The sequence below is a fragment of the Tympanuchus pallidicinctus genome, unplaced genomic scaffold (assembly GCF_026119805.1).
Source record: "Tympanuchus pallidicinctus isolate F22 unplaced genomic scaffold, pur_lepc_1.0 scaffold2, whole genome shotgun sequence".
Taxonomy (NCBI): domain Eukaryota; kingdom Metazoa; phylum Chordata; class Aves; order Galliformes; family Phasianidae; genus Tympanuchus; species Tympanuchus pallidicinctus.
This window is the reverse complement of record NW_026294721.1, coordinates 9615526-9676473: the sequence shown is the minus strand read 5'-3', so window position 1 is coordinate 9676473 and position 60948 is coordinate 9615526. Positions and strand designations below refer to the sequence as shown.

Here is a 60948-nt window from a genome sequence, read left to right as displayed (position 1 = left end):
ATACAGCTCTGCTACTTTATTTTCCTTCTTCCCAGCCATGTGGAAAGAGGCAGGAAGAGACTGCATCACAAAGAGCTCAGAGCTGATGGTGAAATTGCTCATGAGTAACACTGTTGAATAATGCTGCTGATCAGTCCACAATAGAGAATGTGGAGCAGCAGATCAATGCTGCTGGTCTCCCCATTTTCAGCAGTGGGGCATCTCTTCCCCCTTTTGCCCCTTGTCAGAAATCCGGGTGTTCACACGGGATACTGGCATGATGTGCTCTGCCTGCTTCCAGGTCTGCACAGGTCTGCACAAACTCAAGTAGACATTGCAGGATTTCCCAGAGATACAGAAAAATGGTGAAGATAACGACTCCATGATTCTATAAAATCGAATTTAGCTGCATATTTCAACACCCCCCCCCCCCCCATTGGAAGATGCCACCTATTGGACATTCTTAGAAAAACAAAATATTTCAGAGAAATTAGCACCTTGAGGTATTCTGAGAAATGATAACACTGTCCTTTCAATTCATTCTCCATCCAAGAAATGCTGCCTTTGCTCTGTGAGATTTGGATGGAATTGCACAAGTCTCTACAGAACTACCTGATCACACTGTGTAAATACTTAAAACTTTCAAATACTGACACTTTAAAACTCCATAAAGAGTCTGATTCTGCTCAAGTGAACTTCAGCACTCAAGTAACTCACATTTGTTTAACAGCCCAAGCCAAAAGTTACCCTGAATTAATCATAAATAACACTCAACTAACAAATGATAAATATTCTCCTTGGATTGATATCATTGTTTACTAAAAAAAGGAAAATAGAATTTAGGTATAACAACCACATCACTTCACAGACATAATAAAGGAAAATAGGAACCAGTTTTTCATAGCATTTATTAAATATATTTCACAGCATAAAATATTCCAATTTTCAGAATTTTGTTAGTCTGTTCCATTTCTGAAGAAAAGCATAACAGTTAAAATTATTTTAGACTTCACATAGCTGAAAGAGAAAAATCCCAACACATTCAATAAAGCCTATCACTGTCACGTGTTCTTGTAACGCCGTATTTATTACAATCCATCGGAGTATATTCTGACCCAAAACATAGGTGTGATTTCTGTTTGTCACCGTATCCCAAGCTTGACATTAGTTTTGCAGTAGAGAAAATGTTACAATCAGCAAAGAACATATATGAGAATTTTTTGTTTGTACTATCTTACATTTTAAAATGTATGTATGAGTCACGTTCAATTACATGTATTACTTGTATCTAAAAATGCAATCCTTTTCTGCACTGAAAGGACAATCCATTCGTTTAACACAGACCATATGAAGTAAATTAGAAGTGCTTCAAGGACTTAAAGCAGCTGTGGGAAATGATTCCCATCCCCTTCTACAGGTTTCTCACTGTTGGTGTTCTTGATGCCTTTTTCCTTTTTTCCTTCAGATTCCCTTTCATTTTAGTAATATTATCCTAGAATCTTGACAGAAGTACTTTTGTTCGGCTTGCTCATTAGCCCTAGTGGAAATGTTTGTTAATTACCTAACTTCTGTAATATGCCTGTGAAGACAAGAGAATGATTGGAACATTTCTTTTCAAAGAAATAATCACTGTAAATCTTCATTCTTTGCATTTGAGTAAATATGAGCAGTCTGCAGATGTGCTGCTCCCTCTCCTGTCATTATTATGTTAAGAGTCCTTGAGACAAGTCGGACTTTATTTCAAAGTTACTTTAAAACTTGGCACTCCTTGATGAAAATCTCTTTCAGTGTTTGACACACAGACTCATTTCCTCCTGATGTCTGAAATATGGTATCCATCTCAGACCTATCCTCCAGCTTCTTTCAAGTTGTTTGGTTTACAGTCTTGAACTCAGCCTTCCTGTAACAGGTTTATTAATACAAAATTCTGCCCACCATGAAGGTCTGTTCAGAGCTTTGTTGCCTTGAAGGATCTCGGCCCACATATTTTTATATAACTGGGAAAAAAAAAGAAAAAAAGAAGACTAACTTACACAGAAAATAAAACCAGGAAAATTTCTGGAAGTCAGATTATCAAACATACTGGTTAAAATGAGACTGTGAATGATTTTCTAGACAATGAATGTGAATAATTATGTACAGAGAAGAGTAAAAACAAAGATAAAGCTCAAAATTTCCAAGTGCTGTGAGAATCAGGTATTTGTATAAGTCATTTACACCATCCTTGGACTAACAACAGTAATCCTTACAGTTTTTTATTTGCAATTTGACGTGAGTCGTATTATCAAAAGTAAACTTCTGTTGTAAGCAAGGTTAAATTAAGCAAATCTTTGTTCTGTCCAAACCTGAACACTGTGTCTGAAAGCACTCACACATGTCTGTTTTTACCTTTATTTCAATACATTTCTGAAAAGTAACATAACTTATCTTCCAGATGTGTACTGCTCAGGCTGAACATAACAAATTTCTCTTATAAGCAGATTGTTAGCTCATCACTCTTCATCAATTTGAAATTTAATGTGGAACAGTTATAAAAAGTACATAAGAAGTCAATTCTGCAAAAATGTGATTTCAGAAATCTTTGCAGGTCATAATTCACTTAGGCTTAAAACTTTAAATTACTTTACAGAAGGAAGATGGCTGTATGTTCAGCAGTAGGGCTGAGCACAGTACAATCCCACATTAATATATGTAGCATAAAAGCAGTCGCTGATACGAAGTGGAAAGCTTCTCATGTACATGAAAAGAAGGCTTGGCCCTATGTATTTGTGGTGATCTAAATAAATATTAACACAAAACATTAAAATATTGAATGCATTTTCACTATTGTTACATTGGCTAAATTTAACTATTTCATCCATTCCAAGCTCATTATTTAACAATTTTTAATTAAATTTGAAATAATGGAGATAATATATTTAAGCTGAGATTGTCCAGGCTTCTACAGGGGGAAATGTTGTCCAGATTATTGAAGCTCCTTTCAAATAAAATCTGAATTCTTAGTACTAAAAGCTGCCCATTGTAAATTTGGAAACATTTCTTCTGCTTATTATGTGTGGCTTGTGGCACAAATCACTCCGGGACTTCTACTAAAATGACTGCATTCATTTTTGATAAGTTGCAAAGATAGCTGTGAATAGGGAACTAACACTAGACAGGAGACAGGAGTTTTATTAAGTATTATCTTTGACTGAAGGCCTGGTAGCCTTTTTCAAATTAGAATCGAAAATATTTGCAAAAGTTAAAAGCCATGGACTCAGAGGCAGTTCAGCAAACCTTCCTGAATTCTACAGAATATGGGTTGTCCATCACTACTCAGAATTACCTTCTCAATATGACTTAATAATTTTGCAAAGACGTTAGCAAGTATTTAGTGCAGTAAGAAATCAGTAGTGTTTACAGTCCTATCTGCTTGTCTCACACTGTTCAAAGTCTGTACTGCAATTAGTGCAGGTACGGTTGGCTGATGGTTGCAAAAATCCCAAAATGCTGTGCTGCTGGGCTGAAGATACACAGTTGCTAGAACAAATTGACATCACTCTTTCGCAATCGATTTAATAAACTAAAGAAATTCTGTAAGAAGTGTATAAATTGTCTTAACTTCAGTGATGTACGTAGAAATAAAACAGTCCCAAATTCCTAATACTAATCCCTAACATTAATAAGTCTCCATGGCTCTTGTATTTGTGGAAGAAATCAATCCAAACTTTTTGTTAGAGTGCACAAAATAACCTAAAGAGAGACAAGTCAAATCCATTACATGACAGCTTTATCAGCTACTGATAAGCAATTTCCAGCTGACTGCTAGAAAGGGCGTAGATTTTAGGAACAGATTACTGTGTGTTTGCCCCATATTTTATATTGTTGGCTATAGCATCCACAACTTCTGTGTGAGAGAGACTATCAGGCACAAACAGGCTTTTGGCCAATACAGACATCCTTAGTCTTCGTATGATGTTCCTCCTTTCAGAATTACCTTGGGAGTGTTCATAAATTTAAGCCTCAAAAATTTACAGAAAGGACAAAAAACTTTCCAGGGATAATTACAGTCCTTTTGTTGAGGTGGCTTGAAATGCAGAGCAAGCCCTTCCTCCTTTATTTGTAGAGACTGGGTTACCAAAGTAATTGTTCTGTTAGGTCAGCATCTCTTTAACATCTGGGCTGCCTTCTGTATTTCTTGATCACCATGGGAACAGTGATCAACTTTAGACATGAAGACACAGACAAAGAGTATTGAAAAGCATTGTGTACACTTGACTCAGCAATCCTCTCAAAACTCCTGGCAGTCTCCCCAGGCTGCAGTGATTTTCTGCAGGGTCTCTCCATGCTAAACCAAACTGCTGTACTTTGACATCAGCCTCTACATAACAGCTATCCCACAGCTTGGCTTGCTGAATAGGATTGGCCAGTAAGCAAGAATTTTGGTTTGCTGAGGCTTTGCAATGGAACACAGATCTTTACATATGTCAGGAGAGAAAAATAAAAAAAAAAAACAAAAAAAAGCAGAGAGGCACTGTGACCTCGCAAAGCAAATCCACGGTACAACCACATCCTGAATCCTGCTTGTAGGTCTGGTTATGACCCCTCTGAAAGGATATGGATATGGCAGAACTAGAGGATAGCTAGTTGGGAAGCACATCCTGACAGGTAGTCAGGAAGCTGGTATGTGAAAAATGCATTTTACCAAAGGCACTCTGAGAACTGTTGTTGCAAATGTAGCACTGTACTTTGAGTGCCTGACCACACACTGATTCTTCATTCTGATTACTCCAAAGCAGTGTCTTCTTCAAGTGGAGCCAGGTTTCAAAGTCACAAATAAATGGACACTGACTAGGGAACTGCTTGTTCAATGCAACCTATATACCAGAAGTCTCTGCAGTGACAGTTCAGGAAGATGACAGGATGTTTGCAGTGCCTTGTTCTGTAAGCACTTTGAACAGTTCATTTCCAAAGAAATTCCAAAGAATGCTCTGAAAGCACAAGTGCTAATTCTTGATGGATTTACAGGTATACCCAAGATTAAATCAGATAGATAGTTTTTCTTTGGGAATCTATATGCACTTTGAACTCCTGAAGATGCATGTAAATAGCCAAAGAGATTTCCCAAAAGACTTTAGGTCAAAGGATTTAGGCCTCCTTCAGTTCTACACTATGAGCAGAAGCTTTGGTTGAAAGCACAGGTGTTTTGGGAAAAACACTCTGATGATTCAATTAAAATTCCACAGGTGTGAACTACCATGAACACTGATTTCCTCCACTAAAGTTCAAAATATCTATACATTCCTTTCAAAGCTCTCTAGCATCATTTATGAGATTGTTTGTTTTTGGTGGTTAAGTATGCATTCAGAAGAGCTATGTGTTCTGTGATCAGCTTCACAAATTTCCCTGAGTAAAAAAAATGGAATTTGGACCTCACTCATCTCCAGAGACAGAACTCTTCTTAGGAACTCAAGACTTTCCTGAGCAGAAAATATGGTTCAGATAGATAACATTATTTCAGAGATATACCTTAAAGCCAAGCGAAGTCATAACAGTCAGTGGCTGAGAGAATTTTGGCTTTAGCATAGGTTGGTGGAATTGCATTGTTTATTGAAAAATAGTACAGAATGGGGAAAAAAAAAAAAAAAAAAAGGAAAAAGAAAAAGAAAAGGAAAAAGAAAAAGCAAAAGCTACCTAGTACAATTGTTTCCGGACCAAAAGAAGTCAGATATTTAAAACACTGTAGCCCAAAGTTTCCCATCTGAAGCAGACAGCAAAGGCCTAGTATCATTATATCATTAGAATAGAAAATAGGACAAGAGAAAATGAGGAATAAGAAATTTGCTTATGTCCCTTTGTGCACATTCCCTTTATGAGTAACACAAGAATAAATGGTATAGATATAAAACGCAAGAAGTTTTACCTCCCCACTAGCTTTACCAATAGGAGAGTTGAGAATGAAGTCAGGAGGAGCAAAGACATCAACAAGGGCAACTGCGTCATCTTTCAACTGTTTAAAAGGAAAAGACACACATTTGGCAACTTCTGCAGTAGTCTATAATTACCCGTGAACCACAGAGCAGCATAAAGATTATTTTCATAAAGTACCAGCTAGAGGTAACTTAAGAGAAAGCCACAGTAAGACGACACAATTTACTTTGCTCTTTTTCCTTGCTGTAATTGTCAAAAAGAAGCTATACTTTAAATGTTTTCTTCCTTTGCTTAGGAATTTTAAAGCATATTTTAACCAATATTGTACTGTTTTTACACATTAAAAAGTGTAGTCTTAAAAGCTTTTTTGTTGACAAAACCAATTCATGAGTTAATACAATAGAAATAAATAGAAGTGAATCACAATATTTTGCAGCCGTTCCAATGGCAACAAATTAAATATCATTATTTTTTAAGTTATATTATTTTTTAGTTCCCAGTAAATAAGATAGGACTTGATTTAAAGTCAATCAGTTACTATTCTTCTCTTATATGAAGTTATTCAGAAACTCTTGAGTCAGTAACCTCCTAATTTACTCTTCCAAGTATGGAACAAATGCTATGTCTCTTTCATATACTATATTATTATTTAAGCACAACAAACAATATTGAAATACTTACCCTGCTACAAAGCTCCAGAATAGCATTTTGAATAAATCTACCAGCTTGTTCACCTGAAACATAGCCACCTGCAAATATATTCACAGTAACATTTTCAAAGAAGCTTACAGCAATTAAGATTACACTGATAAAAACCCTTTTACTAAGGACTTTATCCATTCAGTATTTGAGAGACTGAAAAGATGCTCCTATGTAATTGCATGTACTGCCTTTTGTTAATGAGATAATTGCAAAACCATTAGGCTAAGAAATTTGGATCCTCTGTTTTTGCCCATGCACTTAATCACAATAAAATCTGTGAGTCCTCTATCATCTCTAACATAAAAGACATTACTCTAGATTAATGTCTAGCTCCAGATCCTTGCTCCTGAAATTTTTGTCCAGAATGAATGTTTTAAATTATGTGGGCAATAAGAAAATGCTATAATCTAAATCCTAATAATGTGTCCCTCCCCTTGCTAAAATACAACATGGGGAAAGGTCTCTAATCTTAGGGCTATTACAAAATGACATGAACAGTATACTCAGGGAGTTGTCTCACCTTGATAGAGCACAGCCAGATGTTTACTTAAAGACCAGAGTCCATACAGAGCACTGAGATTCTTAAGCACTGGCTGCAGAGTAGGTGGTATGTTGGGATCATGAGTGTAGTCATGGTATCTTTGTAAGACTGTTTGTTCAACAAAAGCAATGGCTAATGATCGACAGTAATACACCTTAGGAAAAAGCAGAGAAAGATACAGAACAATGAATACAAGGAAACAATTCCCAGCTGCTGCAAAATAGTGTTTCTGTGATGACATCGGTGGAGATTTGTTGAGATTAAATGAAGTCTAAAAAGAAACTCCAGGAGTAAAGCCCTTCCACAATTTGCAAAGTTTAGTCATAAAATGCCACATGAAATGCCCCTAAGAAATGAGATCCTAATTTTCCACTGTTTTCCATTTCCATTCTCTTATCAATCTAAAGAGAGCACATACTGTACACCTAAAACATAAACAGTGTCTTGGCAGTGCCTGTTGCACCCAGACTGAACAGGAGCAAGTAGCTACATTAGAGAGAACACCATGAAAAATCAGATCTGCTAAGTTCACGGTCATTAATAAACCTATGTAACTCTAGAATAATAAAAGTAGGATTACATTTATCTAGAAATTTATAAAGATGACAATGGGTTCAGTAAGCCCTTGAAAACTTACTACAGTTCATTTAAATAATAAAATTTGACCATGTTAGCAAGAGTGGATTCAGTGCAATATGTTTTAAAGGAACTATCCAACTAATCCTTGCCAACTATCTGATCAGAAAGGCAAGTCAACTTCACAGTCACTATTAATATGAAGTATATAACCTTAAGTGATTGCACTCACATAGGAAAGACTTCTTTACTTTTGTATACTTCTCCTTTAAGGTATGATGGTGTATGTCCTATGATGAAGTAGATGATGACTGAAAACATACGACTTGATGAACAGAAGTGGATTACAGAATAATTGTTGTGGCTGATTGCTGCAGCAATATGAAGAGATGTTTGCTTTTAGCTCATTTTATTCGCTTTGTATCATTTAGAATTATTCAACTAGTTTTCCTTTTTTTATTATTAAAAAATAATTGCATCATCTTTACATTTAAATTCATTGTTAGATTTTAAAAGGAACGTTCCAAAGATCACTGTCTCTTTCTTGATAACAGGACACTAGCATACTTACGCTCAATCTCAGATGCAAGTTTGAATTGCAAATGTTTACTCCCTGCAAGCTTAGGGATGACTTCCCCGTTACTAGATGAACTTATTTATATCAGAACATTGCAATATAAATTCTCTAATGAGACTGAGATAGTTCTCAATATTCCAAATGAAGCATTAAGAATTAATTCCATATTCTTCTCTCCTACAAATTCTATTTCCTCCTTTACTTACATTTCTGTGTTGTTTCTATCCAGATCCTGGCTGAAAATAAATAGATCTTCCTACTTTCTGAGGTTGGTAATCTTCCAGCCAGTGTGAGACACCATAGGGAAGTAATATAAAGCACTTTTCCCTTTCTGCCTTGGGACATAGGTTAGGAATCTCCTCCAGATCTACCATACCAAGAGAAAACACTGGGCTGACAGAGAATTGTTTCTTCGTGCTCAGAAATTTTAAAATCAAATATGAATTAAAGCACAGCTTGGAAATCGTTTTTGAATGTTTTCGAGGTATGTTGTTTAAAATGGCAAATCCTCTTTTCCTGGAGACAAATTGTAGGAAGAAAAGAAAACATAATGACCTGGGCTGTATCAAAGCCTATCTGAGAAGCAGTTGTGTGCCTACATTTCTTTACATTTTAGCACAATGAACATAAAAGAGAAGTGAGGTGAATAACATTCATACTGCTGTGCTGACCATTTTCTCTAACATGTTGAATCTGGCATCAGCCTTAAAAGAGTTGGCCAGGTGACAAGTAATCAGATTTGAATTTCTGGAACTTATTTTGCCTTCAACCAGAAGGCAACTCTCATTCTGAATTTGACCCAAAGGGCACCTCTAATAGGCTGCTTCAAGGGCTAGAATAGGAAGGGCTACCTCCACCATTGGTTTTATAGATACCATTCCTTTTTGAAGGCAGGTTGGCTTTTTATAGGTAAAGAGTTGAATATTCCTTTCCACTGCTTTTAATGAGCTTTGCAGGTTAAGGTGAACTACACTGCCCATCTTCAGGGAACAGATTTCTCTGTTCAGTGACAAATGGCAAGTTTTCTTTTCTTGGATGCAAGCCAGTTTCTCATGGAGGTAACAGAAGAATTTGGGGACTTTAGGGATATAAACTGAAATTTGGAGTTAAGCCACTACTAGCTGTTAAAACTCTCTGGTGAGAGAGTGGATCTGCTATTTGTAGATTGTCAATGTTTCCTTTTCAGGTTCCAATGCTGTCAGTCTGGTATCTTTCATGAGTACTTTGCACTATAGAAATTGGAGATGGAAATGACCTATTAGGTCATCTAGTTTACCTACCTGCCAGAGCAAGATTCTTTCCTACAGTATGTATTTGGCCACAAAAGCAGATGGAGATGTAATAATCAGATGCCACAGTAGATTTAATAGAAGTAGATTTAGTTTTCAGAAGTTGTGATATCATACTTACATACACCACCCAGCGTATGCCTGCAACTTTTCTGAAAGGAAATATATATTGGAAAATTTCTGCTGACCATAACTGTCCTCTTTCTATCATGTTCAGTACAATGCAAATGGACAGGAATTACGTATTATTAGTTAGATGATTTGCTGCCTCGTGCTTGAGGAAATTTTACTTAATGACACAAGATAAAAAACAACAGGATCTGGCAAATGTGAATGAAAATAAGCAAGTAAAATAGGAAAGCTGAATAAGCACTACCTGACAGTTGTTTTTTGCCTCAAAATCACTGTGTCCAGACTGCTTCTCCTTTCTCAGCTTTAGGTCACTTTCTCGGAGCAGGTAGCAAACCAGCCATTTATATGCTGCTAAAGGAACTGTGCAAAAGAGAAGAAAGTCAAAATTTTTAACACTGACATTTAAAATGCTAGAATTCACATGCAGATTCTATTGCAGTCTCATTTGTCATCTGAGATGAAATATGAAGGTGTTGTTAATTAATCCATTAATGTAACACTTTGCCTATTACTGCAGCTGGAATAAATAAAAGCTGAGTAAGATAGATTGTAAGGATAGAGTGATGACATATCATGCCTGTCCATACACTAGTTCTAACTGAACCAAAGCAAAAAGACAAGGTATATACACAGTTCAGTTTTGACGCAAGTATTTTCTGATCTCATGAATTTTTTTTACCTTGTTATATTCTTTCCTATATTAAGACTTAGGTCTAGAGGTACTTAGTCTCTTCTGAAAATACAAAAATAGAAGCAAGCCTACATTTTGTGAGCCTATCCCTTAATTTGAAAACAACGGTATAGTGGCAAAAAGCCTAGATCACAAATGCTATTCTAGAATTCTATTTTAAAATGAAATGCATTTTAATACATTTAATAAAAAGAAACTCATCAAATAGTAATGTGACAATGCCTAATAATCTCAAATCTCTGAGTCTGAAAGGAATTTAAGATATACTACGAATTGAACAACACCAAAAGGCTACCTGAAGAGTCCATGCAATCATCAGCACTATTGGCTTTGAATTTCCAGTCAATGATATGATAGTAGTCTTGCAAAAAGTTTATTGTTCCAAGAGGAGATTCAAAAGACACTTTATCTGAAAAAAAACAAAGAAAATAAAACTGACTTACAAGAAAATAAATCAGACTCTTTCAAACTAAAAGCCCACTATAAAGCCATGCATCCTCTTGATAGGTCACATGCAATTAAGATACAATGCTCATTTTATTATGGCCTAATCCAGGCCAGTGAGAATTGGTAGACAAGTGCTGAAGAAACAAACTGACATCTCTGCCTATGAGCCTCGTAAGATTCAATTCCTATCTCTAACTTTTCTAGACAGTGAAAAACATTGCTAGGAAACTAAAACAAAATCATTTATCTACAGAACTACAAAATGTACTGACAGAGGAGACTGCTACAAAGTCAGCTGATATGACTTTCAGCAATGTTAGTAGTTTCACTGAACTAAACTACACTTCTAAAGAAATAAGATATTACTTGACATAATTAGGGATGGCTAAACATCTAGCTAGCATCTGCAAGACTAAGAACATTTCTTGCAGCACATTTCTGTGTATTTGTGAATGTTATCATATGATGGAGTCTGCAGCACATTATTTATGCTCTACAAAATGACTAAATGACTATCACGTTGCTTTCAGTTGGAAAATACCTCTTAATTCCATTATTTACTCACTGCTGAGTCCAATACATGATTCCAGAATCAAAACTTACTTCTAATGCAATTCATCCAGCTCATTAAGTAGTTGCTGGTTTGCTGAAGCAGGACATTGTTATCACCCTCATATGTGCAGTTTGGATCATTATCATTCCGGATTTCACCCAGACGATTCACTTTAAAAAGGAAAGTGCATATTTTAATACATTGTTATATATCAATGGAAACTATGAGGGATTAAATAACTATTCTGTGACAAAATGTAGAATAGCTGTCTGTTCCTGTATGTACAGACATTCTTACCAACATATGAGCTTGCAATTTCACTGTTTAGTTTGCGAAAATGAATACATTGTGAAGATTTTAGAAATGTTTGGCATTCATCTCAGAATGAGAATTCTCCTCAGTAAAATTTGCGTCTTTATTTTTGGAACTAAGACTGATTCATACAGACCCTTCTTCTGTCCAAATGCTGGTGCAGACACTGCACAGGTTTAGTCCTTTTTTTTTTCCTACTGTCAGGTATAAAATAAATGTTAAAATACAGATATAATGGAAAAAGCCCTTTTTAAACATATTCCTAAAATTCAGACAACATGACACAGGTTTAGACTACATATTAGGAAGAAATTCTTTACTGTGAGAGTGGTAAGACACTGGAACAGGTTATCCAGACAGGTTGTGGATGCCCCCTCTGGAAGCATTCAAGGCTAGGCTGGATAGGGCTATGAGCAACCTGTTCTAGTAGGTGGTGTCCCTGCCTTTAGCATGGAACTAGATGATCTTAATGGTCTCTTCCAACCCAAACTATTCCATGACTCTCTGAACACCAGTCAAATTACATGTGAATGTAAAGATTCTCCTTCTGAGTGCATGCAGTAGTTTGTGACTTACTGGCAAGGTAACCATGTCCTCCACAAGCTTCTCGACACTCCTGGGCTGCCTGCTGAGCAGTCCAAGAAGACAGTGGTTTGCTGGCAGCAGATAAGGCATGAATCTCACGTCCCAAATCAGCCTTTGTGAAAATCAAGTTGCAAGTCAGTAATAATCTTTCTGAGATCTATATAAGTGCATTTTTTTCCTTTTGCTTCCCCCCAGAGTAACCTCCCACAAAAGTTTTTGGATACTAACATTCTCATATAGGACAGGAAACATTTGTGCTAGGGAATGGACATATGGGTAGGTGGCTGGGATGTGCTACTGACATGGCATTGCATGGGACAGCTCACTGATAACCTCCCAGAGATGGAGTGGCAGGTGGCTGAAGGTAGCATGTCCAGAGAAAGCTTCTGCCTCTCTGTGATATAAACAATCCCTTTCTCTCAGGTCAGTCAACAAGGGCATATTTACATTATTTACTGCCTTCCATGGTCTTCATTGATCTTTTAAGCACTTTTGCCAAGAATTTGAAAACTGTAATGATCCCCTCCCAAAGTTCCAGAGAATTATTGTAGCCTGCATTTACACTACTAATGATGGCCTTCCTTTAAAGAATGCTTGGAAATTCCAAACTGCAAAGAGTTTCTGGAAATCTGGGTGAAATGAAATGCTATCAAAGACAATTTGAGAGCAATTCTCCATTTTTGTTTGTTTCTTTCCCTTTCATCCCCTCTAGAACAAAAGGAGGGGATAAGGATTAAACTGTTAAAATTGTTAAAAAGAATCAGGTTTTTTCTACTGCAATATTTCTCTGAAGGCCAGTATTTTGCCTAACAGTAGTGACTGGACTGGAGATCTCTAGAGATAAAATATTAAACAACCAAATAACATTAAACATTAAACAGACTCTTCTTCTGTTAGAATACCTAACACTAGCACAGAAATCCATCACAGACCTTATTTTAGCAGGAAAAATATGAATGTTTAAATTATCTTAGCAATACACAGCCACTGTGTAGGCCCTAACAGTTAAAACTGTCAAGATTTAAATACATATATATAATTTATATGCTAAAAAAATTCATTCTGCAGTTATTTTGGCTGAGAATCAGTCCTTGCACAGAGACCAATAGATCAAACTACTTCATTTATGAAGGAGTAACTTCTGATGGACTGAGTGTGGCTGAGAAATTTAGCATTAAGACTCAAAAATCTTAATGTATTTCTCTAAAAGAGTATTTCCTAGTGCTAGCATATGAATTGCAAATTCAGCCAGACTTACATAGTCTGTGCAATAATTAAGAATAGCATAATTTCAGAAAGGTTTTGATAAATGCCTTCTGCAGTACCGTATTCACAACAGTCATAAACTGAATTTACATTATCATATAATTACAATAAACAGTTCTGCAAGGAAGCACAGTCTTAAATACCAGTGAAACCAATAAAACTTTAACCAATCCATCAAAACTCATTTGGGTGCTCTTCTAAATGCAGCTTTATCCATCACTTTGCATTACCATATTTCTGAGATGTCACTCTTGACTGTAAAATGACCTAAGACTTCTAAGTAGGTCCTTCACTTAAGAATTTCCAGCCTGTTGTAATAAGAACTCAACTAAGAGGAAATGTTTAAGTATCTCACCTGTCTCTGACTCTTTTGCTTTGTCAACAAGCCTGCATAAAATTCCACAAAGTTCTCAAACAGTGATTTGGAGAAATAATCTAAGGCATATGCAGCAGCCAGATATGGAAGAAGACGCCATTGCTGGAATAATAATTAAATAGATTTGATTATTAGTAGATAAACATATAGTTTACAGTTTTATATACATAACTACCTCATAATTTTGAAACAACACATTCATTTTTACTTTGTTCAAATAGATGAACTGTATTTTATAGTGAAGACAAGTTAGCAATAGGTCTTTATAAACATAATTTAGTGTAACTAGTCTATAAATAAATTACAGTTACACTATTTCAGTCCATGAATTTTACTAATTTCTGATAAACATCCTGTTAAACCAGTGCAAAAGTTCACTGTAGCTTTGGGGACCAACGAAATATTTTTTCTCTGTGTTTATACAATGTCTGGCATGCCAGGGGCCCGTCATGATTCATCTGTTTCTTCAGTATCAACATCATGGAGGTTGCAATTATTTCACTTCTTTGTTAATTGCTGAATGTAGGTTAGCGCTTGCTGCATTCTGTGAAAAAAAGCACAGGGCTGGATAGAAGAGAAAATAACATCTTAATGTGTAAATCAGATGGAAGTCTATAAAGGAAAAGGGAAGCTGCTTAAGGAAGCTTTTGTGGTATAGCATCAAGGGAATGAGAGGTTCATCAAGCATAGCCTACAGAATAGGATGAACCTGAGCAAACCAGAGGCTTAAGAAAGTGGGATGTTGCCCCAGGTTCATTCAAGTAAGAAGGAAAGAAAGCAGCTTTTGCTAAAGTTCACGGAAAGCTGTGAAAACTTCCTAAGTTGCAAGACTAAAAAGCCTGCAAAACCTGGGAAAAAAGAAAAAGCACTCACTTTGCATGCACAAACTGGCTAAGTTTGTTTTCTTATAGAGTGAACTTTCAATTGATCTGAGCTCTCACTATTTCCCAATTGAGTACTACTATTCCTGTTTTATTGTTTTTCAGAACAAAAGGTGTTTTTCATCTGCATATTCTTTGGAAAAAAATAATGGCGATATTCTTCTCAAAATTAGTGATGGCTTGAGATATCACCACAGTGAATGTCATTGATTTGTATGCCTTTAAAGAATAAAGTCTAAAAAAAAGAAAATGAGGAAAACTGCAAAAGATGCACTGACATTTTTTACACTAGTTTCTTCATCAATACTTTTTTGTATGCATAAAGAAGAGTCTTTCTCAGAAAAGGTTATTGTTTTAGAAGACAGATGTTTCTAGATATTCATATTTTGTTGTATTTTAGCTATTCCAAGAACTTATCTGGAAAGCCAAATCAGGCCAAAAGCAGTGTAAGGAGGTCTTGAGTTGGACAGAACACTCAAAACTGCACAAGATGTACATTTCAGATGAGAAGGACAACTTTAATGTCACCATCTCCAGCACTGCTATTTTGATTTGCAATAGCTCTGTGTGTCGGTACATAAAAATCTACAGATGCAAAGTGTGAAGTTTTTACCTGTGTTTGATATTCAATAACAGGTATTTCCTCTTCATCAGTCGGTCCAAACTGACGGCGAGTTGCAGAGAAGCGAATGGCTATCGATAAGGCAAGCTTTAGATTGGTTGCAGAAACTGCTGTGATCAGAATTCTGCCAGTGGACAAGGATCCAAGAGCTGCACTAAAACGCTCCTTAACATCCTAAATAAATAAATAAAAAGCAAAAACTAAATGGTGATGCTAATACTTCATTGCCTGCCTCAAAGATACAATTCTGGTCGAATGATCAGAAGCCCAGTGGACTGGGAAATTTTTATTTACTGACACATTCAGTTAAGCTGTTCAGAAAAAATCCAAAGTAGTTTCTTTAAGCTACTATTGGACTGCCAAGGTAGTTTAAATAGCAGGAAATAAATAAAACTAATTAGGTGAATTGAATCATCTCTGAAGGACAATTTGAATATCAGCATTCACATCAAACTGCTTAACCAGCCATTTAGGTCAAGGTATGCATGCTCAACCTCTGTGTATTTAATGAACTATATTAATGAAACAAAACTGATTCATACCGTGAAAGAACTTGAGTATTTCCCTTCAGGTGACACATCTCCAGTTATATTCAGTATGTTTTCTTTAGGTATCCTGACATTGTGGAACATGGCAAACCTGGTCAAACAAATACACAAGTAACTTAAAATCTACCTTGGAGCAGAGTAGAATGCCTACATTACAGAAAAGAAAGTCACAACAAAAACAAGACTGTACAGTACTTATCAGTGAATCCATCAAACCAGGGAAGTAATTTTCACAAAGTATGCCTGGAAGAACAAAGGCTTTCATACTCAGGGCAGTAGAGGAAGTTCAAGCTGGGAAATGATTTGCCACCACTCTTAACCTCGAGGCTTTTTCAATAATTAAGGCGATGCTTTAAAAAGAACACTGAGGGAGCCTTTTGAGCAACTCCGTAAGTAAATAAGTAAAAAAGAACAACTAAAGGAAGAGCAATGTATACTCTGCAAGGGGAGAGACAGTACGTAAAGTTACTTCAAAGTTACTTATTAGAGACCGTATATGAAGTCAGTGCAACAGACACTTTCACCAACAACCTACAAACCTGAAATGAACTTTCAGTCTATTTGAACACAGGAAAGTTAGTTATCTCAGTTTCAGTTATTAAAAAGCTTGGGAAGTTGAACAACTCAACTTCCTTCTCCTGCTCAGAACTAGACTGGACAACTCTGACTTCAAAAAATTCCTCACCACAGGAAATTCTGCTGAACCAAATGGTTTACTGGCATACTGAGGTGCTGTCTGGAGACAGTACATACTTTGGAACAGAGACACTACATTGTAGTGACTAAAATACAGACCTGTAAAGCTCTTTCATATTATTTGTAATACAAACGAGGACCCAGCTGAATTAGTGCAATAAGAAGGAACTGAATGGTGACCCTTTCTTTGCTTAAACTTAAACTAGAATTCCTATTCCCCAGAATGTACCATATTAAGAAGGAATGAATGAAATTGTCTTTTCTAAATTGTGACACTCTTGCATCAGCTATTAGAACTGGCAGAATGTCCCAAGTATTCATATTCTTCAGGAAGAAAGCATATGAACCGTCTCACCCAAATGGGCAATACAACTTGGCTCAACAGCAGTAATATCTGCTCCACGCACTAATATCTCAGCATCTAATAGCACTTGAAAAGCTGTATTTGTAATCAAAGCAAATTCCTTTTGCTTGCCAATACAGACTGATCTACTTAATAAGGCCCAGGAGATCCAGGTCTTTCACATTAATAAATTACATACGGGCTGCACTGCTGCACATGCTTTAAAATTACAAGTTGTTTCCAAGGAAACATATCTGCATACTGAATTTATTCAGCCTTAGAGATACAGAGTATTTTCAGACTTAGCCACGGAGAAGAGCAGGCTATCCTAACTGGACTTACCCATTCTAAGAAGTGCTTTGTTAAGTGCATGTTTCAGTGAGGCAACACAACTTCATAACACAATCAAATCCAGCATTAACAAAAAAATATCACATCCACCTTTGTTAATATTTCTGCTTATCACTGAAAGTAAAAAGTCTCATTCAAAAAAGATCATGTGGTTAAATTCACTCTCTCCACTCTCTATAGACCAAATAAAATCCATCACATATAAAAATGTATAGCAACTCTGTTACTTTTTAAGCAATAGCATGCCCATTAGGTAGAACTTGAGGGGTTATTTTTATTATTACTCCTTACGTTAATTTCAAGTGAATGTGCATGGCAATGTTTAGGCTCCTAGTTCAGTGCTCTGTTTTGCTAGTTGTGCATCTGCAGAACAAGGAGGAGCTTGCTCCTAAGAGCTTACAAACTAAGCATTAGATTATAAACTACAAATTCAAACAATAAGGCAGACAGTAACTAGTGGAAAATGCTTACAATCAGACATATGCATAAGGTAGCTACTTCTGCAGCATATTGTTACCTAGAATCATTTTGATTTAAAAAGGCATACTCTTCTTATAATCACTTTTTTCCATAGCTAGTGAACCATAATACTAAATTTTCAATTATTATATAACAACCTATTTTCTGAATGTGAAAATTAGCTCATATACTAAGACAGTTTTTGAAAGTTCAGATTTTTTCTTTGATAATGGCCATGAGAGGTTATTATTTCCTTTTTCTGTAAGCTGCTATCAAATTAGAGGCATGTACAATGGCAAAAACTTTGAGAAGCCAAGGATTGAGACAGAATTAGCAATTAAAAATCCTGTAGAAAATTCTCACAAATAAAGAAATATGATCTATTGTCTATGAGTGTTGAAAATAAAAGCAGAACCTTATAGGACCTGGGAGTTAGGCAACCTTATGAGTTGACTGCCAACTGCTGTTATGCTCCTTCTCCAAGAACTTTGCAATTTGAAAATGTTAGACATTCCAGCCAACTTGAACTTGATATCGGAACATATTAAAAATAAACAGTAAGATTTAATGAAGTCAACTATTACATTTCTAATGGTTATTAGCCTAGGAAGCATAGTGAACAGACATAGACCACATCTGTCAACGCATTCAGGGGAAAATCTCCTTAAATAATTGAGAAAAAGTAGAAATGTTTTACAATAATGGAAATGTACATACAGTCATGGGGATATCAAGTACCAGTAAGTTTGGAAAATGGCTACATTTCACGTGGTGATGACAAGACCATAGGCTTGAAAGCTGCCCTACTTAGGGCCTCTTCTACATAGCAATTAGTGTTTCTAAGATTAAGACCCCTCTGCAGGAAAGACAGATAGCTGTCACTTCAAATACGTTTCAGAGAGCTCTAAAGAAATGTGAAATTTTACAGAATCTAATACATGTGTAAAACAACTGTATTACATACATTTCTACCTAGATTAGAAGAGCAGAGTTAAAAACTATTCCAATAGTAGCATTTTTGTTTGGGTTCTTTGGCCAGTAGTTTAGGGAACATTTCAAGCAAAGTTAATCTTCCTGACTTTAAATCATGCAATAGTAATTCATCTGGTGTGCAGTAATGCTGATAAAAAAAAGAGCAGCTGGAAAAGCCATGAGCTCCTCTTGCCAGTACTCAGTTAATAAGCTGTTACCTATGGTACAAATAGCTCAAATATGCTTCGGTGAATTTCAAACCCACACAAATGCATTTCCTGACAGCTTGTGTTATTGACTGTGTTAGAGATGGTACACTGACAGTTTCTTCCATCCTTCTGGGCACAAAAAGGAAGCAGATGAATGGAAGACTACAAATCAATGGCTGTTTATGGGACACAGTAAACCTTGGGAAGAATAATACTAAAAAGGTTTGTTGAAAAACTTACAGAAGAGAAAGAAAACACTGCATATTCCATACTGAAACTCACAGAAAGGTTAGAGCTCAGCAGAATTACAGACAAGCTGGGGAAATCTGCAAGGCAGAATTTAAGCTCCAGCTTCTATAAACAGGACCCTAATCTAAGAATGAAGGTCTGCAACAGAAATGCCCAATAGTAGTATTAAAACAACACAGGCCTCCTAATCCTATCTTAATAGACTTCACGGAGACACTAAGACCCACTCACCATAAAGTGAGTGAGTTTAAGTGCCAGTCTGGCAAGGAGTTCTGAATGTGTAGACTCATGCAGAAGTCAAGAGCTGACACAGCTCTGCTAAGGAAAAGAAAACAAAAAAGGCTGTCTGAAATGCACTGCAGATTTGAAGCCTTAGCTCTGCTGGTGATAAAACAAGTGCATGACCAGATCTGAATCCCCCTTTTCCCTTAAGTACTGCCAGTGCCTGTTACTGAGATATGCATCTCAATGTACTGGCTGTGGCTATGCAGTTTTGAGGTACTGGAAGATGATAAAAATGAGGAGATAAGGCAGTTCTCTTCAGCACTGTAACATCTTAGCAATGTGCACAGTATTGTATGCATGCATACAATATTTCACCTTGACTCCAGAAACTAGGTGGAAAGGGCAAAACAGGGAAATATCAATAATGCAAAGTCACTGTTTCGACTTAAATTGCAAATATACAAGATACGTCTCGCAAAATATTTGGTTTAACTTTGAAAGTGGCACTGTTCACAAAGATTGATGATAATAAATTCAGATAACTTAAGGCATTTTTAACAATTATTTTTATTTCATAGCTGCTTCATTATTATTGCTCTTTACACAATTGTTTGTGACTCTGGCCAGAAACTGGAGGGCAATAAAAAATACAGACAAGCATTACTTGCTTGAGAAGCAGGACTGATCTCTACACTTGCTTTCTTATTTACGTCCCTGTATTGTCCCTTTTCCTGTACAGGAACAGTCTCTTCCGTGGCCTTGCAGTGAACCAGACCTGACAAATGATCTGTTTGAAAACAGACTGTATTTTTGTCAGATTAATTTTCAGACAGTTCCAATGCCCTAGCTGTGTCCACTGCACAGCTACACAAATGCCTGTCCAGCACAAAGGAAAAGGCAGTGTGGGAGTAGAAACAAAAACCCAAAGGAGCATAGTGTACAACTTATCTTCACCAACTTCTACTTTGGATTGTAAAATGCAGCTCTGAGAGACTATTTAGGCTCTAATATTTACAGCTCCTACTTTCTTAGTAAAATAACTGCAACCATTAGGAAATCTAAGTAAGATTTAAGGGTATAAATACTTATCTATACAAAAACTCTTTGAAGGAGCACGCTTTTGTTTGGTCTATGCTTAAAACAGCAGAAGCAGAATCTTTATGAATTACTGGCACTGAAACTGAAATACTGCTGAACACACGATAAATAAGTTAATTAACCATTTAAAAGACTTAATACAAAGGACTTGAGGATGTATGATGCATTATGGCTTCTCTAGCATGCAAGGAATTGCAGGTTCTGAAAGCCCAGAATACAGTCTCTTTCCAGTAGGGATTCTTTTACATCACCTACTGCTTTTCTGACCAACAATTCCCATTTACCCATTCCCTCTTGGGTGCTGTGTTTGTTTTCCAGTATCCAGAACACTGAATCTGGCTTCAGACATTGTTAGAGAGCACAACTGAATGATTTTGCAGGCTGTATGTGCAGAGAGATCGCATGTTAACTGTATATGAAATGTTAAACTGCTAGTGAAAAATTTTCAGTTTTCTGAAGTCCATCATTATAATTACACAATGCTAACAATTCTCCTTTGTCCAGAAAGATTCTTTTTTCCCCTACAAAAAAAAAAATCAGTTTGAATAAGTAGCTTTCTCTTTGGCACTAGTTTGCTGTACCTTTGATAGCTTAATTTGACTTGTTCTTCATTTACTATATTTTTTGTACACTCAACAAACTGTATGCCTGCTAGCAGCAGATGCAGCTGAATGAGCTCACAACTTGCTTTACATAGACTGGTATGTTCAGCACTACTTCAGAAACAGAGAATTAATTTTCAGACTCTTTCCTCATACTCACTTAGTTGTCTTCTCTTTCTGAATGGGGAAAGCAGCATTTAGAACCAGACGCGAAATTGGTTCACCACTGATTTGGTGCCAATTACTGATGTGCACTGAAGTAATGGATAATATTGGCAGTGCTACTGAACCACAGTAGACAAGAACAAAACAAAAGCCCCAAAACCAAAGAGGAGAAACAGAAATGCACATCAGCACTTACCAAAGCTCTTGTCTTATGTCTCTCTCCTTTCATACCTGCCACACATATTACGGAAAAGCCCCTGACTTCCAAATACTCAGGAGCTTTTTGTAACTGTTTGGTTTTTTTTGCCCCAGATATTTCAATTTTGGGACCTCAGTGATCAGTGCATTTCAAAAAGTGCTGGACATCTTTGTATTATGAAAATAAAGACTGAAGCACTTGCAACCTCTAGTGGCAGCCTGATTTATTTTTTGGTAACAAAACACAGAAAGAGTCTAAATTCACTGTAAGAAAAAAATTGTACTTCTGTCTTTTATCATGCATACATATGTTACAAAATGCTTTTTGAACGATAGAAAGGAACAGATTTTAAAGTGCTGTAAAGTGATTTTGTCTTTTTTAGTAGGTAGCAGAAATTACATTGATTTGGAAAGTATGTGATTTTAGGATATTCTAGCAATGATGCTGAGAAAGACAGATTCTGAAGGAGCAGGCCAGTCAGTTGGGTATATACTTCAAAATCTCCCATATTACTTCTTAAATTCTTTCTCCTACTGAAAACTGTATGTTCTGCATTAGCTGTAAATCACCCTTCAGCCAAACAACCCAGAAAATTAGTTTTCTAAAAGCAGAGGAGACAGCTATAGTCACCTAAATAGTTTTCTATATATTTTATAAAATATAAAATTTTAAATAATTTTATAATTATTTTATAATTAATGTCATTTTCTGAGCATGGGGAATTTCTTCCTCATGTCCCGTGCACCCTATACATGTTTAGGATACCTGTGTATCCACACTGAAAAACAGCATAAATTTCTCCAAGTACAGGAACAAATTCTGGTATCTCTTTTAAATTCCCTATTCTCAGAATTAAATTCTGACCGTTTATCGTGAGTGTAACACTGAAGTGTCTATAGTAATTGAATCAGACTTCACACACAAACAGAAAAAAACAGCATGCCGTAGAGACCGAAAGCAACAATTTAAGTCATAGCATAATAGGATCTAATTTAACCTGCTTTATGAGATAAACATGAGCATATAAATTACATGCAAAATTTTCTTTTTTCTCTTTTCCTTATGTGGTGCTTAAAACAATATTGCAAACTGAGAATGAGGAGCAGAATTTGACTCTTTCTACCGAAATATGAAACTGAACTACTTTTGGAATGCTCAGGCCCATGCTGCTGTGCCATCTGGTGGCTACAGGTTCATAACACAGATGGAGGCAAAATAATCCCACCAAAAACCCTAGAACCTCTTTTACAGTCACTGTCTCACATTTTTCCTCTACAACTTCCTTTTCTGCATGTTTTATTTTCCCTTTCATCTGTACCTTCATGTAACAGAGCACTGATGAGAATTATCTGTATACATATAAACTTCAGTTCCACTTTTTACATTATAGGCTCTTGGGACAATGGGAGAATTCTGGTACAGGCAACAAAACCTAGAGAACGCCTACATCCTTCTGGAAAGACACTCAAAGCCATTACATTACAAAGAAATATACTTTAATATGTCTACATTTAGTTTACTTCAATGGCATACAATGTAGAACAATAACTGAATAACAAACTGAACTGACATATGAAAGAAAATTGGAAGTAAAAAAATTTGACATAAACTCCCACTCCCTTTCCTACTTTAGTCTCTGTCTTTGCCCAGAGCTATATAAACAGCAGAGAGCTTAAAATATTGATTTTAAAAATTGGTTGTTCATATACCTAAATCTACCTCAGTTTCCCTGCCTCCTTCCAATCAAACCATAACTGAGAAACGAAGCCATGGAACTTCTTTATTTCAACCATACACAAAAATTATTTTCCGCAGTGGACAGGATTAGTCCAGGAACCCTGTGATTTAAACAAGACAGCTAATGGGTCTTTGACCTGGGTTTAAGATTCTGCCCTGCTGGGTCAGACTAATCTAATATCTTTACTAACAATAAACCTTGCCTGTGGACCTGCATTATCCTTGCTGCAGGCTGGAAATCAACATGCAAGATAACTGAGAGCTTACATCAGGATGAATTTAGAGGCTGACATACTTTAGTTCATAACTTCGTGGTTTTATTTCAGTATTATTGTTGCAGAGACTATGACTGTAAGACTGCCTGGGAACATTCACAGAGTTATCAGCAGTACTTTAGATTCTAAAAAGTAAATGGAATGAAAAATCTGAAGTTGCAGGAATAGAAAATACTAAATTTCAAGGTTCTTCAAAATTGCTGTGTGTGAATGTATATATATATATATATATCTGTGTATATACATATGTAACTTAAATAAGAACAAATTAAAGCCACTAGCTACTCCAGCTCTTTTACAATCTCAGAAGTACAGAATTGACAGAGGATATTTGCACCACTACACATGATACACTGTAGAGTGCTTCCTCATACAAATGGATTGACTTACCCATTATCCAACCCATTCTGCCCAATCTTCTTTCCTATGTCACCAACCATCACACCTGGCATTGGCAGGAGAGTTTTCGTATCTCGAATCTGCATAGAGGTGGAATATATTATTTCAGTTGAGAACAATGAAAGTTCTTGATTAAACTTTTCAAATAGTGAAAATATTTCCAACTTGTATTTTGTTACTAACATTAAAGGAAGCTCTTTGTTTTTCCAAGTACACAATCCTGGATTTAAATCATACTAACATATCCTTTCATTAAGGGCATGGATCCCGTAGTAAAAATTACTTAGGCCAGTTAGACTACTGTGTTAAATAAACTTTAACATTGGTTGAACAAGAACTGAAACCTCATTTAGGCATTAAAAACTATAGAAGAAACCAACAAAACTTCTGTATAATATTCAACTTTGAGATATTCCCTGATTTTGTAGTAAACTCTGCTCAGTCTGTTTTTTACTGTCTACAACTTAACTTTTCACCTTAAGCCAAGAGTTTTAGGACTTCATATAGCATAGATTATTTTAATTGTATTGGTAGTGTGATAATCTCTTAACTATTCTGTATTTTCCAGCTGCATAAAATTGACATAAAATTGGCTGTACAACCACCACAAAAATACAGTGAACATTTAAACCTTTGTTGCATTTATAATAAATGTTGAACGCATTACTTAAAGTAAATGCTGGTCAGACTTCTTATGTCTGTATGCTGTTATGAAACAGCACTACCAAAAAATCTTTGAGATCCCTCAGCCCCACAGACAGACAAAAGATTAACCATGTTTCTATCCTACCTGTACAATAAAGGAATGTAATCCTTGGCATTGTCCATCAGGAGTGTAGAGTTGGGCATACACAACTGCATGTGTGGCATGTTTCCCCATATTTCCAACCCAGAACTTTGCAGCTTCAAAGTCAGGAGAATTGATGATAAATTCCTGTAGCCACAAAATAAAGAGAAGTAAAATCATCAAAATGATAAAAGCTATTGAGTTATTCTTCATTATGAAGAATGTTTTGAAAACATCCATTAACTACCTAGTTTTCATTCTGTACCCTGCCCCAGTAGCTGAGATCTCTCTTGCAGTGTGCAACTTAGGAGAGAATACATGTGGCTAAGAAAAATTTAGAGCAGATTAGTTCATGACTTGATTGTAAGGCCTAAATTTCAGCCTCTAAATTGCCTACGTAAGTAGTTATCATAACAAAGCAAAGTGATGGACTGAAGCATTCCCTGGGTCTGTGTTAAGTTGAGCTGAGTCCACACTGTGCTGCAATCTGCACAGGGACCATTTCCTTCCTGTGCAGTTTTCTCTGGATGGGAAGCTTGCTTAAAGTGTGAAAGACAGTGTATTTCCCAGTTTGGACAACTAGGGGACCAGGAACAGCATCTATTCTGTAGAATATATGTATCCTGAAATGTAGACATAGCTTTAACATTCCAATTTTTAGATTCCAAGTACTGTGTTTTCTGAATGTAAAAAAAAACAACTAACAGCATTGAGCACTACTACTGTGCAGCAACAACTAACCTGAGTGCTATGATCAAATGTGGCAGTGGTCCGTATGCCTTTTGTATTAGTTCCATGGCTGAGTTCAGTAAGAGCAAAACATCCAAAAATCTAAATAAAGAGATATAAAGCATAATTCAAGACTAGTTAATTAGGGCAATTAAAACCATAAAATTTGCAAACGATTGCAAATTCAGCTGTTAGATAGTAACTTGTATTGCAAAGAAGCCAATTGGATACAATCCTAAGGTTGGGAGTACATACACTGCCTGCAGTAAGGTAAAAGATTTTTCTTCTTTGCTGATGGCTGACTTATTTAGACAGGCACAGATGGACAATTTTCAGGTCTGGGCTGAGAGAAATACTGTGCAGTGAAAATGGGTGAGTTTGCTTTCATTACAAACAGTTCTCATTTCTGAAGTCAAGGGAAAAGTAGAATGAAGCTGTTTAATTTTACAAAGGCAAGCAGTCTAAAATATTAGCAAGGGTTAAATCTGTATCATAGCCTTACATGCATACACTTGATTCTCTTTTCTGTTTGGGCTTAAAGCCACAATGAATTGTGCATATTGGCATCACTTTATCCTAGACTGGTTTGGCCCACAGTATATACTCTTAGGTTATAAAGTTTGGAAAACATAAAAAAAAAAAAAAAACAGGTAGAAATAGGCTGCTCTTTATGAGCTGAGAGATAATTTCAGAAGATTAAATAAGCAAAGGTGAATGGCTAACAAAAAAAAGATAAAAAAGGTCATAATAGAAGAAGCATGAAGCTCAGTTTGACTGCACTCAAGTGTGTACCTTGCATAGGCCTGAGGATCAAGTCAGACAGTGAATGCTGACTGGCATTCTGCTTTGGATTGGCCTTTTCTGTATCAGACAGGATGCACTTACTGTGCAGGGCACTCAGTTCGAGATCACTTTTGGACTCTTGTGTGGTGTTTCTATGGCATTAAGAAATTAATATTTTCAAGTTTATTGCTTTGCTATTGAGTATTTCTCGCCAAGGATATGCTCTGCACAGTGTACGATGCAGATGATGTGGGAGTGTAAAAAACTTGCTATGATATTGTTAAAAGACTGGGGGGAGGGGGAAGAGAAGAACTGGGATAGTGTCATCAATACTGTCTTTTGGGAGAAGTCTCCAAATTTTGTCTCCATGTTAACTTGGATAAACTATAACAGATTCAGGAAATGACATAACAATTGGGAGTGAGATTGTCAGGGCTGAGTGCTTGAATGTGCTCCTCAGTCTTCCTTTACTTTGTTATTTATTGGCAACTAGGTATCTACACAGATAAAAAATATTACAAAGATGCATTGAGTTCCATGGTTATAGTTATGAAAATACCCAATTCTAAAAAGCTATCAAAAGAAATTTACCTCCATGTTATAAATTTTCTTCACAAAGTCAGCAAACCTTTTTGAAGCACTCAAAATTGTACCTCCAAATACCTGTAAATACAGAAAATAATGAAAGCAGTCAGTGACCTTGTGATGGAAAACACAAATATATAAGCATAAGACTTTGTAGCAGCGATGTTCATTAAAGAGATCAGGTAAAGTAGGCTTGTAGAAAACAAGGCCAAGTATAGGCCACGTAGAAAACTGCTACTTGGACTACACCATGAGGAGGTAAGTCAGGACTTGATCTTTTGCTACCCTCTTTACAGAGGACTGAATGTCCTCTGAGGAAATAACACTAACAAGTGAGAACAAAGACTAAATGTTATTTTATTGGGATAAAAAGACTATTGTTGCAGTAGCAAATTTTCACTGTTCAAATCTGATCAAGCCTTCACTACAAATTCTTAAAAATGCTTTGTGAGCTCACTTTCCACTTGTGCATGTGGATATCTTTTTGAATAAAATAAAACTTTAAGAATATTCTAGTTTGCTGGGAACTGAAAGTATTCGATTCATGACCAGACAAGAATGTTGTTTTTAGAAATACCTTCAGTTTACTAGATGGGTGTTTATATAGTAAAATTCTAAATCCTATACCTTTCCTGCCCTGCAATGAGTGTTAATAATTCAGCTAATATTATTTGAATAGCCATGTTAAGTATTCTTTCTAAGAGACTAATCTAGGGGGGAACTGATGAACAGAACCCCATCCACTGATGTCAGTGATCATCTTTACACAGATTTCTGTTACTTCTGTATTCTGCCCTGAAGCAACACACTAGGGGGGCTGAGGCAACTGTATATGGAGTTGTAGTGAAGACACAGCAACCAAATAGGGTCCATAAAATCTAGTTCTTTTCACTGCTATTGCCATTGAGGAGAAAGAAGGGACAAAAGAAGGTGGTACCGAAGTTGTCAAAATAATAGCTGTGCCCATGCTGTTCCACTCATCAGACAGGATTCCAACTGAGAACTAGCTGACAAAGATCTACTAAAGTTACCTCACAGATCTAAACAGCTAAACTGAATTAGATTATTGAAAACAATGGGCTGGGAAAATATATTGCTTTAATAAAATAGGCAGAAAAACAACAGAACAAATAAGAGTGTTATAAGATACTTCAAAAATATTTTTACAGCTGTACTTACACCACAATGTAAGAAAAACTGGAGACATGGAGACCAATCATACATTCCTATACAAATTACCAAATTCAGTATCTTCAGTGGGTTCTCCATGATCTCTTGCTGAGTAAGAAAATCATACTCAAAGAGTCTTTTACAACGCAGGAATGTCAGCTCCTGATACTTCTCACGGCTCAATTCTTCTCCAGGATGATGTGCAAAAAAAGGATCATTTTCTAGAGCAGAGAAGATTCTGCTCTTGAAGAAGGAAAAACAGTGGTTTGAGAATGTTAATACAAAAGAATTAACAAGTTAATGTTGATCTAGAATAATACCAGGCCTTAAGCTACAATGGTTTGATTTAAGTTTATAAAGCAAAATGCTCACAGATTAAAAAATTGTTAAAATTGTCTGTCATTAGATGCAGTTCATGAAACTCAACTTTACAAAAGCTCCTTTGTCATTATATAAGTGTGGGACTGATTCATTCTGACTGTAAGAGAATGGTTTGGTAAAAGTTACCTACTTTTTATAGCTGCTTCATTATTTCACTATGAAGCTGCTGGCAGGACTCTAAAGGGCAGTTGTACTTAGATTAAGTAAAAAAACTTCCAGAGGTAGCATTTAATTATAAATATGTCATAAAGGTAAAGTCACTAGGCTACCACAACTGTTCTGCTCCCAAATGAAAGCAGAAATGTACTCCCTTTAACACAATCATCATATGTACCCATTTTATATGGATGTACAACTTCCCAAGTTTTAATTTTGATTTCTTTTTTCTTAGAATCATAAAATCACAGAATTATTTGGTTTAGAAGATCATCTAGTTCCAACTCCCCTTTCCATGGACACCTTCCACCAGAGCAGGCTGCATAGGGCCCCATCCACCCAGGCCTTGATGGGTCAAGGGATAGGCCATCCACACCTCCTCTAGGCAATTTCTTCCAGTGCCTTACCACCCTCATAATAAACAATTTCTTCCTAGTATCTAATCTAAATTTACTCTCCATTTCAAAATAATACCCCTTGTTCTATTACTACATGCCTTGTAAAAAGAACCTCTCCAGTTTTCTTGTAGGCACCCTTCATGTACTGGAAAGTTGCCATAATGTCTTCTGGGAGTCTTCTCCAGGCTGGACAACTCCCTCAGACTCTTCAGTGGAGATTCCTCATCATCTCCATGGCTCTACTATGGACCTGCTCCAACAGGTCCATGTGCCCCTTATACTAGGGGCCCCAGAGCTGAATGCACTAGCTGAATGCGGGTGCTCACAAGAATAAGCTACAGTGTATTTTTTACCTCAGAACTCTTTGTCTTGAAGATATCCATATATTTTTAATTGTTTTTTGTGTCATTTTGGAAACTCTCTTTGGTAAAATCTTCAAAAACAATTAAGCCTCTCCTATTCTCTGAGGAGGATGTTACAGTAAAAAAGAAGTATAAGCGAAGATTCCCCATGTTCTTCTTTGAAAGTTAGGGTCATTCCGTCTCCCTGTGTTAATAATTTGCCCCTACGGTTTTGAAACTCCTTCAGACACAGAGCAGTTGTTTTTTTTGCACATTCTTTTAAGTGTAACAGTTAGATGCAGAAAGATGTCTCTGGTTCTCCTTCAAGTATTTTAATAATTGTGATGAACCTACAAGATTTGCTTAAATCCACAGAATGCTGCATCACCATCAAAATATTCATTCTGTCTCCCCCTCCATCTCCCAGGTCATGTATTCCCACACCATGTTTTGTGTTGCAATTAATCTTTTTTTTAGTAGGGATAGCTTTCATTCAGTTAGGCAAGCAAAACTATCCAACGCACACCATAAGCATTATTGCAAACACAAAGACAGTAGGAACTTCTATCAGGTCAAAGAATGCCAGAAATAACGTTTGGTAGTAGGATGTACTCAGATGAATTTAAGTAAATTGTAAAATTTTAATTGTAATTAAGTAAAAACCAGGAGCTATATGATTTAACGCCTCTCATGAAGAAATATGATAGATACAGATTCCTCTCAGCTCGAAAAGAATAAGGAAGTCCTGTAATGCTGCACCTGGTCATGCCTTATTAGATAGCAATGTAGTTTGCTTAAAAATTCAGTTCTGTTCTGAAAAACAGATGTGCAAAAATAATTTCTTCATGCTCCACATCTAAAGACTATTATTAAATACTGTGTGTTTGAGAATCATGTATTTGCTTCTATAAGTCCAAAATTAAAAATGCTTACTGTCTTGCTTGCTTACCTTAAGCCGGATGATATCCTCACCATCAAGGAATACTGCCATCTCTTTCCAGTTGAAGGAAGCTTTCTTTCTATATTTGGAGAGAGGCCCCTTAGGGAAATCTGGTAGCAAAGTATTCCAGGAATTTTGATTGCCAGTGGCTTCTTTCACATTCAGTATGGGTGCCATTGTTAGTCAAACTGCAACAAAGAAAATTCACTTTACACACTGAAGTACTGCAGATTAAGAAATCAGAAGGGTTGTTCATTAAACCCACAGACTTGTTCTGTAGTGTGTGAGTAAAGCAGTGCAGAGCCAACAAAAAGCTTGGCTGTCCATTTTTCTAATCCAGTTGGCTTTGCATAAACTAAGGAAAAAATGCCTTTGATCAAATGTAGATAAATTACATAGTCTTTGTTATTAAAATGTGATCTGACCCTTTTAAATATAATTTAAAACAATATAAAGCAGGAACAGAACTGGTTAATATTCTGTATTAATAAAGGGATGATCCAGGGAAGATAATATATTTCCATTTCCTTCAACTGAGTGAAGTAAGTAAGTATGAAAGCAGACTTCCCAAACCCACAAGATATTTATTCAGGAACTGTCATAATCATCTACTCTCGCACATCTGCAAAGTTCTCAAAAAAATAATCTTTTGATATTAAGGCTTTTTTTGGTGTGGTGTTTTCTTTCTTTTTCAACTTGGCAATATGACCTATTTTGCAATTTAAGCTAAATTTCTCATGCTTTCGGGAAACACAATAGAATTTTTCCCACTATCTAAAATCTGTACAAAGACTGTAAATCCTCCTAAGGATGCTTCTTAGCATCCTTAACAGCTAATTTGGCATTCTACTTTTTTCTGTCATTCCTTTTCTTCATCATCTTGATACTCCTCCTTCATTCATTTGGCTTCATACAACCTACTAAGAAAAGAATAAAAACGCAGCAGAGGAGGACTGCAGGACAATATTTCCACGTGCAACTTCTAGATGGGTTCCAAGCGCAGTTCCAGTGATGAGATGTGTAGTGGAAATGCTAAGTCACAGCTTAACTCAGTGATTGAGTACCGATGGGAAGGCAGGGTCAACCCAGGGAGCTCAGCTGCATGCAATGCATCTAAGTTACCAGAATGGATGGAGACCAGATTCACCTCTTCCCAGACCTCATTTAAGGATTGGGCCACCCTGCTACTATCATTGTACTTTCCATTGCGTTACAAGCTGGAACAAACAAAACTCAAACAACAACAACAAAAAAACCACCAAACTTCAGGCACTGGGAAAGAGCATTTCAGCCCGATGCCAAACAGACATTCACCTCCTACCAGCAAACAGAAGTGAACTGGAAAGCATTAAATCAGGCAGAAGTTCAAGGTTTCTAGCTCAGAACAGAGAAAATCTGGCATCAGAACACTGCAATTTTATTTAAAGGTGTCAGACTTTACTTACACTGCAGATCAGTGAGATTGCTGAAATGCTAAAATCTGTGCTTTCATGAAAAAAGTCCTGCACTGCAAAAAAAATTTTAAATTTTTCTCTACCTCCCGACTATGTTTTGATACAAGTTAGGTCTAAGCAAGCAATCTTAAAATTAATTAGTAAATCAAAACTGGCAATTACAATAAGAAATACAGCTGAAGATGGCCCCAGAGAATCACTTCCATGCTGCTTTCAGCCCCATGGAACTGAGTTCTGCTGACGTTTTGAAATCAACCTAAGGACATGGCAGAAAATATCAATATGGATTATTTAGAACTCACTGAAAATTGCTATAATTTCACACAAAAAATGCTGAGTTAAAAAGCTTTTTTATCTGGAAGTTAGTAATTTGTTAGTAATTCAAGCTTAAGACTAGACAACCCTCTTCGGAGTTTCAGTTGTAGAATCTCTATTTGAACTGCCAAAATTCAGGTGACTTGATTTTTTTGGTTGAAGTGCAAAATAATGATTGCAGGAGGTGGTACTTTTTAATACCAAAGTGTGCTGAGATGTGCTTCCTCAAACAGAAGGGGTCAGAAAGGCATTTCTATACTGAGGTATTGCAGTCAGCATAAGTTGGACGTTATCACAGAATCATACAGTCATTCAGGCTGGAAGGGACCAAAACATTGTCCAGTTGCAAACCCAGTGCCATGGCAGAGCTACTAGCCATCAGATCAGGTTGCCCAGGACTCCCATCTAACCTGTCCATGAGCACCTCCAGGATGGAACTTCTCACAGCTTCTCAGCCTGTGCCAGTGCTTTTACCACCCTGAGCAAAGAATTTCTTTGTAACATCAAACCATCTAACCTTGCCCAGGTTACCAAGAAGGCCAATGGCATCCTGGCTTGTACAAGAAATAGTGCTGCCAGCAGGAGCAGGAAAAATGATCGTCCTCTCTACTCAGCTCTGATAAGGCCAAGTACTGTGTTCTGTTTTGGGCTCCTCACTACAAGAAAGACATTGATGCCCTGGAATGTGTTCAGAGAAGGACAACAGAGCTGTGAGGGGTCTGGAGCACAAGTCTTACGAAGAGCGGCTGAGGGAACTGGGATTGTTCAGTCTGGAGGAGCCTCTGGGGAGACCCTATTGCTCTCTACAACTCCCTGAAAGGAGGTGGTGGCAAAATGGGGATTGGCCTCTTCTCCCATGGAACTAGCAATAGGACTAGAGGGAATGGCCTCAAGTTGCACCAGAGAGATTTAGGTTGGACTTTAGGAAATACTCTCTCCAAGAGAGTGGTCAGGTGCAGGAATGGGCTGCCCAAGGAGGTGGAGGAGTCACTGGTCCCTGGAGATGTTCATGAAATATTTGGATGTTGTACAAAGGGACACGTTTTAGTGGGAAATATTGGTGGTAGGTGGATGGTTAGATGGGACGATCTTGAAGGTCTTTTCCAATGTCGGTGATTCTATGACTGTGAATCTTCCCTCTTCTAGTTTAATGCTATTCCCCTTTGTCCTGTCACTATCAGACTGTGCAAAAAGCTGGTCCCAGACCTGCTTGCAAGTTCCCTTCAATTACTGGAAGGCAGGAAAGAGCCTTCTTCCATCAGAAGAGGGGTGGCCAGCAGGGACAGGGACGTGATTCTTCCCCTCTACTCTGCTCTTCTGAGGCCCCATCTAGAATACTGCATCCAGGTCTGGAGCCCCCAGTACAGAAAAGATGGGGAGCTGTTGGAGAGGGTCCAGAGGGAGGCAATGAAGATGATCAGGGGACTAGAGCACCTCCCCTATGAAGACAGGCCGAGGGAGCTGGGCTTGTTCAGCTTGGAGAAAAGAAGGCCACGGGGTGACCTCATTGCAGCCTTTCAGTACCTAAAGGGAGCCTACAAACAGGAGGGGAATCAGCTCTTTCAAAGGGTTGATAACTGCAGGACAAGGGGAAATGGTTTTCAGTTGAGGGGGTGGAGATTTGTGTCGGATGTCAGGGGGAAATTCTTTACAGAGAGAGTGGTGAGGTGCTGGAACAGGCTGCGCAGAGAGGTCCTCCCGTCCCTGGAGGTGTTCAAGGCCAGATAGGATGGGGCCCTGGGCAGCCTGGTCTAGCATTAAATGGGGAGATTCATGATCCTTGAGGTCCCTTCCAACCCTGGCCATTCTGTGATTCTGTGAAAGAGCCCTCCCTGGAGCCTTCTTTCCTCCAAACTAAACAAGCCCAAATTCCTCAGAAGAGAGTTGCTCCAGCCCTCTGATCATCTTTGTGCACCTCCTCTGCACCCACTCCAACAGCTCCATATCTTTATTGTGCTGGGGGCCCCAGGCCTGGACACAGTACTCCAGATAGGCCTCACAAAAACAAAGTAGAGGGAAAATCTCTCTGCCCTGCTGGACACTCCCTTTTTGATTCAGCCCAGTATATCACTGGCCTTCCAGGCTGCAAGAGCACACTGCTGGCTCATGCCCAGCTTTTTACTCACTAGAACCCCTAAATCATTCCTTGCAGGGCTGCTCTCAGTGACTGCTTCTTCCCTTCTGTACTTGTAATTGGGATTGCCCAGACCCAGGTGCAAGGAATTGCACTTGGCCTTGTTGAATCTCACTAGGTTCACACGGGACCACTTTTTAAGCCTGTCCAGGTCCCTCTGGATAGCCTCCTTTCCTTCTATGGTGTCAACCGCACCACTCAGCTGAACCACTCAACTCACCACCATCAGCAAACATGCTGCGGGAACGTTCAATTCTGTCATCCACGTCACTGTTAAAGATGTTAAACAGCACCGGTGCCAAGATGGACCGCTGGGAGACACTGCTCGGCCTCCACCTACACACAGAGCCACTGACCACGACTCTCTGGCTGCGACCACCCAACCAAACCCTTTCCCCACCTAATAGTATCTCCCGCATCTCTCCAATTAAGAGATGAGGTTTGACAGAGCCACGCGAAACACCTCGCACAAGTCCAGCCGACTGGCAGCTAATTAGAGGAGCGCACTGACACGCCGTTTACCTCCGCTCGTCGCCGTCTCCGCCTCGGGAAGTGACGGCAGCATCCTGCGACGCCCCGCCTCCTCCTGCCGGCCATGGTGCTGCTCGGCACGGCTGCAGTGCAGGGCGGCGGGGCGACGTTGCCCCGCGGCTTCTGGGCGGCGGTGCGCGTGTGGCTGGAGAAGCCGCAGGTGGCCAACAGGCGGCTGTGCGGCGCCGCCATCGAGGAGGAGGGCGCGGTGTTTTTCGGGGAGGATGGAGATACGTCTCCCCACCTCGGGAGCGGCGAGGAGCCGGCGGGGGCTGTGGAGCTGGGCCGGCTCTGGAGGGAGCTGCGCGGGGAGCTGCTGCCTTTCCTTGCGGCCGGGCCAGGTCGAGAGCTGCGTGCTGTGCTGAGGGTTCTGCTGCCCCGGGCGCGGCCCGCGGGGCTTCTCGCCCTGCCGATGAAGGAGCTGGTGGTGCAAGGTGACTTGTTCAGGCGTTTCTGTTCTGTGGTGGGGCCGCACCGGCACTGAGTGGCGATAGGACAAGGGGAAATGGCTGCAAACGAGCGTAGGAAGTCTGGGCTTTTGGAATCCGTGGGTGTTTTGGTTACTGTACCCACCTAGTATTCTAATTTTGCAGATCTGCAGTTTTTAGAGTGCTTTGATGATAGCAGGCAGTTTTCAGAATAGGAAACATTATTCTAAAGAAATCCCCTTGGATAAGCAGAAGCTAAAAGCACTGCTGTAACTGGCGTGTAAAGTAATAATGAATGCATTGTGGCACAGCATAACTTCCATTAGAGTTATCTCTAGGAACAAAATAGAGAATAAATTAAGATAAATTAAGCATTAAGATGTAGCGTGTGATGCCATTTGTGCTGCCATCTCCTTTTTTTTATTGGTTGTTTCAAAAGACACTCTGTTCTTCCTTGTGTAGGAGTTAATTGTATAGGTCATGTTAGAAAATGAAATGCAACAGAAGTTCCAGAATAGCTTCACGAAATATGGTAGAGACACTGAGGGGCATGGCCATCTGTTAGTCTGCTTATCTCAGCATTTCCTAAGCCTGTAAGTTTTGAAACTCTGTCCTTGGGCAAAAGCACTTTATTCCACAGGTGAGAGATACCATTAAGATCAGTAGTGTGAGCATAACTTTAAATGTTACATCACTTAACTTTACCTAAAAGCAGACCTTCTCAGGCAGTACCAAACAAAATAATTGCTGATAGTATTACTGATTAGTTGATAACATTGCTCTGATAGTTTGCCTAATGTTAGAGTGATACGTACAATCATATAATCATAGAATGGCTTGGGTTGGAAGAGACCTCAGGGATCATCAAGCTCCAATCCCCTGCTGCAGGCAGGGCCACCAACTTCCACTTTTAGTACTAGACCATGCTGCCCAGGGCCCAATCCAACCCAGCCGTGAACACTTTGAGGAACAGAGCATCCTCAGCCTCTGTAGGAGGTTACACTTCTGTTAATTTGAAATGTGCATCCCAGGACTCCAGATTTACTGTGGTAGGAGAAAGCAGCAGTAAAGCGTTGTCCTCAATAGTTTGCAGTTAATATAGCAAGGAAATGAATTTATTTTTTGTGCTGAACAATGTAGTTAGTACCATGGAATAATATATCGCTATTTACATATATTTTCAGATGTTTGCAATGGAACTGTAACCTTTCTGCCTTTGGAGGAAAACAGCGAAGGAAAATACCGAATTAAAAAGTGCAATATATATCAAATTCAATTTACACACATAAGAGATGAGGAATGGTAAGTGCTGCAAGTGAGAGAGAAAGGAAATCCTGAATTATTGCAAGGATCACATCGTATTTTAATATTGATATCTAGGGGATTTGGTTTTCATAATTTGTGTAATTAATAAATGACTAGTGGTGTGATCTGAGTGCATGGTGTTCTATTAAACACAAAATACTAAAATCAATGTAGAAGAAATATTTTTCAGTCTTGATTATTATCTTTTTACATAGAGGTAGTGAGATGTATAAGTACGCTCCATTAAAGTTTTTATTTTATTTTTTAAGGTCTGTGTCTATTATAGCTCCATCTTCAAAAGATTGGTTTTCAGATGGAATAACATACCCCAAACTATCATGGCTTGGAGATGTACTTTTGTCCAAACTGGCTAAGTGGTCTGTGGAGCAAAAGTGCAGTGAGTTCAGAAGTACGCTGTCACTCATTCCCGTAGCAAAATATAGCAAGGTTTATCAAGACCTTAAAGAAAAATACAAGGAAATGGTAAAGGTAAGTTAGGTGACAAATGTGGTGACCTCATTCTTTCTTGTCACTGCTTTTTATTGTTGTTTCTTGTCTTATGAAACTGTCTGTTGCTATTTGTTTTAAAGTAATTTACTTGAATTGTACTCAGTATAGTTTATTGTGTTGTTTTTTCATCTTTTACTGTGTACGTAAAGGAAAAAATAATAATTTTCATAGTATTTGGAAGAACTAAACTGGAAATGCAGAATTCTGAGCCAAATTTGTGCTGAATATCATGTGGAGTCAGACATTTACCATAATGCTTGCCTTCATGTAAGGAGTTAGCAGCAGATCAGTGGATGGAAGTACTAAATGATTTTCACAATTAAGCATAAATATGGTATGTCCTTCAAAGCCTCAAAGGGTCAGGAAGCACCAATAGTAGTAAGTAGGCTAAACATTTAGTACTCTATTTAAGGTAGGTGCATTGATATATATGTCTGAGTCAGAGGAGCAGTGTTTTTAGTTTTTTATCTTGGAAACACCAAAAAATGATGATGACAATCTTAAATATTATGTGGCATAATTTGGTAGAGACAAAAGTCTAGCTATAAATGAAGAAATTAGTAAATGGTCTTGTAAAACGTCAAGAACAGAACGAACTGTTCTGTTGTGCCAGGGTAATTCTATGTCCCATATGTTTTGAAAATAAATTTATGAATACTAATTTTATTTATGTGTTTAATAGGAATAATGTTAATGTTTTTGCTGTAAGAATTAGAATAAGCAAAATGATGTGTACTCTAATGAACAGATACAGCAGTTTACTTGAGAGCCTTAAAATTCTTGGAAACTTTACTGATTGAACAATAGCAGACTTTTTTTTTTTTTTTATGCAGTTGTTTTCTGTGAATCACAAAATCTTGCAGTTTATATTTGTTTTCTGTCTATATTTTAATCAGGTTAAAATGCAAAACTTGTCAAGTGCAGAATCCTGTTAAAGAGCTCTGGATATGCATCTTCTTTAACTGAGCACTTCTTGAAGTATTTAAAATGATTTTATTTTCATTTTTCCTCTGAAGGTATGGCCTGAAGTGACAGATCCTGAGAAGTTTGTTTATGAAGATGTTGCCATTGCCACTTATTTGCTGGTAAGGAGCTGTTTTGCTCAATAATCACAGAATCATGGGATGGATTGGGTTGGAAATGAGCTTGAAGACCATCTGGTCCCAACCCAATTCCATAGGCAGGGACACCTCCTGCTTGACCAGGTTACTCAAAGCGTCATCCAGCCTGACCTGGGGATGGGGCATCTACAGCTTCTCTGGACAGCCTGTTCCAGTGCCTCACCACTCTCATTGTAAATAACTTCTTCCAATTACCTAATCTAAATCTACCCTATTTTAGTTTAAAGCTGTTATCTCTTGTCCTATCACTGCCCTTCCGGTAAAGATTCCTTCCCCATCTTTCCTGTAAATCCCTTTAAGTACTGGAGAGCTCTATAAGGCCTCCCTGGAGTAAAGAACATCAGTTTTCCCGGCCTGTTTCATCTAATATTTACAAGCTTGTGTCTTCTAACAGAAGAAGCTTTCTGAAGAAAATCAGTATTTTCGTTTTATAGTTGTTGCAGTTTTTCGATTGACCTGAAGGTATAAAAAAAAAAAAAAAAAAGGAGGAGGTGTGATAAAAGGGTGTGAGTGTGTGCTTGTGGTTGTTTGTTTTTGGTATTTTTGCTTTTGTTCTGATTTAAGCATACAGCCTGGAATGCAAAAGTGCAATGACTGTTACATTTAAAAATATAAACACAACCTGATGATCTTATGGTGTTTCTGCAACTTTTTCCCCTAGCTAAACTGACATATTAATAAGCAGCAATTTACCAAATATTTATTTTCATAGGTAAATATTCTTGACAATTTTTGTTACTCATAGGAAAAATAAAAGGGAAGTGTTAAGAAGCTACACATTCGTCATTGAAGGGGAAAAAGTTTTTGACAGACACAGCAGGGATCTACTCCAGGTCTTGCAGGCAGACATGCAGTTATTAAGATAACGAGTTCAAAATAGCATTATTATGTGGGAGTAAGTTCCTATTTACAGAGCAGGGACCAGGACTGGGCTGAAAGCTCTGGGATCCCTTCAACTGATTCAGAATTTGTGGCAGCTGACTCTTGCAAAGTAAACGAAAAATTCTTACCAAGTTGGTGGGAAATTGCACGTACCATTTTATAGCCAGTTCATTATAAAAAGAATTTTGGTTTTGATTTTCAGCATTGTCATCAGTTCTTTCTTTTATACAGTGGATATAAGCTCTTCCGTAGTATTACTTGCAGATACACTGTTGGAAGTTTGCTAGCTACTCTCCCTTTCTTCCCAATGTTAATTTCTTGGGCCATTTGTTTTATCACCTTATTTTATCTCTGTGTTCTTTGATCAGTTTCTACTTCCAGATGCTCAGGAGTGAGTGAAGGTTGCTTAGCACTTTAAAAAAAAAAAAGCTTGATACTCTAAAATATGATCTCCTTCTCTCCATAAGCAGTTCTAGAGTTTGTGTTTGTTTTTTTTTTTCTTTTCTTTCTTCCTCAAGTTGCTTTCTCTGCAAGTACAGCAACTGCGTTGTCACATCTCCTTTGTCTCCCAGCATTTTCCATTCATTGTCTGCTTTTTGCTAGGGAAATGTGAGAGTGTAAGTCAAAAAAGCTTTCTTTTCTTGTCTTAGGTTCTCTGGGAAGAAGAGAGAAAGGAAAAAGGATTGGCCAAGAAACAGTCATTTGTAGATCTGGGATGTGGAAATGGTCTACTGGTGCATATTCTTAGCAACGAAGGGGTAAATAGAGTGCATTTTACAATAATGAAAAAATATAATTCAAGATTCTTGTTTTGGTTTTCTTTAATCTGGCATGCAAGTAGCCAAAATGCAGTTAATTCTTGTTATTAGAACAAGGCTTTGTTACTCTCTAGTTACCAAAAAAAAGTCTTAGCAAAGCTTTAGAAACTTTAGATTAATCAGCTGTTTTTATTAGTGCAGTAGGTTGTCCTGAAAGCTACTTATCTTTCTGAGGCAAGAAAAAATGAAGGAAATTGGAGGAAAAGGAAAAGTAGCAGTATAATTTAATCATGTTGTAAACTTATCAGAAAGAAATGGGTAGTTTTAAAGTAGAGATTCTCTTTTGCATTATCTTTAGAGCAGATTTTTTAAAAGAATTTTATCAAAACTGAGGTCTACTCATTAAAGCCTGAAAATGTTTTTGTACGTAAAATGCAGCTCAGAGATTTCTTATATTGAAAGGTCTAACCAATGAGCTTTGTTTCTGGTAGTGCTGCTTTTTTGGCAGCAGCAAAATTCAGATTCCTGAAGCTCATGTTTTGAAACAAAAGCAGCAAAGAAGCTCTCTGCGATTCAACAGAACTCAGTGACTCAGTTGACTAAATTTCATTTAGAACTTCTGGGAAAACCTAGTAAAATTGTAGAGGAAGTGTTCATTAAACAAACTTTTATGTTCTTGTGTGACCAGAAAAATTTGGTCTAATACTGGATACTGTCTTTCCCTGTGGATGTTTCTTTTTTCTACCTCATTGACAAATACATTATTGTCTATCAAAAATTATGTCTGAAAATTTCATGAGACTCATTAGTATTTAATTTGCAGTAAATATTACTACTACACAGGATTCTGAACTTCAAATACAGTTACTTAATGGATTTTTTTGTTTATAACTTAATTTCCAGTTATTCCTTTTCATATCAGCTTGTGCAAGAGAAAGTGTATTTAGACTCCAATAAATCAGTGGTTCAGATGGTTTTTTTTCCAGCAAGAACTGTGTGGACTATTGACTTTTGCCTGAAATGAAGCTGTATTTTGTTGTGTGACTGAAGAAGTCAGTGTTAACATGTAGATTTGTTTGAGAATTTCTACTAAAAATGGTGCTTAAAAATGATACTTTGTTGGTCAAATATTTCAGCACTTAGGTCGAGGAATTGACGTGAGGAGAAGAAAAATATGGGACATGTATGGACCAGAAACTCATTTAGAGGTATTATACAAATGTATGTAACTTTATTCGTTTGTTCATTGCTTCAGACTGTGTTGATAAAAAGTATAATTAAACACAGTGGATTGTAGACAATTGTCTAAAGCATTATATGGCTTTGGTATAGTGCCACCCATACGTACTAGAGGTAGCTATAAGGGAGTATTGATAGAGCAATGCTGTATCATGTTATTGCATGTTTGCAGTTTGCTTATTTGCAGCTTAAAAGAGTGATTTCCTATTATTTGTGCAAACATTAACACTAGGAGACAGTCCTTGATTTTACTGGAAGTACAATTGCAGACAGCTTTGTTTGCAATGCTGTACTTGATAAAATATGTTAATATCCAAAGTTGTGGATTAATAGCAGAATCACTCGGAGTGTAACTCTGATCTTGTATTGCACTGTGCTGTTTGGAACAAAAGTGCTGGACCTCAAAAGAGGCTCAACAGAAAAGAAGAGATATGGACCTTTTAGAGCACGTCTAGAGAGAGACTGCAAAAACCATCGGTGGTTTGGAACACCTTCCCTAGGAGGACGGGCTGAGAGAGCTGGGGCTATTCTGCCTGACAAGAGAATGTTCTGGGAAAATCTGAGAGCAGACTTCTGGTATGTAAAGGGAGGCTATAAGAAAAAGGGGACAGGCTCTTTAGCGGAGTCTATTGTGACAGGACAAGAAGAAATAGTTTCAACTGGACTTAGGTTGGATATTGTAAAAAAAAACTTTCTCCTTATAAGGGTGGTAAGGCATTGGCACAGGTTGCCTGGAGAGGTAGTGGATGTGATGTCCTTGGAGACATCCAAGGTCAAGCTGGACAGGGCTCTGAGCACCCAGTAGTGCTGTAGGTGTCCCCGTTCATTGCAGGGGAGTTGGACTAGATGACCTTTAAAGGTTTCGTCCAACTCATGATTCTGTGACTGTCTTCTGTACTGGCCTTGTGGTAATTCATTGCAATCACGATCTTCAAAAAACTGGAAAGTAAAACCAGTTTGAAAGAGGGATTGTATTTAAAGTTCCTCATCCTTTTTTTTATGAGGACAGGAACAATTTGAGCACAACATCATTTGTTTGAGCTCTGTCTGATTTTGGTTTAATTCTTGTTAATGTGGTGAACAGTTGTCCTTTGGAAATGAGATGTTCCTAGCTTCTTGTTCTCTGAATTTCCAGAGTTTCTCATCTAATTCTGTCAAAGATTGTGAGCTTCCTATATAAAAATACAACCTGTAGCTATTCTCTAGTAGTTTTGCTTAAAAGTTCATTCAACAAGTTTTCAAATTCTGACAACTTAGTTCAGATCAACAGAGGGAGCAGCGGCTTTCTTGCTTTGGAAGTGGAACTGTCACATTCATTTCGTTGGAGTCTTCTCTTTGCCACTGTCATTTTAGGTATAGGTTACCAAAACTGCCAGATTCCTTTCTTACAGTCTGCAATTAGATCTTACAAACAGCTTCAAGAAGCCATCCAAAGCATGAAGCTGTAGTGCTCCTTCATTCCTTTTATGCTATATGAAGTTACTTTTGATCGTACTGAACAGTGTCTTCTCTTTTTCTTTGTTTTATATATACTTTTTCTGCCCCTTTTTTTGAATTGTGGAAATCTTTGAATTTTGTACATTCATTTTATATTAGGATTTGACTATTTACAATTTCTCAGATTTCCTGGCACATGAAAAACTCTTGAGCAACAGTTACCACTCTGCAGCATGAAGAGGGTGGTCTTATTTGTCTTGTGTAAGGGAGAAAAATGGAATTTGTACAGAACACTTTAAAAAGCCGTATAGAAACAAAAATATTCAGAATGTAGATGGAAGAAACTACTAACTTATGTGGGAGGGAGTGGCCTAGTAAGCAGGAATGATGATTTTGAATTGCTTCTCCAGCCATGGTACCCACAGAAGGAGAAAGAACCTGCTCACAGCCTTTTACCATCAGAAGTTGATATTGTTTTGATTTTAATTTAAAACATGAGTTGCAGAATAGATCATAGAATCATAGAATGGCCTGAGTTGAAAAGGACCACAATGATCATCCAGTTTCAACCCCCCTGCTATGTACATGGTCACCAACCACTAAATCAGGCTGCCCAGAGCCACATCCAGCCTGGCCTTGAATGCCTCCAGGAATGGGGCATCCATAATCTCCTTGGGCAACCTGTTCCAGTGTGTCACCACCCTCTGTGTGAAAAACTTCCTCCTAATGTCTAACCTAAACCTCCGCTGTCTCAGTATAAAACCATTCCCCCTTGTCCTATCACTATCCACTCTCGTAAACAGCTGTTCCCCCTTCTGTTTATATGCTTCCTTCAAGTACTGGAAGGCCACATTGAGGTCTCCCTTCTCTTCTCCAAGCTAAACTAGCCCAGTTCCTTCAACCTTTCTTCATAGGAAAGGTGCTCCAGCCCTCAGGTATTGCCATCCCTGGCAATCAGTGCCAATACTAACAATATAAAGGAACGTAACAAGTGTCACTCTGTATTGCCAAATTTCTGTGAGATATGTTGAATATAAATTTAATTATGGGTCACTGTCAAAATGCAGAGTACAACATTGATGCTATGTCTAAACTGAATAATCAAAACTGAAATATAATGTAGGAGTGACTTGTTTGACAAGTGTTTATCATGCTTAGTCAAACACTTGTTTTAATGTGTACCAATTTGCTGGAAAGAAATTTGTTATGTATATCATCTGGACATCTATATGCATAAATAAAAAATGATAGAGTTGGTGCTTATTGTATACAACAGTGTACCATTTTGATACTTAACAATACCCAAACCAGTGCTTTCTGATGAGTAGAATAAGAATGGAATAGAAATTGACTGATACTTCTGCAATTCCATGTTAACTTTTTTGAATTCCTGTGAGTGACTAAGATGCTAAAGACTAAAGCTAAGATGCTAAAGACTAAAGCTAAGATGCTAAAGACAAAAACTAAGATGCTAAAGGCACTTCGGAGCTTCTTAAATTTGAACTGAGGAACTTGTCCTGTGTTTGGTGAGTTTTGTAGTTGTGGGGATTTTTTTGTTTTGTTTTTAAATTTTAAAGAATAGCAGAATAGGGTATTTTTTTATACTAGCAGCTATTCTTTGAGTCAATAATTTGGTGTCAAGAGGTGGTGTCTCCTTGGTTCTGTGCACTGAATTCTCACAAGTAGAATGCTATTGTAAAGATCACCAGTGAAACTTTCTTTCCTAACATATTGATTCCTATATTTGCTCCTGATATCACATGTATCATAAGGCAGTTCTAACACAGCTTGGACAAGAATGCACTGGCAACATATGCACAAGAGGTTTTAGGCTGGATTAGTTCTATTATTCATGAAGCGTGGTATTCTGTATAGTGAGATTTAATTTAGGAAATGCCTTTGAAAGAGGAGAAGATAGTAGGGAAGCTATGATTAATTAATGACCTAGGTCTGTAATACATAGCAAAGGGAGTAGGACTCTGAAAATACATATAGCAGAAATGAATGTGACAAGTAGCAAGAAATCATAAGTGATGTATGATATTTGTTTACATGTATTTAAGATGCCAGTTTTCTTCATCAGACTTATTATTCTGCTCTGTGACTAGTATTTTGTGGATTATTGTTGCCAGATCCATCTTTTGTAGCTCTAAAAAACTAGTGCCTGGCAAAAGTACAAATTGTAGAAAATACTATTCTCTTCCGTGGTTCTCATTCCCCCTGTGTTTTTCTGCTTTTAGGATTTTACATGGTTGCTTAGTGCTTTATTAACAAATAGAATTAAACTTTTAATAAATTTATGTTGTTTTTTTTTGTTTGTTTGTTTGTTTTAAAGGAATCTTCTATCGTGCCAGGTGACAGTCATCTCTTTCCAGATACTGACTGGCTGATAGGAAACCATTCAGATGAATTAACGCCATGGATACCTGTAATTGCTGCCAGGTATTTGGTGGTCCTGGGGAAGCAGGAGGGGTGGAATTTAATAGAAATATTATTTGCTATGCATGCTTGGTGAAGACTGCTTCTTTTGTAACCCCACGAGTTGTTCTTGCAAGATTTGCTTCTTATGATGGCAATTGATTGTTTTTTAGAAAATGTTTCTGTTTTCCAGTGGAGAAACATGGAAATTGTATTTATTTTATCGTAGAATTCAGTGTAGCATTCTGCTTTCAGATTTCAAAATGAATTTTGTATTTATTTCTTGAATGTGAAGTTTGTTTAAAAATAAATTAATTGCTGTTGATCTGCATTTCCTTGTTCTGCTGTAGTAGTTTGATGCCTAGAGATTTATTCCTGCAAAGTTGGCACAGTAACTTACTATAGCAAATAACATACCAATAAATATCCTGAAGTAGTATCACCTAAATATAATTTCTTGAGGCTCTGTCACTTCATAAAACTTTACATCGATGCTTTTATCTGATAGGCTATTTCTTAAATTTGTGTGTTCTTGAAAATAACTTTCCATTTAGCAGTTCATTGTCCTTCTTGTAGGTCTTCCTATTTGTGTAGGTACTTTGTGCTGCCATGTTGCTTCTTTGATTTCCATGGAAAATACAGCCGAAGACAAAGCAAGAAGACTCAGTACAGAGAATATCTTGATTTTGTTGCTGAAGTGGGACGTGTCTGTGGTTTTCATGTGGAAGAAGATTGCCTTAGAATTCCATCAACAAAAAGGGTAATTTTGGACTGACAGGTTACAATCTGAAATACAAAAGAGATTGAAATGGTTTATGGTTATTTACTATATACTTCTCTGAAGGATGGAAAACTCTTCCACTTTCTGCTTTAATTTTTCCATCTGCCAATATTGGTTACTTGCACTTAGCTTTGTAGGTTTTCTTATCAAGAATTTCAAAGTGAAAAGCAGAAAGAGGTGTACAGCTTTATTTTTTTTTAATAATCTGTCAGATCATTTAAATGTTTGGGGCTGTGCTTGTATGGCAAAATGTATTATGGCTTGGCTACTGGGTTTCTTCTGTGTCACCAGTGTTTAAAAGCTAAAACTAGAACTAAATAAATAATTTAAAAAAACCCTCAGATGTTAATGAGCATAGAGTTTCAATGGATATCTGGCAGTTAGGTGTAGAAACCCATATAACATATTTTGGTTGTTGACTGAATACTCTGATGTAGGAATTAGACTGTATAAATGCTGCAGTATAAATAGAGATATGTCTGTTTCTGCTAAGATAGGTGTGCCTTATTGGAAAAAACAGGATCTATCCACCTACAGAACATTCTTTGATGGGTGAGCAGATAAAGCAGTTTATTTGTAATCGTCAGACCTGTGCTGTGGTTGCACGTGACAAAGAAGATGGATTTAATCATAACGATCACTCTGTGTGCAGAGGAGCCAGCTCAGAACTCCCTGAAAACGTGATGGAGACTGCTAATGGAATTTGGATGCCTGGATTTCAACCCAGAGAAAAAATAGAACAAACCAGAAATTGTGCTGCCCTCCCTCGGGATTTTGTAGATGGTGTTGTTCTGAATGTGGCAAACTTGCTGTTAAATGCTGTCCCTGCAGGATCATGTTCTAATACGCGTGGTGGAAATAACAATACCTGGAATCAAGGAGGTGAGATAGTCTTTCTAGCATTGCTCCATTGCCTGTTGCTTCTGCTGGTGGGGGATGTATTTTCTGATGAATTTATGGTTCTAAATTTGGCAAGTGAGATAGACTTTAGGAAATACTGTGAACAGTGTGTAGGAACAGTTAGGTTACGACCTGAGCCAATGATTACCTCTTGAAAGAATGTAGCCAGCCTTTGGAAGCTATAGGTAGAAGCAATTCACCTGTGTGACTGGAAGGACCCAGGGTCCACCCTCCTTAACCTCATTTAAGGGCTGGCAGCCACAGGGGAAGCATCTCTGCTTGGAGATCACCTCCTTTGGAACACTCAGTGAGCACTGATCCTCAGAAAGGATAAGCTGTTCCTCCTGTATTACTGGATTGTAACTGCTGCCTCTCTTGGGTGATCCAGAACTGTTTGAAAGGAACTATATATCTACTGCTTCCTATCCTTACAACAGTATTGTAGCAGAGTTTTTGTTTTTGTTTTTTTGTGGTGTTTTATTGCACCCTGGAGTGCAAATAAGATGCGTAAGTGTATTCTGAAACTTCTTTTGTTTTTCTTTTACTCAATACTTACATACTAGGACAGAATCAATTAAAAAAAAAAAAAAAAGAAAAAAACAAACAACAAAACTGTTCAGAAACATAACTTTGCATCTAGATGGAAAGGATTTGAAATATATTTTTGGATAATAACTTGGTATAATTCTCTAAGAAGTGTTTTGATGTGCCATTTTTTTACAACAAAATGAGCAGTTTTTAGTTGTCTTAGCCTTAGAATGAAAAGAAGTTGCTGTTTGTTTTATAAGCTGTCAGTAAGTTCCGTTTTCCTGCATCCATTTCATTATTTACTTGCTGTACTTTGTTATATATTGTTATTATAGAAAAGCCTTTGAGTCCTTTTCTTTTTACTACGTTTGTACAAAAAGAATGCTTGGCACAGTGAAGATTGTATGTTACTGAAGAGGGGAAAAAAGAAGGGAGGACGCAAATTCTGACTTGAGCACTGTTGAATGAAAACTGCCATTTTACAGACTACATACATAGAAAACATACATTTTATATTTGTGAGGTTGAGAGCACAGAGTTGCTGCAGTACTTACAGGTAATTCTTAGGTTCTGTTTCATAAGCAACAATTTATGCAGAAGTTAGGGCTTACTAGGAATTTAGTTACATACATTTTTATAGCTACACCACATCTATTGCAGAAAGCCTTTCCTTGAAAGAAGTAGCAGAACATTTAAATAAGGAGACTTTAAAGAGACTGAAAAGTGAATATGGAGGCCTGCAAACACTGCTGAAGAACAATCATCAAGTATTTGAAGGTAAAGAATAAACAGGCCTTTTTTTTGTTTGTCTTGGCTTTTTTCAATCATCATTTCTACTCCTCCTATCCAGTTAAACTTGACTGAAAAGTCTAAATTTCAGTCTAGATTCTGAGCGTTTTAGTATAAATTATTTTAACGGATTTTGGTAAACAAAAACCCAACCTCTATAAGCACCCTCTATGAAGATGCTAAAAAGATGCCTCAGCATGATAGTAAAAACATCTCACAGAGAAATAAATTATTTTTGTTTAGATTATCTCTATTACTTCAGTTTATGTATTACTTTCTTTTTCTATATAAATGGTACATTTAGTTTTGTCTGAGTGATCCATTTGTTGAAAGCATGTTATTGGCTGACTGTCACTATGAATTTTTTCCAGTACAATTCCCATGGCTGTGTATTAACAGCTGAATTTGTGTTTGTTTTTTAATCTTAGTGCTAGATGGGAGAGTTCATATTCGTGACTGGAGGAAAGAGAAGCCATCGAGGAAAACTAAGCCTGAAGTAAAACGATGCCTTTCAGCTGAAGCATTTAAAACACGTCTCTGTTGGTTTTTCATTCATCATCCTGACGGTTGTTCTTTGCCTTCTGAATCTTGTCCATATGCTCATGGGACTGAGGAGCTAAGACAGTCTGAGACTATTAAAAAGAAAAAACAAATACAATGATAAAATGCTGCCACTTATGTTGAAGCTTGTGTACAGAAGTGTATTTGACTGACTTTGGGACTGCTTAGTGCATGAGAACCTTCAAAATTTGGAGGTTTCTCTTCTTGTTCCAATCTATTTTATTCTTCTAGTTAGTTTGCAAGTTCTCCTATATTTTAGTTTCTGTAACATTTATATGAAAAGATTATAGTAAAATGTCAATACTTCTGGATTTTGTTTGTTTTTCTTTAAAAAAAAAAAAAAAAAACATACCATTCTTTCTCTCATACTGATTCAAAATGATTATTGATTTGATGAAAAGCTTTCTGAGAAATTGTGAAGGTTAGAACTTGGAACTGATTACAGGACAAATCTAAGGTTGAGTGAGTAATGCATCTGAGAATTCTGTAAGAACACAAGGAATCTGAAAAATGAAGGAAACAATTGAAGCCCATCAGAGGAGCAGTGAAAGATGAAACTGGAAAAATTTTCAGAACAGTTTCAAAGCCACTTTGTTTACTTCCTTGCCTTTCAGATAGCAGATTGCAAAGAACTCTCAGTGTTGTGTTCCCCTCCTCTCCTTTTATATTTCTCTTCTGATCTTGGAAAAAGATAACTAACCTAACAATTGCAGTAGGTCATGTGTTACATTATCTACTGTGCTGTGTGTGCACTGCTCCCTTACCTTCCTCTAACAGGGGCAGGTTTTGACTCAGCCTTTCCCAAAGGCTCTGCAATGGCGTACAGACATCTTGACTGTAACACTAATCGTTACTTTGTTACACACAGGGCATAAACATTTCAAAAGAGATAAACTTTATACTTTGAGGGGTATTTGAATGTAGTTACGTTGTTGGAATAAGGGGAAGGAGAATAAGGTAAAGTACAGCTCTCAGGAGCGGGACAACATAGTAAGGTGATGTGTAGTTCCTGTTGTAACAATTTCTGAAAAATGGTTTGCTTAAGAAGGGCATGAGTTAAGAAAAAGACATGGAGTTACATATATATTACTTGAACGTAATTGAGTGATATTGTTGCCTTGGCTTTTGTTTGGCTACTCGCTCCTCTTACTCTGCTCCTGGAGATGCTTGGATATGTTTGGTGACTCCTCCAGGCGAAGATTTCGTTTCCACATGTAAAAACCAGAAACAGACTTTAAATTATTTTCCAGTTATTGCCATCTTCCCTGATGATTCCTGCTGTGATACAATGTGTTTGACTAAAAATGTGATTTCCTGAATTAGAATTCAGTCATCTGTGCAGACTTTAAGTCAGATGGATTTGCATTATGTTGGGATTCAGAAGCTGAAAAGGATTGTTCTTATTTCCTTGTTTCCGACGAAGGGAGAAGAAATACACACCTGACTGACTGAAGTTGAAGTTGCTAACACATGCTAATACTCTAGTGTTTTAAAACTGCATTTTGTTTGTGCAATGCTATGCTAACTAGCGTATTAATATATTAGTATAGCACATTATTTCCTTTGAATAGTCTTTGTATTCTAAACTCACCAACATATAGATCTGTCTAAATTCTTGATCGCTGTTCTCAGTTTGACATCACTGCAGGTGGCCAGCCGTCCAACGAATCTGTAATTACAGAGCCTTCTTTGTTTGGAGAATTGGTAATAGAATGTTCTTTCTCCTTATTTTTGTATAGAAATGTTAGCTTTATGTAAGTTTAAATATGCATCTGAAGGTAAGTGCTAAAAGCATAAAAAAGTATTTTATATGATTACTGTATCTTGTTGCTTTCTCTGTGATCCACAGTCTTAGAAGTCATTAACATAATATTCAACTTTGGCGATAAATGAAGGCCAGTAGTGGATAAAAACCCTTAATAAAATCCTACTTACACAAGGGGTTGAGCCTGAAGTCTCAGTCATTGATTTGACGCAGTCATTTTGCTGCCTAGTTTACTGCCATCACTACCCATTAGTAAATCTGGCTTTACTTGAAACCTGTCATTGTAGAGGGAAAACAGTTGCTGTTATTGATAGTCACAACACACGTAGACAGGAGAGTTGAATGACAGATTACAATCATAGAAATGCTGGTAGCTGAAAATGTTATAAATGCAGGTGTGGAAGAGTTACATTTTCATAAAATCTACAGATAAATATTCAGCATAAGAAAAATCTGAATGGTTCCTCTCTTATACCTCAGTAAAGAACTGAATTTTAGGTTTCCATTTGAAATGTAACAAATAAGAAGAGATTGTTTTTCCTTCTGGAATATCTATATGCATCTTCAGAAGGCTTCTCTGGCACACCTCAAGCCAGTTAATTTTTCTGTGTTTGTATCATTTACATTGTTTGTTTATGAAATTACTGCGTATGTTTTATTATCAATTATTAGGCTTAGATTATTAGATTATTAAAGCCTTAAGCCTTTAGAGGATGTCTGTCAGCTTGTCTAACAACAAATGTGGGCCTGAAAGTATGCCAAGTTTTGGGGCTTGTTTATTCAGGTTCAGAGTTTTAAATGATAATGCTTCAGTGATCTTGAGGATGTGATTTTTGTAAGCTGGATTCTAACTTAATCTAGCAATATAAAATAAGGAAGAGTTGAGCAATCATGAGCTTTGCCATCATAATGGCATATATTTCAAATCAGCAGAAACGAATAAAATCTGAAGAAACAAGGACCACGTGCCAGTGGCATCAGATACTGGGACGAGTTCACTAATGTATGTAAACATCAGCAGCATCAGCTGCAGTCAGACATGCACACCTGCTTGGTTATGTTTTGTTACTGCTGGTAATTTGTATGACTGAAGGAGTATTTTCAAATAAATATTGCAGTTATTAGGATATTGTCCTGGAATATAATGCCCTCATCTTATTACAAGGTATACCTTTCACGATCACCTTTACTGACTGTTGTATCATGCTGCATCTGAGAGGAGCGTCTTAAAATTTTCCTTTGGGGTTTTGGTGTATTTCCTCTCCTGAAACAATGGTTTCATGATTAGGCTTTATGAATTGTGATTCTTGTTGTCTGATTCTTATTTGGACCTGCTGAGTTTGTGTAGTTCCTTCCTGGTATAACTTCATATTTTTCAGGTAGACATACTTCACAGTGCTCAATTACTTCCTACAATTTCTGCTGTAAGTAGCTTCTAATGGAGTGCTGCTAAAATTCTGCCAGATGAAATCTGCTTAGCAATCACAACCCAGTTCCATTCTTCCCTGCCCAGTTTCATTATAACAGCTTTCAGCAACTCTAAGTAGGTGAGTATAACTTCAAATTCTTTTGCAACATGAGCGTCATGGCAAATCTCTGTAACAGCAAAGAAGGATGTTAATAATTCAGGAATCACTGAATCCATCTGCATTAACCTCCCAACAAGCCACCTTGTGCTCCTTGCAAAACTGCATAAGGACTCAGCAAATTCAACCCAACCCATATTACGTGGTGGTGTGCATGCTGTTGAAGCTGCGTGTACCTGCCATGTTTTGAAAACACAGTCTGTCAAGCTGCCCGTTAGTCGTGTTGTTTGACAGCTAGCCAGGCACTGTGTACAAAAACAAAGCAATCTTCTCCCAGAAAGCCTGCCCTGGATTTTGAATGCTTTGGTGACTGCTTTGCTGTAAAAGCAATAAACTCTCCTCACTGCTAATTGATGCTGTGTGGAGTGTGTACATAATACTGTGAAAGCTGTGACATTACAGCATTTTACTTCAAATTCTAGGCTTCATCTAAGTGTTTTTGAATGCAATGAATAAACATGGAACTGAGAGAGGAAGAGAAAATCATTTTTTTTTTTCTTCTTAGGGACAAAATATGGAGACAATAAAGAGTTTTCAATTTGCCTAGTTTTTGGCAGTAAAACATGTTTGTTTTGTTGTCTTTTAATTTTTCTTTGGATGCATGACTTCTGCAGAAATTATTTTATTCTGCAGCTACCTTCACTGGCCTTTGATCCATCATGAAGCACAGAACAAGTATTGCTATCATCATCTCTATTTTACTGTGTAACAGTATGGGTTTCATCATTGTGGTCCTTTCTTTCTTTCTTTTCCTTCTTAATTTCTTTCTTTTTTTTTTTTTTTTCTTTTTTTTCCATCTGCTGTATTAAATGTTTTGTGAGGTTGTTTCAGAGACTTCATACCAGTAGTGTATGCATCACATCACCTATTAGCAGCGTCTGATAATGCTGTGAACATTAATATTGACCCTTTCTGTCCAATTTAGTCCAGCAGCTATTCTTTCTTGTATTTGGAATCTAAGCAGATACAAAATGTTTTCACTGAGTGTCGTTTTCTGCTTTTTGAAGAACTTTAACAACCTTTTGTCCTTTCTTTCGGTGTTTGAGTGCATTGTTTCTGATCTCACTTCTAACAGTAAAAAACAGAAAGACTTTATTAATAACCTATGGAAGTACCTACATGTGATTCATTGAAGTCAGATGTTCTTGTGTAGGTGCTGTGCTGCTTTGCAGCATGGCCAGCAGGTGGAGAAAGTGAAAAAGAAAGCTATAGTCCTTCAGCTCCTACAGCGGCTGCAAATGCTCTGGCTCGAAAGAGTTTGGGATTGCTTCTTGCAGTGATTGGAAGAGTAATTGTGTTGTCAGGTGATTTAAGTAACAGATTACTTCATCGCTCATCCAAGGTACTATATTTTTCTCTTGAAAATCTAATTCTCATACAATTCTCTCTAGGATCTTTCTTCTGTATGATTTTAATTGTATAAGCAAAATTGCATTAGTAAATTTTTTAGTACGTTAACACTAAATTGTGTTATTTTCATAATTTTCATGATTAGATAGAGGGCAGTAGATTATTTCAAATCTTTTTTGCAATCTGAAGTGCAGATCATTATTAAAGAAACTAGATATGTAAGTGATGTTGCACAACATTATTATTCCTCTGAAATATTGTTTTCTTTCCTGAAAATGCCTGTACTGTTCTAGGTCTTGCAGTGGATGAATAAAGAAGGTCCAACTCTTCTCCAGTGGTGAGTAAGGAGGTTCTGAACTGCGCAATGATTACTCCTGATAGAAATGTCACACTATTACCTTTTTGAAGGCCTCTTGAAACATCTTTAGAGGCCAAAACAGGAAAATCCTGTACAGTTGTATAATTTAGTGTCTCCCCAGGAATCCTTAGGTGAAGAAATGTGTTTATGATACAGTTAAGTGTCTTTGTATCTCTCCTGTGGCAGCATTTTAGCAATACCCCAGAGAAAGACTGACTTCCCAGTAGAAAGATTCTGCCATTAAATGCTTTAAACCAGCTTAAAAGGCATTTGATATGACATCACATCAATGTCATGTCACTGTCAATCTGGAAGCAGGGTCATGGAACTGTGCTTCAGTGCATCACAGCTGAAATCTGACCCTTGGTGATTGCTTGACAACAGGGGAGAGGTACCTCCACAGCTGGAAGGGAAGCCCCACTGCTCCCATGCTTCATTTATTTATAGCTAGCTTCTGGTATGGAAGAAAAATATCAAATCACCTCTACTATATACCTGCCTATGTTAAGCTTTACATAATCCTTTACATGATTGAATGAACCATTTTTTTAAGGCCCCTGAAAGCGATGATCTTTCTGTTAATTTCTTTGAGATGCAGGATCAGACCTTGATGCAGGTTCAGGTTCCTTTGGACACCTTTGCTGCCGTTACTCATTTATCTCTGCATTCCCCCTCTGCACTTCAGTTGATTACAGGCTCAATTTTATAAAATCCAGACATATTTTGTAATTTTTGTCAACAGGCGCTCAGCTTTGTCTGGAAACACTATTCTTAAATGTGTGCACTTAATGGGAAATGGTTCTTTTTGTTGTGTTCCCTTCACAAATGGTGATTGTCACTGTTTAATCAGCAGTGAAACAGAATTCAGCATTTTCATACAATTTCGTTGAATAGAAGACTGTTATTTCTGATGAAAGAAACAGGGTATGCCCCAGCTAATTCTTTAAAGTACTTTCATCTGTGGATCATTGTTATGTCTTCTGTAGGTCAGGATGAGTCTGCTGCTCCTTGCGCAGGAACTAATTTCATCCAGGCATTGTGACATTTTGCAGATAGCAATGTCTACACCTGTAGAGAGCAAAAGAGAGAGTCAGCTGTATGTTCTTGGCAGAGAAACCTATAGGTTGCTTTTCCACCTCTAAGTGCATATTGAAGAGAAAGGGATAAAATAAATCTCACTAGGAGAGAGCACAACAGAAGGTTTATAGAGAGGATGAAAAGCAGAATTGCACTTGTATTCCTTGGATCTTTCAGAAAGAAAGAACTGCTGCCTACATTGCAAATATATGTCCACAGGAATAGTTCAGGTTGCTGACTGACACTGAAAATAGAGATACTGTACTTTTTGTCATTGAATATGTCAACTGCTTCGTCATTTTATTCTAGCAAGTGGAAAGTGTGCAGGCAGAGATGAGGTCTGTGTGCTCAATTCTTTTAAAGACTTTTTTAATAGAGTACGTCAAGCAGATGTGAACAACTCTTTTTTGACTCATTAACTGTCAGAAGCAAACGTATACTAGAGGCATAAAACTGTCTCTTTCAGAAAAGAGAAGCATAGCTGCAATGTAGTGTTCCTCTGTATAGAAGCATCCTTCACACAAATCCAAGTTTAGGCAGGAGCTAAGCGCATGACCCAGGCTCTTCTCAGCAGTGCTCAGTGACAGGACAAAGTCACACACTGGAACACAAAGTTCCGGAGGAATATGTGCAAGTAATTCTTTGAGGATAACAGAGCACTGAGACAGACTATGCAAGAATGATTGTGGAATCTCCTTCTCTGGAAATATTCAAAACCCTCTTGAACACTTTCCTGTGTTCTCCTGTAGAGAACATGCTTTAGCAGGGGGTTGGACTAGATGATTTCCAAAGGTCCCTTCTGACCTTTCCATTTCTGTGATTCTTATGCATAAGCAAACACTAACACACTAAATGGCGTATTTTTAATATGGTATGGAAAGCTATAAACAACAATTCAGCTTCCTAAACTTGACATGCCTCTTAAGATGCTGTTATCCCATCTTAACTTATCTCTTGGTTTCTCAGCTCAGTCCAGTTTCCTGGACAAGAGGAATATAGAGCTTCCATTATGTCCTTTAACGTATCTGTCAGCCTCGTGTGAATGTATAATTTGTCCTAGGGCATGTTAAATGTCCCAAGATACTTATGAATGAATGACAAATGAGTTAAACCCCTGTAGATGTAAATAGCATAAATTTTGCCCCTGTTTGAAATACAGCCTCTTGAGTTAGGTAAAACGTGAAGAATACATTGAGTCCTTTTGCACAAATTGGTAGTTTTAGGAATCCTATTATTTTTTGTAAGATTTGAGAGTATGCATACTACATTTTTATATTTTGCCTTGCAGAAGGCCCTCTGAACTCCTTGGAGTAGCTGTTGGTAAGAGTACTTAAAACTGAGAGGATAAAATTTTTTATGTGAGTAACAACCATATCAACAAAAATAGTAAACTAGATCTAACAGTCTTTGATTTTGAGCTTTGGTGTGGTGATTCTCAGTAGGTAACTGCCTGGCCAGCAACGCGCTGATGTTGTAGTACCTGCTACATTTCTGGAACAAAGCGATTCTGATGCAGAGCTGAGTTTATAGTTAGAAAGGACGGCAGTTCCTGGAGAAAGAATGAAAGTAAAGTACATAATTAATCAAGATCATTTTGAATTATAAATGTGTAAGTTATTTGAGATCATTGATATGAAATTCATGAAGTCTAAGTGCAAAATACATGGTGAGATGTACATGTTTGCAAGCAGGGAGGGAGCATTATTAATAGGACGTGGGGAGTTACTAACTGCATGGCGAGACATAAACTAAATGGAGATCAGTAGTATTTGCTGTTTTAAAAAAAAAAAAAAAAAAAAGGATAAAGGATAAAGTAGATTCTGTAATTTATGAACAGCAAGATCATCTAGAGGAAGCAGGAGGGTGAGACTTTGGGTGAAGTACATGTCTGTATCTTTATGCTGTGGCATAACAAAGATGTACATACATTAAAAGAAGACCACAGGAGATCGATAAAAATGATTAGATAGCTAAAGATCAGAGGGCATGATCTTCAGATGTGATATAAATCACTTCAGGCTCAATAACTCCCAAAGAACTAAGATGATTCACACTAGCTGAGAGACTGATTAAGAGAGTTATTTTTTTTAATTTTCTTTTTAATCTAACCTTAACAGTGGCAATTTGCATTAAATTCTCAGTGCCATCAAGTTTTCCCCAAGGCATCCAGGAAAGAATTATTTGAGTGCCATAATTTAACTCTTCTTTTCTTTCATTTTTATCTTAAATTGATTTCTTTTTTCACTTTCTATTTTAGCTTTATTTAAAGATGAACACAGTTAAAGAAGGAAGTACTTTTTTTAAATACAAGGCACAATTAACCTCTGAACCTTACTGTCTCTTGATATCATTGAAGCCAGAGGCATAATAGGAATAAAAAAAGTGTAATAGATAATGAGAAAATCTCATGAAACATTAGAGGAAATTAAAATAATGAAGACTTTATCAAAAAAGGACATAAAGCTACACACTTCAGGACATAAGACAGCCTATATATATCTGAATGGAGGAAACTGGTTTCTTTAGCATCACGTTGCCCTATAGCTGTACTTAACGGGCCTGTCTTACTTTAAAACATGTTAGCCTTGTTGGAGGATACTGAAGCAGATGGACACAGGTCTACAAGTCTGTGTTCAGAGTTATCTCCATAAGCCCATTAAGAAAATCTTGTGTTATCCTGTTCACAGGCACACAATGCTTGGTAATCTTTTTTTTTTTTTTTTTTTTTTTTTTTTTGTGTGTGTGTGTGTGTGTATGTGTGTGTGTGTGTGTGTGTGTCAATATTGACTAAACTTTTTATGATGCGGAAAGGTTCCATGGAAGGCCTATTGGAAAAAAGAAAAATATTTTTCACTGAGAAGGAGGGTGAAGTATTGAAACAAGTTGCCCAGAGTGGTTGTGGATGCCCCATCCTTGGAGATGTTCAAGGCCACGCTGGATGGGGCCCTGGGCAATCTCATCTACTGCTTAATCTAGTAGTTGGCAACTGCTGTGTCAGGGGTGGTGAAACTTGATGATCCTTGATGTCCCTTCCAACACATGCCGTTTTATGATTCTATGAACCAGATTGCCTTCAGAAGAAAATGACTATTGTGTGTTTGTTTCACACATTTCTACCACCAGCATCCCCCAGAAGGTGTGGTGAGAGATGCTAAGGCTTTATCTGCTTAGGGAAAAATGTCATTTTTCTAAGAGATATGAAAAGAACAAATAGAAATTTGCACTATTGAGCGCTAACACACATCTCCACAAGCCCATTAGGAAAATCTTGTGTTATCCTTGAAAGATAAACGTCCTTTCCCAGTCAGGTATAGGCACTTTGAGAAGCAGGACTGGGAGCCCCCTACAATCAATAGTTTTCTCAGGAAAGTTTTTCATGAGTCTCCTTGCATGGATCCTGAGCCAAGCTAATTTAACACGGTGATTAATTTTTTTGTGGTACTTTTCTTCTTTGAAACCTACGTATTGTTCTTTAGATCTATCAGTGACTCATTCCTAACTGCATAACACTGATGGAGCTATATTCTGATGCCAAAGTATGTGAGATTTCGTTCATTTCTCCTAAGACCAGGTTGGCCTAGGAAGTGTTCTCTTCTGAAAAGAGAGATAGGCTGGCTCTATACAGTGATCCTCATTGCATCATTATTTAGAATTAAGCTTAACAATAACTGTTGAATAGCACAAACTGGGCTTCAGAGAAGTTTGCACTTTGTAACAGGCAAATTAAACAATAGATGTGTGGTGTTTCTGATGTCATTCTGACCTTAGGGAAGCAAGAATTAATTAACCAAATAGGACAATGTGGTTGAATTAATAGCTCTGTGATGCATTTTAAATTCTCCTTATAGTCTCTTCCACACCTTCATACTCCATACTTTCTTACGGACCTTTTGAACAACATCACAAAATCTTTTGCAGCATCTTGTAACTATTTGACATGTGTTAATATATCTGCTAGGTTATGTGAAAATCTTCTCTAGCAAAAGCCCTGTTTTGGGAATTAGATATTTTTCAGTGCAGCTGAGAGAAAACAATGTGCCTATGGTGATTTACGGTGATAGAGGATCTGGCCTAATAAGCCTATTTCTGTCTGCAGCGTATAGTCTGTGTCTCCTTTATTATGCATTCTGGCTGTTGGTTTTACTTAGTGCTCTTTGCTAGGAAAGGCCAAAAAACAGAGAAAATAATGGATTGAGCTGAAGAAAACAAACCTGCTATTTCAATTTCAAGTGTTACTGTACAGACTTAAAAACTTTGTGGATGTCACTGTTTTACTTCTGAGGTCCTTAGTTCAATGGGAAGAGTCTCCAGGGGGCAGCAAAGGCACAACTTCAGTCTGAATCCTTGTTCCCTTTGATTGCTTGTTCATTAAGCTATAATAGATTTATAGAACTGAAGATTGTGACTTTCTTTCAAAGATGTGCTCTGTCTTGATTTGAAGGTCTTGTTTAATTACTGTTGCAGCTGAAACTTGATCTTATTTCCAATCTGAATTTGACTTGATCTGTCCTGCTGCTTGGTTTGCCTCTGGTTCACTGTAGACACTGCTTGGACTCAGCATCCCTGTGGGTCTCTTCTTGTCTGTTTCAATTCTAGAATCCCGCTAAGTCACTGGTTTGTCAATACAGATCCGTTCTGTAGATATGATTTGCTTTTGTCTTTTTGGATGTGTAATGTGAATTTGATTTTATTAAAATAGCTTGTGGGCTTGAATTGTTTTGTATATTGATGTACTTCAGATCATTCTGTATAGATGTCCTATCTTTGCTCTTTTTCATTCCACCTCTTTTTGTCATCTGTAGCTGTTTCAAAATTGTATTAGCCTTATTTCAGAATCATCTATGAAAACATTATACATTCTGAAGTCCATTGCCAGCCCTGAGGAATCGTAGTAGAAGAAATTGCTCCACAATATTTTTCCTTTTCTGGCTATTTCTAGAGGAGGAAGATGTAATTATTATTTTTGTCCGTATTTTCATGCTCCTTTGAAGTCAAATCAACCTGTGTATACTTGAGATTCAGAGCATGTGTCTTTGATTCACGGGCAGATTGAGCATCTTGTATAAGCAGCAACCTCAGTCTTCATATTAACTGAAAAAAAACAACCCTGAATCTACTTTAACCAGAAAGGAACAGTGAAAATCAACAGTTTATGAACAGGCAACAGAGACAGCTGGGAGAACATCAAATCTGAGTCTTTTGAGGAGTTGTCAGAGGAAGATGAGAGGCAGCCTGGAACTGAGGGGGAATAGTTGGTCTCCAGAGAGGACAGGATTCGAGCTGCAGCTGTCATACAGGTGAAGGAGGAATTATCCAAGCCAAAAAAAGAGCACAGAAGGGAAATCCTTAAAAGAACAGATAAAGAAACACAATAGCAGGAGCATGTGATGGGAGGATGAACAGGGAGCAGGTACAGGCCTGGGAATTGAAAATGAAGGAAACTACAGACTTTATTTGATGTTAAATCAAAGTTCATCTAGCACAAAAACTTGATGGAGGCTGCTCAACAGGAAAGGAACCGAACACAGGCAGGTCACTTCTGTGCAGTAGATTAGGAAGAAAGCTGTGTATTGCCAGTATTTGGATAAGAGAAAGAATTGTTTCCAAAAGGAAGCAACTCAAACCAAAGCATAACCCCAAGGAAGAACTCAGTGCTGTATAGCACTATACGTTTTACTTTATCTTCTTTAGAGGTCTATGATCTCTAGGAACAGGCAGAAATATCAATAATCATCACAGAATCATAGAAAGGCTTAAGTTGGAATGGACCTACCCTGTGGGCAGGGTATTCACTAGATCAGGCTGGGGCCATCCAACCTGCCTTGAGCACCTCCAGGGATGAGGCATCCACAGCTTATTCTGGCAGCCTGTGCCAGTGCCTCACCACCCTCCTAGTAAAGAATTTTCCTCCTAATATCTACACTAATTCTCTCCTCTTTTAATTTGAAACCATTCCTCTTGTCACTAAATGTGAAGAGGAATGTTCTCCTGTTAGTGATGCAGGACCAAAGCTTTTAGAGTATGTTGGCACAATTCTGTTGTAATTTGTTGAGGGGATTAATAAATAAATAAAGTTTAGATTTTTAAAGAGATTTAGTCTTTCAGGTAGAAGTATTAAAACATCCAAGTCTGTTTCTGTTTATTTTGGGGAACTTTGAGTTGAGCTGAAGTTCTACTTGGTTATCTATTTTATACATTTTTGCATGCAGGACTTTTTTTTTCCAAGTCAGACTGCAAAAACAGTATTTATTCTATTCAGTTCTCAAGGTAATTTGACAGATAACACCAGTGTTTCTAAAATGACATGTACTTACTCCTCCTTCAAAGAGAAGAATCTATGTCAACTCCACGAAGTTGCTAGGACAACATGAGGGAACTTATGAATTCTCCTCCTCAAAGAGCAGCACTTTTCCTCCTGCTGCATTAATTACATTACTCTATATTTATCACAGTTCAAGAGAAAAGTGACTATTAAGCTATGACAT

The 60948-nt window shown here is 37.4% G+C and overlaps 2 protein-coding genes across 6 annotated transcripts; one reads left to right on the top strand and one right to left on the bottom strand.

Annotated features, from left to right (window-relative positions):
* Positions 1-869: 869 nt before the first annotated feature.
* ACOX3 (acyl-CoA oxidase 3, pristanoyl) lies at positions 870-34757 on the bottom strand. Of its 2 annotated transcripts, none has more exons than XM_052682745.1 (18): positions 34662-34757; positions 30246-30424; positions 28030-28263; positions 26857-26928; positions 25495-25584; positions 24757-24900; positions 23958-24046; positions 15982-16078; positions 15431-15613; positions 13916-14038; positions 12286-12406; positions 11448-11567; positions 10693-10806; positions 9951-10066; positions 7112-7286; positions 6571-6638; positions 5882-5968; positions 870-1976 (listed from the first exon to the last, which is right to left on the bottom strand). In XM_052682745.1, the coding sequence occupies exons 2-18, from the start codon at positions 30411-30413 to the stop codon at positions 1857-1859; spliced, it is 2121 nt and encodes a 706-aa protein (XP_052538705.1). In that variant the 5' UTR covers positions 30414-30424; positions 34662-34757; the 3' UTR covers positions 870-1856. The 2 variants fall into 2 exon arrangements, with proteins under 2 accessions (XP_052538705.1, XP_052538704.1); XM_052682744.1 differs by lacking the exon at positions 34662-34757 and adding an exon at positions 34540-34628.
* Positions 34712-48638, top strand: TRMT44 (tRNA methyltransferase 44 homolog). Of its 4 annotated transcripts, none has more exons than XM_052682747.1 (11): positions 34713-35104; positions 36283-36400; positions 36673-36892; positions 37930-37998; positions 39567-39674; positions 40811-40895; positions 44726-44792; positions 45345-45528; positions 46047-46431; positions 47638-47754; positions 48195-48638. In XM_052682747.1, exons 1-11 carry the CDS (start codon positions 34735-34737, stop codon positions 48425-48427), a joined length of 1956 nt encoding a protein of 651 aa, XP_052538707.1. In that variant the 5' UTR covers positions 34713-34734; the 3' UTR covers positions 48428-48638. The 4 variants fall into 4 exon arrangements, with proteins under 4 accessions (XP_052538709.1, XP_052538707.1, XP_052538708.1 ...); XM_052682748.1 differs by having other exon boundaries at positions 34714-35011; positions 40811-40882; positions 44686-44792; XM_052682746.1 differs by having other exon boundaries at positions 34714-35104; positions 40811-40882; positions 44686-44792.
* Positions 48639-60948: the final 12310 nt, after the last annotated feature.

Coding starts and splice junctions, on each gene's coding strand:
- ACOX3 (XM_052682745.1), bottom strand. CDS start 30,413: ATGGCACCCATACTGAATGTGAAAGAAGCCACTGGCAATCAAAATTCC. Junction 24,047..24,756: donor TACATTCCTTTATTGTACAG/GTAGGATAGAAA, acceptor ACCTCTATGCAG/ATTCGAGATACGAAAACTCT. Junction 10,067..10,692: donor TGATTGCATGGACTCTTCAG/GTAGCCTTTTGG, acceptor TCTTTTGCACAG/TTCCTTTAGCAGCATATAAA.
- TRMT44 (XM_052682746.1), top strand. CDS start 34,735: ATGGTGCTGCTCGGCACGGCTGCAGTGCAGGGCGGCGGGGCGACGTTG. Junction 37,999..39,566: donor CCATTGCCACTTATTTGCTG/GTAAGGAGCTGT, acceptor TTCTTGTCTTAG/GTTCTCTGGGAAGAAGAGAG. Junction 40,883..44,685: donor GACCAGAAACTCATTTAGAG/GTATTATACAAA, acceptor TTTGTTTTAAAG/GAATCTTCTATCGTGCCAGG.